This window comes from Vombatus ursinus, unplaced genomic scaffold, assembly GCF_900497805.2.
Source record: "Vombatus ursinus unplaced genomic scaffold, bare-nosed wombat genome assembly UNPS02010284.1, whole genome shotgun sequence".
NCBI classification, from domain to species: domain Eukaryota; kingdom Metazoa; phylum Chordata; class Mammalia; order Diprotodontia; family Vombatidae; genus Vombatus; species Vombatus ursinus.
Window position 1 is genome coordinate 5,149,382 of NW_020950062.1, and position 72,089 is coordinate 5,221,470.

The following is a 72,089-nucleotide window of genomic DNA, read 5'->3' on the forward strand; positions in this document are numbered from 1 at the left end:
GAAATAAGTACCCAGAGATTAGAGAATTTGTACCTTCAAAATTCCTTTCAAAGAAAGAAAATGAGGTATTGACAACTTATTTGGTGGAGCTTGTGGGGGGTAGTGGAGAGAAAATAGACCCTGAGGACTTGGAACCTATGCAATGCATTTTTGGGTGTTACTTAGGGTGGTTACTGCTGGGTTTGGCTGGATATTTTGACTTCACTTGAAAACTGAATTATGCAACTAGCAGGAGAGTTGGGAATAGCCAGAAACCTGTAAATAGGCTTTTATTCCATGAAAGGCACGGGCTCTTGAGTCATTTTAAAACTTGGCTAGGTGCCTACAACAACTTCAGCTGACCAATAAAAGCACATTTGCTGAGATGTGAAATGCTATGTACACCTAGCAAAGAGGGGCCTGGGGGCTGGGTGGGGATGAGAATTAGGACGCTTAGCTTTCCAGTATTATTTAGAGTGAGGTTAAGGACAACAGAATAAGGCAGGTAATGACTTTTTTTCTTCTCAGAATACAACAGACTATAGATTTCTTGGGAATAATTTTTCTAGGCAAACATTTTTAAAGCCAGTCATTCCAAATGGAAAAGAAGGAACATGATAGGTTTCAGACAGCAGGTGGGAAAAGGGGCATGCAATGTCTGTGTTTTACTCTCTGTTAAAGGCACAGTTGACACTTAAATGAATGATGAAATAAGTAAGTGTTTGTGGCAAGCCATTTCATTGGTGCTATTGAATCTCTGTGTTAGGGAGGTTCAGAGGGTACTACATTTGGATTCTACTCTTGTTCTAAGTTCTAGTAATCTGTGCTGCACTCACTTTTCCAATGTTTATTGAAGCTCAACTGTAGGTGCTTAGTCCTTGGACTGTTCCATTATTGACTGAAGAAAAACATTAACCAGTGAGTTCATTTTTTTTTCTTGATCATACAATGCATGCATTAGAGGGTTGACATGACATAATGGATAGAAAGTCAGCCATGGAATTAGGGAGATCAGGCTTCAGGCTCTGCATCTGACACATACAAGCTTGTGTGGCCTTGGCAAGTAACCTAACCTCTCAGACTCAGTTTTCTTATTTGCAAATTGGGAATAACAATATTATCTATTTCATAAGTTGTTGTGAGGATCAAATGAGAGGACAGATGAAAAGTATTTTATAAACCTTAAAGTTATAAACCTTAAAGCTATATAAATGCTAGTTGCTAAAACTTTCAATGCCCCCCGCGCCACCTCCCAACCTTCCCCCAGCCCCCCCCTCCCCCCGCTTCCCCATCAACTCTCTATGAATATAAATTAAAGGTGAGTTGGAGATCTTCATTGATAGAGAGTTTCAACACTGGGAGTCTCCCACACTGCTGAACTATGTATAGACTTCCCTTCTCCCTTTCCCCCATGCCAAGTAAGTGCATATTAGAGACACAAACACAGATGAAATATATGTATGTTAAAGTTGCTAGTAAAACTCAGTTGATTGTGGAATCATAGATTTAGAGCTGGAAGGGAGCTGAGAAGTCATTCAGTCCAACACCCTCATCTTACAGTTGAGGAAACAAGCCCAGAAGGTAAAATGATTTAATTAGAGTCAAAGAGGTAGTAAGAGGCAGAGCTAAGATTTGAACTCACTTGCTGTGACTCCCAAGTTCAACCACAAATGGGTCTTAATATAGCAATTAATCAGTTAACTAATGGACTTACCAGTCTATTCAATTAATGAAACCCTAGTGGTCTATGCACATAGAGCTACTTTGTATAATGTGGTGCCATTTGGATTTGTCTATTTGATCTTCAAACAATCCAGGTGAAATAAATCAAATTATTTGATTGGCAATGCGTAGTTATGACAAGTGACTGTTTGCCTGAATTTTTCATGTGTCCAGTGATTATTTGGGCATCAAGTAAACACAGCCTCATTGCATGTTTCCATTGATTTCATCACCATGGGGCAGAGATTGATTTAGAGGAAGTCTGAAAATGGCAATACTCTTCTCATGTCCAAAAAGAGTCTTGTCTAGGAACTATGAGGTAGTAGTTTTGGCATTATCAAGAGGAGTTGGATTTATAATAAAGCCTTAGGGCAGGCTCAATTTAGGAAGAAAGAAGGGCCTAAGGATTGGGATATGAGGTGACTAGATTGTAAAATGGAATCAGGATCTAATTTTCATTCTGGGATTTCCCATAATCCTTGGCCAGGCATGTCTCCCACCAGGTATGATTGTAAAGTTTATCTTCAGCTCCCTCCAATACCTTTTTTCTGTACCTGTCTACTTTTTTTTAATGTGCCCTCTCTTTCTGGTACTCAGTGCCCACATGCTGCTGCCTGCAAGAAGTGCCCCATACAGCAACGCTATCCTCTTCTAGTTCTCCAGTCAAATCTCTCATCCCTTTAGTATCTTGATGTCAACCTTTGGAGGGAAAAGCTTTAATAAACCAATTTATACGAAGGCATGAATCACTAAACCAAGTGATGAAGAGAATAATAATGAGAATAATAGCATGACCGATATTACAAGTTCAGTGAGGGCAGGGACTATTTTGCTTGTCTACAATTGTATTCCCAGAACCCAGTACATTTCCTGGCACATACATAGTAAGTGCTTAATAAATGCTTTTCCATGCATTCCTTTATCTATAACAATTCTCCTAATCCAGATCCTCTATTCTGGCCTGAGTTGATTTCTTCATTAACATTAATATTAAGAACACTGTGTTTGGAGTCAGAGTACTTGGGTTTGAATCCTAGTTCAGCTTCCTCCTACCTGTGTGACCTAAGGCAAATCACTTAGGTTAGTGTCCTCATCTGGAAAGTGATCAGTTTAGATTAGAGGATCTCAAAGGTTCCTTCTAGCCATCAATACTATGATCCTTTAGAATACTATGATCCTTTTTAATGTTTCACTTTAATACCAAAATCCTTTGTCCCTGATTTTCTATCATCTCTGAACCATAAATTCTTACTGCTGGGTAATCCTTCTTGCCTCTTACTTCTCTTGGGTTGCTGATCATGACATGAGAAAGCAACAAAATAGGACCCATTCAAGCTACTGCAAATGTAAAGTAGATAAAGGACCTTAGCAAAAACTTTGCTGCTCCTTGACAATCCGTCTCAATTTTGGCTCAGTCAGGTATGGGTTGGGCTGGCTGGCTTCTGAAGCCCCTCCCAACTCTGAAATTCTGTGATTCTATACTTCCCAATTTCACTTCTTGTAGTTAAATTTCCAAATCTTTTTTCCTTTTCTCCTTCCATATGTATATACACACATATGTATGTATGACTATACAAGTATATGTGTATATATGTGTATGTATATATACATATATGTGTATGAATGTTTATATATCTATATATCTATTTCAGTTTAATTAGGCCAGTCTACTATTGTATTGAAGATATTGAAGTCATCTGGTATGAACACCATTAGCTACTTTGCTCTAGTCCTCAAGATTTCTTTTCATCATCACCCACTCTATCCCTTCCTCCCAGCCCTGTTCCAAGTTTTTGGACTTCATAATCATATCTCTGTCACTTTCTCATTCTTACACTTCCATTAATTCCTGGAGCTTCCTCACCCTGAAATATTCAACTTTCCCTTCAGTCTTCTCTACCTGGAATATCCCTCTGTAAGGCCTGTCCCTTTCTCCCATTGGTGAATTCCTTCTGGGGTCTCCGTTTTGTGGAGTGGCCCAAGTTGGATTTCACTACTCACCCTGTCCTCCCAAGTGCTGTTCTTGGCTTCTAGCCTCCATAATCATGCTTCCATGTGCTGGGTACTTTCATGTCCCCCTTCACCTCCCTCCTTTATACACACTTGTCAACTCTCTTTTGTGTGCTATCTTCCCTCCTTAGAATACAAGTTCCTTGAAGGCAGGGACTATCTTTCTTTTGTTTATTTGTATCCCCAGCACTTAGCAGAGTGCTTGACACATAGCAAGCACTTAATATTTAATTCCCTCTTTCTGTCTTTGTTAAATTATGTAATTGGGGTCTTTCCTAAGTCTAACTACCGGAGACCTTGATCTATTGTGTTTTCTTTCAGGACTTCAATCTAGCCGTCACTCCATTTTTCACATGTACACCTTTTTTTTTTTCTTTTTTTTTAGTTTTGCCCTCTCTAGCAGCTCCTTGCCATCAGACTGTAAATAAACTATGGCTTCTCTAATCTTGAAAAGAGTCTTCACTGGACCCTTTTACTCCGTGCAACTATTGTCCCATATAACACTGCTCAACTTCTTGAAAGTATTATGTACGTTTAATGCCTCTGTTTATTGACTTGACTTGACTGTTTTCTTTTCTCCCATATTCCCAACAAATCAGGCTTCTGTACCTCTATTCTGCTGAAAATGCTCTGTCAAAAGTTACCGGTGACTTTTTGTTTACCAAATAAAATCACTTGTTTGTAGTCCTCATCTTCTCTGCTATTTTTGAAATGGCAGACACCTTCCTCCACAATCTTTTCTATAACCTTTCCTACAATATACTCCTTAGAGACTCTTTCATACTCCCTGGGGCCTAGTACATATCATACCATTAAATAAATGATTGTTAATTGATTGGTTCTCTTCTTAGCTATCAGTTCCTTCTCTTTTCTTCTCATCTCCTCTTGACTACTTATAAGTGATCCCCAAGGGTATATCTTTGGCTTAAGATTGACAGAAACCTTTCCAGTTCTGCTTCTTCAAGGCCTTAGCTCTGAGATTTGCTACCTTCCAGGAAGGGGTTGGGAGAGGTATGGCCTTTTGAATTCAACAATTTTATCAGGTTCACAGCTGAATTTGCTTGGTGGAGGATCTCATTTTAACTTAGAGTGATCATTCAGTTATATTTCCCAGAATCTGGTTGGGTATTATGCAAATGAGTGTATGGGGGGGGTGTGGGGAGAAAGGTAAAGAAACATTTTAGTTACTCAAAGACACTGGAATGCTTTATTTACATCTGAAAAGGTTTCATCCTTACATTTTCCTATCTCTGTCTTCTCCTCTTATAAGCTTAAAATTTATTAAAGGTTAAGTGAGACAAACCCTTACTTGTTGTCTCTACCACTAGAATAGCTAGTACTCTCCCTGGGAGTAGAGATTGTTTCATTCTTTGTATTTGTATCCCCAGGACCCAGAACAATGCTTCACATATAGTAGGTACTTAATAAATGCTCACTGATTGATTGAGTGATCAAAAACTACTTTTGGACTAGAAATAGTTTGCTAGAACTTGTCAATGCAAGATCTAGAATATTTAAATATTTCAAGATTCCTTGCTGTGGGTATTCCTTCCACCTAGGTTGATCACAATCTCTCTACATGTTAGTAGATGGTTTCATGATTTGCTATGACCCAAAAGAATTCTTTACCATATAAACTATATTCTTTGATGAGCCTCAATGAATTTAACAAGGCTCATCAATCAAGCAATCTCTCTATCAACAAACACTTATTAAGTACCTACTATGTTCTAGCCACTGTGCTAATTTTGGGGTATAAAAATATAAAAGCATGATAATATTTGTCCTTAAGGAGCATACCTTCTACTGGTACCCATGCACTGTCAAGAGATCTGGAGGAATAGTGAGTGGAACCCTTATGGAAAATTTTTGGGAGAATATGTACAATTATACCATGGGACATGTTGTTATTGTTGTTTTCAAATTTTCATCTTAACAAACCACATAAGATGAACACTTACCTATACGTAATAGAACAGAAAAAGAAAATGTACATGAAATTTTGGATCTTTATTATCTATAGCTTTTTTTCAAATACAAAATGAAATTGAATATGTAATTTTCAAAGCTGTGCTACTTGTCCACGATTCTTTCTGGCTTTCTTTCTATTCTCTTTTTTTCTTCTTTTTTTTTAATGCTTCAATGACTTTCTTTTCTTTCTGAGGCAGATAGGTACATAGCAGATAATGGTCTGGACCTAGAGTCAGGAAGACCTGAATTCGGAACTGACCTCTAGTTGTGTAGCTCTGGGGAAGTCTTTATCTTAGTTTCCTCAACTATAAAATGGGGAAAATAATAGCACTTTACCTCTCTGGATTGTTATGATGATCAAATGAGTAATATTTCTGAAGTACTAAGTACAGTGCCTGGTAACATAGCAGTACATGTTACATGCTTGTTTCCCCCTACCCCCACCTGCTTTCCTTTCTTTCTGTCTTAAGAAGTAGTAGATGAGTTGTGAGCTGTCCTTTTGAAGAGAGTATCCATATCAGTGGGGCCTCAGATCTTACCAAAAGAAGACAATGTAGAGCAACAGCCAGTTACTCAGAGCCTACCAAATTGAATGAACTGAACTTGCACTCTCTTGTTATGGCTTTCAAGAATATAGGCTCATCTCCTTGACATTATGAAGCATCAGAGTAGGGATTTAATAAAAGACTTCTAATAAAATACCCCAGGATGAAGGTGGGAATCAGGAAAATCTTGGAACAAAAGAGATCAAAGAAAACTTCAGAAATGGATGTGGTTTTATTAAAAGAAATGATGCTAAAGAAGATACATTTCCATCTGCATTACCTCTGTACCCTTTGGACTTGAATATGAGAACTCCTAAAGAAATTGTTTCCCCCATTAGAATTAGAACAGTTTAGTACAGTTTTTTTTTAATGTAAGCACTTAATACATGATTTTTAAAAATTCATTCATTTTCATACTGAAATTACTACACATTTTGATAATTTTACATTTAATTTTGTTGAATGAAAATGTTACTAGCATCAATATTTCCTTTTACAATCTCTATTCACTTCATAGAAGGAATACCAGGAATTTCTGGGGGAATGTTTGAGAAAAACTAAACAAAATAATGTCTTATTGTCCTTTCCAGCCCTACGAATCTGTGCTCCTAGCAGCGCCCCTCTGTTAAATTTTGTTGTTAAACTTTAAAACAAAGAAAATGAACTCTTCAGAAGACATAGTTTCTCAAAAACAAACAAACAACAATTGTTTCCAATATACTAGATGGTCTCATGTAGAACTTGTTTATTCTTTTCATTTTATGGAACCTCACCTATTGAATGGGATTTTGTATTCTTTTGCACTTTCTTGGATGAGAATTTGGTCTTCATTTTCTTGCCCCAAAAGGGAAATATGTGTATTTGTTATGAAGAGTAGAAGCACATCAGTGCTCTTACCCTTTATCCTCCTGATTATCCCTGGAACAGTTGGCTTAATGCAACAATAATTCACAGTACTCAGCTAGATGACTGCAGAGAATTCTTCATTATTGAAAGTTCAGCAAGAGCCAGCAGTGTTATTGAAATGGTAATTGAATTCCATGAACTCACTGTTGTCCAGAGGGAAGATCAGAGCCTGAAAGAAGCATGTGGAGCAGTCAAGATGGATACATTTCCAACAATAATGAATCTTCAAACCAAGCTTGATATCCCACAGCCAAAAGTGCTCAGTGTTTTGATGACTTGATTTATGAGATCTAGCATCTTGGACAAAAATCAGTTCAGAAGCACGGGAAAAGGATCTGCGAAAAGGACAGTAGGAATCCAGGCAAATGGTGTCCTGAAATCTAGCTCTAGCAGCTTCTATTAAACATGGAGACATTTAATCACTACATGACAAATAATCCTCCTTTTCAATTAAAGGTATCATTGGCTCTTCGCTGAATTAAATCATGGTTTGGCCAAATTAAAAAAAAACACCAGCTTTAAATGAATATATAACATGTATAAAAAGTCATATCATAAATAAATTAGAAGAATAAAGAACTTTATTTTCAGATCAAAGAATAGAAGAAGAATTCATGACCAAAAAAAGGGCTAGAATATCACAGAAAATAAAATCAACAGTTTTGACAAAATAAAATTGAAAAGATTTTGCTTAAACAAAATCAATGAAGCTAGTGTTAGAAGGGAAACTATTAGCTTGGGAAAATCTTTGCAGCAAGTTTTTCTAATGAAGGTCTCATTTCCAAGGTAAATAATAAATTGATTCAAACTTATAAGAATAAGAGCCATTTCCCAAATGATAAATGTTAAAAGGATATTAACAGATAATTCTCAAAGAAAGTCATTCAAATTATTAACAGCCACATTAAAAAAGCAATCTAAATGATGAATAATTAGAGAAATACAAATTAATTCAACTCAGGTTTCACATCCATCTGATTTTGTCAAAGATGACCAAAAAAAGTAAAATAATATTGTGTTGGAGAAGCTGCTGAAAGCCAGGCACATTAATGCATTGTTGATGGAGCTGTGAATTAGTCCAGCCATTCTGGAAAGCAATTTTGAGCTATGACCTTAAAGTCACTAAATTCTGTATACCCTGTATATCTATATTAGGCCTATACTCCAAAGAAATCAGTGAAAGATGAAAAGACCCATATATACAAAAATATTTATAGCAACTCTTCATATTAGCTAAAAACTGAAAATTAAAAGAGTACCTTATGTGAATGTATAGAATACTATTTTGCCATAAGAAATGTTGAAAGAACAAAAAAAAAATGTTGAAAGAGATGGGTTCAGAGAAACCTGGGAAGATTTATATGAATTGATACAGGATAAAGTGGGCAGAACCCAGGAGTATAATTTACATTATAAGACCATCATAAAGACAAACAACTTTGAGAGACTTATAATCTGTGATCAATGCAATAACTAACCATAATTCCGGAGGACTAATGGTGAAACATGCTACCCACCTCCTGACAAAGAGGCGACATATTCAAGATGTAGAATGAAACATACATTTTTGGACACAGACATGGACAATGTGGGGATTTGTTTTGTTTGATTATGCATATTTGTTACAACAGTTTTAGTTTAGTTTTTTTTTCTTTTAAATTGAGGGTAGACTGGGATAGGGAAAAAATAAATGCTAGTAGGTGAAAAATAAAAGAATATAAAGCAGTTTGTGAGACAGCTGAATGAACATTGTTACATTTTCCCTCTCTCAGCTCTGTATTATCTGTTGCCTCAATGTCCATGTCTTGAGCTCAGCCTCTTGTCAGTGTTCATCTTTTCTAATGTAGAAACCCTCTTTGACAGCAGTAAGCTCTGATCAAGAGACCCAGGCTCTCCCACCTCTCAAATTTACAAGATGGCCTCCCTGGATGGAAATGTCTATTTCAGGGTCAGTGTCTGGGATCCTATACTCAGGAGAGAAACAAAACAGAAGCAATGAAGGCAGCCAGAGGCTGTGTCTCAAGTTTGCACAGTTGAGCTCACCACTCTAACTGCTGTGTTAAAGTTGTCTCCAACCTTCTGGAGTGAGGGAAAGGGTGACCATGGACATAGATTCAAACAGTCTTGTCAAAACTTTGGATGGGAAGAAAAGAAAACTGAGAATGGATTACACCCTATTGCAGGTTGATTTAATCACTGACTCTGTCTGTTCAGTAGCCAATAAGGGGATTTCTTCATTCTCAAAGTACCCTTCAGTGCTGAGTCACCATGGCCAGCCAGAAGCAGCCAAGAGCTTCATTTCTCCTCCAACTTCCAAGTCCTGAGCCAGCCCATGTGTTCGGTCAGAATCAGGCCAGGCCTTGTTGGCATGATCTCAAGTTCCTTCTCTTGCAGGGAAACTACAAATCTTGTGTACAAGCTTCCAGTTATAAGGGGTGGTCAATGGATATCTAGAAAAGGGAGCAGTGATCACAGAGAGCTAGCATTCATTTCATCTTTTGACAAGGTTGCTATACTGATAACATAGGAGAATATTATAGGGGAGTTCAAATAGTTGTTTGACAAAGTCTCACATGCTATGTTTGTTAAGAACATGGAGAAATCTGTGAGATGATATACAGTTCTGTGGCCAGATCCAAAAAGTAGTCATTAATGGTCTGATGTCAACTTGGAAGTGGAATGTACACCAGCAACTTGTGCTTGGCTCTGTGCTGTTTAACATCACTATAAATGATTTAAGTGAAGTCATAGATGATATCATACAAAATATACAGATAAGATTAACTGATATTTATACAGTTCTTGAAAATTTTCCAAACACTTTACATACATTACTTCATATGTTCCTCCCAACAATCCCGTGAATTAAGTACTGCAAATATTATTATCCCCATTTTACTGATGAGGAAATTGAGACTGACACAGATTAAGTGGCTTTCCTCGACTCTTACAGCTAGTTAGTATCTGAAGCAGAATGGAGTGTTCATCTTCTGAACTCCAAGTCCAATATTCTAACCAATATACCCAATTCCTTTTGGATAACAGAGCTAGGATAGAAAGCTAACATTTTGTGGCAGAATAAGGATTCAAAAGGATCTTTTGAGTTGACTCTAACAGGATGAAATTTAATAGGAATACATGTTTTATGCTTGAGTTAAAACAGACAACCCTATACTTCACACAGGATCAGGGAGGTAGGGCGAGGCATCACTTTCACAATGATCTGTGTGGTTTTGGTGGACTGCAAGTTCAATATGAGTCTATTGTATGATGTGCCAATCCAGAAACCTAATGAACTTTTAGGCTACATTGAGAGGGACAGTTTCCAGGCCTAGGGAGGTGATAATCCCATTGTATTCTACACTGGCCAGACCATGTTTGGAGCACTATGTTGAGTTCTGGGTACCACTTTTTAGGGAGGACATTGATAAGTTGGTGAGTGTCCAAAAGAGGACAGCAAAAACGGTGAAGGGACTTGAGATCATGTCAGACAATGCCCATTTGGAAGAATGGAAAATGCTTAGTTTAAAGAAGAGAAGACAGATATCAGACATAATAGTTTTCTTTGAGTATCTTGAAGGGTTGTTTCCTTTGGTGTCAGAGGGCAGAATTCAGAACAATGGGTGAAAGTTGAAAAGAGGTAAGTGTAGGCTCAATGTCAGGGAAAAAAACTTCCTTAACAACTAGAGTCATCTAAGGGTGGATTGAGCTTTTTTTTTGGGAAGTAGCGGATTTTCCTCTCACTAAAAACATTCAGGCCAAAATTTGATCATATATTAGTTGTATTGTAGAGAAGATTTGTGTTTAGACTGTTTGGAAAAGATGGCTACTGACTTTCTATGACTTTCATGGTGACTGATGTCTTTTTCAGTTTTCCTTACCTGAATGAGATAGGAGAATGGTTTAGGAACCACCACTACCCCTCCTCCCCCAATATCTTTGTTGGTTTGTTTTTCACTTATGGCATCTGAATTCAAAGTATAATAATGATTCTACAAGAATTCACAGAGAATCCCAGTTGTAAGACCTTTAGAGGTCATTCTCTCCTCCCTTCCCTTCTTCTTTTTCAAGTACCATACAGACCCAGGATAATCCCTTTTCCACATGGCAAGCCTTCAGATATTTGAAGATAGAGATCGAGTTGGCCAGTGACACCTCCGATTCTGCCCTCACATGGCACAGTTAAAGTACTTTACTTTATGGAATGGGTTGCAACTCAATTTTTATTTTATTTTATTTTTTGAGACTGAGCCTTCCTATCTTTCCAAGGCTAGATATGCAGTGCATTCTTGTGTGCCTGATCCCATTGCTTATTGGCATAGAAGCTTTGGCCTGCTTTATTTCTGACCTGGGCTGATTTGTCCCTCCTTAGGCTTCCTGGTGGCTGCCCACTCCTGGGTGTTCACCCATTGGTGTGAAACTTAGTGAAGATATCCAATTAACTTTAGTACTACTGATGTTTAGTACTCCCAAGCTCAAGTGATCCACCAGCCTCAGCCTCCCCCAGTAGCAGAGATTACAGCTGGGTGCCATGTAGGTCCTTCTTTAGATTATGAGGCAGAAACTAGCTGTTTTTTGTCACTTTTTATATCCCCAGAACTTAGCGTTGTGTTTGGCACATTTGTTGTTGTTCAGTTGTTCAATTGTATCTAACTCTTCGTGACCCTGTGAACCAACTGTGCATGGGGTTTCCTTGGCAAAGACAGTGGAATGGTTTGCTATTTTCTTCTTTAGTTTTTATGCAGGCAGTGGGTAAGTGACTTGCCCAGGATCATACAGCTAGTAAGTGTCTGAGGTCAGATTTGAATACTGGTCTTTCTGACTCCAGGCCCAGTGCTTTTATCCACTGCTCCTTAGTTGCCTGGAACATAGTAGGAGATTAATAAATTTTTTTTGACTTACTGGCTGATTGACTGACCAGTCTTTTAAAGATGTATAATGAGCTTGGTATACACACAGAGAACATCTAATGGTACTTTCCATGTGTAACAGGCTGAGGAGCCTGCTTCCAGAGCAGTCATGCTAACATTCAACAGAAATGACTTAGAGAGACTTCAGAGCATGCATCGACTTTCTGTAAATGATTTGAGTCTGCTCACCAATGGTGAATGGCAGTCTTTTAGACATATGCACACACATGCATGTATGTATATATGTGCATATATACATATACACACATAAACGCGCCTGTGTATATAAATATATAAACACATATACATTATTAATATATAGATACATGCATGTATATATAAACACATGCAGTTATATACATATGTGTACACACATAAGATATATATGCAGGCAAATATACATATGTATATAGATATACACACATATGTGTATATGCATGTGTATAAAATTTGAACAGGTCCTGCAAATGGCCAATGATTTAGGCTTAGAATTGAATAGGTGGAGATCAGGAGGGATTGTCTTCAGGATACCATGTAGAGTTTTTAATGGTCTTAAGCTATTTGCTGCTGTAAAGACTCTGTCTTTTAAATGTTAACATCTTCCTGCTATATGGTTGTTGATCAGTCTCAGAATAATGAAAATCAGAGGCCTAACAGTGACTGCAAACATGTATGTTTAGAGTAAGTAACCTGCAGCATATAATTGGTAATGCCTTGAATAGGGGAAGTGCTATAAGAGACAGCCTCAAGCATACACTTACCAGAAAAGAAATGCAGCAAAGAGCAGGGGATAATGGTTGCGTGATCTGAATGCTGTCCCATTGCTCGGGAAATAGGAAAAAAGCTAGATAAAGCCTCCAGTGCATTAGGTAGATCTTCTATAGATGATTTATAGAAAGATATATGGAAAGATGCATGGAAATGTGGCGATCTGTGCTGGGAAAGGTATGACCACACTCATGAGAATTTGGATCCATCCAAGTACAGAATTATCTCACTTATCACTAGATGACCAAACTATTCATTTGCTTATGAAATTGAACGTCTGTGTTTTGAACAAACAATAAGAAGTTACACAATTATAGTTGCTGCAAATACAATTTACTTCATTTGATACATTAGATACATTCCTGAAAGGTTGTGTCTAGAGCAAACATCTGTATAGCAAATCATGGTGTATTTTTTTCCCAACTAATTTCCATTAAAATTCCAGAAATGTTTCCTTGGATACTCTTGATCCTCCTCAAAAAGTTGAGCATAGTGGGAGCAGAAATCAGATGAGCTGGGTTTAGGTTCCAGCTCTCTCATTTGCTGGTTGTATGATCTTAGGCAAACCACAACCTCTCAAGTTTTTCCTTAACAATGAAATGAATTAATAATAACTTCTCTTTCTGACCCTCAGAGTTGTTTAAAGATTAAATCCACTAATCACTTTTACATGTGAGTCAACAGTTATATTTACATGTGTGCATTATAAATTCATATTTAACATTTTAGAAAAATATTATTTGCATCAATATTTCCCAAGATGTACATGTTAATATCAAAAGGACATCAAAGTTCTATATAATATAATTTAGGAAATGCTGGATAACATCCCTTAAATCTTAAAAATCCTATGATTCTAGAGGATGCAAAATTATGCCTTTAATAAAACCCAGTTTAAGTTGGATTGGTTCGCATTAATTCTGACATTATTACATTTGTATGAGTATATATGGAGCATTTCCTTATCTCCCCAACTGCCAGTGTCTCCCCAACCAAAATACCTTGTATTTATTTTGTATATAATTTAATATGTATATATTGAATCCCCTGATAGGATGTGAACACCTTGAGGTGATGGAGTGTTTTACTTTTGTCTTTGAATCTCTAGTGCTTAGCACAGTGCCTGACTCAGGGTAGGTGCTTAATAAATATTTGCTGATTTCTTGATTGATTGGTGCTCAGGGAGGACTGGCACTTCTGGTGTGAGGGCTCAGGGCTGCTCATCCACCTTTGATGTCCAATTGATTCACCCAACTCTCACCTGTGACTCCAAGAAGCTGTAGCATGGGCAGTGGCCACACCCCAGTAAAACTGTCTTGGCAGAGGGACTAAACCAGGTTGGGGATAACCAACAGACCTCAAACCTATCAGTGAGTTAGGGGGGTGTCTACCCCAAGCATGTAAAGACTTCCCCCGGATGTGGATTTGTGGATGAGAACAATTTGTTCTAATGGCCATGAAAACAGTTGAAGTAGGCACTGTGGAGCGCTTAGAACTTGGTCAGACATCGAAGATGTCAAGGTCATTCACTGCATCCTGGGCCATTGCCAGTCATCCTGACTTTTGTCTTGCCACTGAACTTTGATGACTCTGGAAGAGAAGCTAGGCTGATGACTTTGAGCATCTCTGCCTTACTTAAAATCCAAGTCACCCATGAGTCAAGACAATACAGCATGACATCATTGTCCTCTTTGGAAAAAAAAAAAAGCTTGAACAATGACATCCACATATAAAGGGGTAAACTAATTTTATATATGGGAAACCCTAAGTTTCTAGTTCCTATTCCATCTGAAGCCTTAATATTTAATCTTGTTAGTCATAAATGCATTGCCATTGGCTTTAACATTTTAGTTATGGCCATTAGTTTTTTTTTAATGGGAATTGGAAAAATATTTATTTTTGAGATTTTTTTTAAAAACAGTAACCAAACTCACTGTCATACCTCTGATTCTCAACTTGCAGACTGAATGATGCATTTGTGTATGGATGTGTTTCTTGGTTGTAGAAAACAGTGGAGAAAATTCTTTCCCTTCTCTAATTTCCACAATGAAAGTGTCAGTTCCACATAGGACAAATAGCTAAGGCATTTGTACATGTATCTCTAAGAAATATATACAGAGGAGTCTTGGGGAGAGACTTGGGGCCAACATGTTTTTAGGAGAATCATCAAAGTCTTCCCTCTCTTTACAGAGTGGTAGTTCAGAGTGTGGAAAGTCATTGTTCATTCATGGGACAAGAGTACACAGGTTGGTAAGAACTGAGGACTATGAGTTTAGCACCCCTTACTACTGAGGTTAATTCTCCACATCTTCCACTTGCACTGGAATACTGGGTCCCTAGAGAGTGGCTGTAAGTCCTCAAGATTCTAAGAGTAACCCTAAGGGGCTATATTTCTAGAATTGGCACTCACGAGCATCCCATAATTTGTTTCCCTCTAACAATCAGATGTACTTAATTTACTTTTAGGGAAGGCATTTGCTGAGATAGCATAATACAAACATTTGGTATAGAACCCCCCCAAAAACAGTCTGGGGTATACTCTCCCAAAATATGCAAATGGTCCATAGGTAGAGTTGACACAAACTTAAGTTACAAAGGCACATAAGTGACAAAGGAGAACTTCTAGCTTTTGCTTCCTGGTAGCTTTTTTCTCTCTTTGTAAGATCCTCATAAAGTTCCCCTTGGTTGTTGATCTTTGTTGGACTTTTGAGTCACTCCTTTGTAGAGTTCATAGCCAGCATGTTCTCCATGGACAGGTCATGATTCCTGAAGCTACCTTTCCCCAGATGATTGTTACTCCTGGTAGGATGGTTTGTATCCTACTGGTCTAGTCTCTCTGATTCCAACAAGATATACTGTTTGGTATTAATTCAGTTTCCTTGATAACTCTTTGATAAACTACTCTCCTCAACCACCACCCTCTAATCCTTCAAGAACAATTTCCTCTTGGGCCTTGGTTCCACATTTCAAACTGGAATACTCTAAACTAGAATTTTTTGGGGGTACAAGGCAATTGGGGTTAAGTGGCTTGCCCCGGGTCATAGAGCTAGTAAGTGTCAAGTGTTTTAGGCTGGATTTGAACTCAGGTCCTTCTGATTCCAGGGCCGGTGCTCTATCCACTGCACCACCTACATGCCCCTATAATTCTTCTACTAACAGACTGATGTACCTTTTGACTGGTTCTCTACTGGGCTGATGGCTATTTTTACACAAAGGCTCAGCTGTTTGTTGGATTCTTTCAGCCAGTCAAAAGATGTTTTTTGCATCAGTTTTTATACTTTTGATTGATTTATTAAAGAAGATGTGTGAACCTTCTGTGATTACATTAGTTTGGGGGAGGGGTAGAACCTCACCCTTACATAAGAAATTCAAAGAAATATGAGAAGACTTGTATGAACAGATGCAGAGTGAAGAAAACAGAACTAGAAAATCAATATGGATAATAACTACAATAACGTAAATGAAAGAACACCATAACAAGACAGATGGTTGTCATTAACATGATTATTCTATGCCCAAGAGGAGAGAAGAAATTCACCTACCACTTATCCTTAGAGAGTTGCTGGACTATGGGTGCAAAATGTTTTATAGGCTGTCAGAAAAGTTTCAGTTGGAGAATTCCCACCTTTGGGAGATCCCCCTACCAATGAAATGACAAGTCCAGCCTCATATATGTGAGTGTAATACACTCGTACACATCAATGGATATAAATGTTAATATACACTATATATATATATATATATATATATATACACACACACACATTCTGGATTGTATATATATATATACACACACACATACACACACACACATATATGTGTGTATATATATAATATATATATATATATTTATAGATAGATAGATAGGAAGCAGTTTAGATCACCTTCCCCCAACTCTGCATATATCTCATATGTACCTCATTATTTACTGATTCATTTATGTCTCCTTCATTAGAATATAAACTCTTTGCAGGTAAAGATTGGGTTTGCCTTTCTTTTTATTCCTGTGCTTAGCACAGTATCTAGCACACAGCAGGTGCTTAATAAATGCTTGCTGACTATTGATTAATATATGGATAAGATATCAGGATTAAAAATAAGCTTTAGTTTTCATCTGGATTTTTGCATTAAGAAGCCACAGCCTTTGTGTATTTCTTCTTATAAATGAATCAAAAAGCTTACCTACAAATATCTTATTTGATAGCAACAGATAGTGTTTTAATATACAACCAAAGGTCAATGAATCATTGACCATGTTTGCAAGTACAATCGATAAATGGGCATTCATTTAGTCCTGAAATTGGCAATGAGTTTTGGTTATTACATTGCAAAATGCAAATATGACAGGAGCCTTGAATAAATGCTGGCAAAATCACACACTTTCAAAACTTGTTTATTCAGTATGTTTGGTAAATACAGAAAAATAAAAAGGATATTTTACAAAATATACAATTTCTATATTTACATTAATGCTTTGTTAACATAATAAGAAAACAAGTTCAATGCACAAAACAAGAGAATTTACAGATTTAATGGTGTAGCTTATCTTGCAGCCTCATAGGGATACACATGTCTACACATGTATTTTATTTATAGAGTGTTTTATTATGGGTCATATACAGTTTAATAAGCCATAGCTACATTAATCTCAAATTTGGGATCACATGCCATTCTGCTGGTTTATAGCACCATCATGGCAATTGCTTATTCTCATGTCTGGAATTAAGTTATAAGTGCACCCAAAAACAACACAGACAGCTAAAGCATGCTTCAGAATGGCAAAGAAAATGAACATGTGGAAAGGACTGGAAGTTCTTTGAAGGTGGCATTAGCTTTATTGGAGAAGGTTACCTCCTGCTGAGTATTCTACTTTCCCTTTTTATTGTAAAGAGTTTGAAATGCAACAGGGCTTATTATGACCTATAAAGCCAGATTAACTTGCTTTTAGATATTACTTACTCCACTAAGTGACCTACTACCCAATTTATGAGTGTAGACACTACATGTCTCTTACTGTGCAATACATATTAAAATGGATGAATAGTCTCTGTTCTGGCTTAAAAATACAGCATCAGAGCTATCTCCTATGCTAGTTTAGAGCTTGTTTTCATTAAATGCCTCACAAATGTTGGATGCAGATTGATAAACAGCAGAGCACCCTTAAGTCAAAAAGATGACTCTACAACAATGTAGTTGTCAAGTGATGTGGTTGGGGTCATTCTGGGATAATCCTGTCATTTGAGACATTATAAGACCAGTACCAAACACTCTACTCAAAGCAAAAGGACACCATCATGTAATGTGTACAGCATACTAAGAAAAAATACAGAGCTGTGTGCTATAATTATAGCGCCTTTAATTAGTTTAAACAGAATCATAGAAAATTAACCTGTCACTGAACCTTACCTTTTACTTACCTTTATTCTACATGGACTCCTTGCTTTACTTATTAAATTTCTCCTTCCTTTAGCGTAACACAAAATAAGCTAGCTATTTATAAGTAATTCCAGAGAACATGTTATGTACATGCTGAGGTGGGACAAAATCACCAATCTTTAACCCATTTACCTTCAAATGAATGGGTCATGTTTTGGCTTATTCCCAAATTTTCTCCTCAGCATGTTGCCTACACAGTTTATATCTTCATTCTTCTAGGCTTGGGCTCTAAATCCTGGAGGAAGGCATCATTGCTCTGGGGACAGTTGGTGTGACAGGCACAAGTACTGATGAGCATCATAGGTTTCTTGACAATTTGTCCTTGAGGACAATGGAATACCACTTGGATGGTTTTGGTATTGTGTGGTGTGCAGCACCGGCCATCAGTACAGATGCCACAGTACCTGGGCTTGTATGTCTGGGTGCTACTGCAGTTCTTATATTGTAAGTGGATGGCCTTAAGGGACTTCTTAGTGCGGAGACACTTCTTTCCTTTCTAAGAGAGAGAGACAGAGAGACAGAGAGACAGAGAGAGAGAGACAGAGAGAGAGAGAGAGAGAGAGAGAGAGAGAGAGAGAGAGAGAGATAAGATGAGATGATCTATCACCTTGGGGTAATCACTGACTCTTACTCTGATAAGCTGTCAATTTCTAGAATCCCCAGGAAGTTTAGCTCAGGGTTTCCCAAGCTTAAGTGATGGCAACTTTTTACCAATCCATAAAACTTTCACTACCATTTTAAAACTTATAACCTTAATAAAGTAGCACCTTTTCCATAATCCTCCTTCTGTATTTTCTTTCTTTTTACAGTTCCCTTTCCTGCCTCCTGATTGTCTAAGAACCACCCCACATAGGCTACAGAGGGTAGAGCAACACTTAGTCAGTGGATGGGAATGGAGATATTTTGCTAGTCTGCAGTATAGTTTAAGTTGGGAAACACTGGTCTAGAAAATATGTGAAACTTTAAAAAGGTTGCCAGACACCAAACTGGTTGCTAGTCATAGAGTATTTTTCCTATATGGAAAATAGCTGTAGTTTGGGAGAAAGAAAGTAATAAATAAAGCCAAATTTTTGAAAAATAGGTTGAAAGGACTTTTAAAGTAATCTGTTTACTGAAATCTTTCAAAAACTGAAGTGCTTTTACATTTTAGCTCTTTGGTGGTTACAAACCAGTCCCAATCCCCTTTCATTAGCAGGTATTTTTTTTTTAGCAGCAGTTCTCAAAGTGTAGTCTGAAATCCCTCTGCGGAATCCCCAACACCCTTTCAAGAGATCCATGAGATAAAAAATATTTTTATAATCTTACTAAGGTGTCTTTTGCCTATTAAGATATTTCTCCCTTTTCCAAATGCATGTCTGTGTGAGGCTGGATCTTCTTCATACACTTGAACAAAAACAACATATCACAATAGATCAAATGTAGAAATAGATTTGAGAATATAGTTGTCTTCAATTAAGCCAAGCATAGAAGAGATTTGCAAAAATATGTAAAATAGCTCTATTTATATCACTAATACTTTTGTTAAGGAAAATATAGTAATTTTTCATAAAATATGTTACTTATGTTAATATGTAATGGGTTTATTACTGTTATTTTAAATGAAATAAATTAAAATCATTTGTTTTAATTTTTAATATGCTAAATATCAATAGGGGCAATTATGTGGCACAGTGGACAGAGTGCTAGACCTGAAGTCAGTAAGATGCATCTTCCTGAGTTCAAATCCAGCTTCAGACAGTTACTAGCTATGAGGCGCTGGGGTAAATCACTTAACCCTGTTTGCCTCAGTTTCCTTATCTGTAAAATGAGCTAGAGAAGGAAACGGCAAACCATTGCAGTATCTTCACCAAGAAAACCTCAAAAGGGGTCATGAAGAGTTGGATATGACTGAAAAACAACTGAACAACCACAAAATATCAATAGATATAACCCATATAGACATAAGTTCTTTGGGGTCCTCAATAATTTTAAGAATGTAAAGGGGTTCTGAGACCAAAATGTTTGAGAACTATTTTATAGAATTAGCATATTGTATTTATTACAATTTTCTTCCATTAATCTGAGCTCATTTCTAGCTAGCAATTATAAATAGGGCACAAGGCCAGCAATATTCTTCCCTGTCCCTACTAGTGAAAGTGGGAAATCTCTAAAGCGGTATACTGCTTTTGACTGAAGTGATGTTTCCCAGTATGTGGATGATTATAGAATCATAACGTTTAGACGGACTTGAAATCATCTCATCCATTTTACTACACCAAAGCAGAGATGTCCCTAGCTGAAACTGAATATTATAAGTTTCCAAGAAATGAGAGGAATGCTCCATTTAGCTCTCCAACCTCCAATGATTTTAGAAGCACTAATGGGTGGCAGCTAGTTGGTATAGTGAAAATAGTAGTAGTCCTGGAGATAGGAAGACCTGAACTCAATTCTAGCCTCAGACACTTACTAGCTGAGTGATCCTGGGCAAGTCACTTAACCACTGCCTGTCTCTGTTTCTTCATCTGTAAAATGAGGATAATAATAACACATCTTTTCCAGGGTTCTTGTAAGGATAAACTGAGATAATGTTTATAAAGCACATTGTGAACCTTAAAGTCCTGTATAAATGCTATCTAGCTAGTTCTGAGTTCTCGGTTCCTATTCTGAACTTGCTCCATTACAGCTGTTGACATTCTAATGCTTAAGAGAAAGTGAGGAGATTAATGGTTGGGTAATCTCAGTGATACCCAGTCTGGCTTCATTTGTCCTTTCTGATTTCTCTCTCCCAGCAGTGCCTGAGACATAGGGTGCCTACCTATCTGTAATACAACTTTTTTTTGATCCCTCCCTCCAGCTCTTTTGTGCCGTCTGCCCCACCCCCCTACACAAACATCATTTTACTCTGGCTTCAAGGATATGTCCTCTCACATCTACTGCTCCCATCCAACTCTCTCAGAGCTGTTCTCAGTAAGCCTGCTCAATAGCACGTACCTTTTCAATGGCATGTTCAGCCTCTTGCTCACAGGGCCTTACGATGCAAAGACGAGTCTGCTTCATCATCTCGCAATGGCGATTCCTGTTGGTGACCCGAGTAGAAAATCCCATCCCACAGCTCTTAGAACATGCACTCCATTCTGTAGTCTGCTCTATACAGTTGAGGCTTGAGTCAGACACACCAATCCCCAGTGTAGCCTCTTGTCTGTAAGCTTTGACAAAGATACACACCATCAACATTATTGGGAAAAACATAGGGTCCTCAAAGTGGCCCTTCCAACAAATACTCATGAAATAGAGACTAAAGGTAAGATAGGGCAGCTAGGTGGTGCAGTGGATAGAGTGCTGGGCTTGGAGTCAGGAAGGCTCATTTTCCTGAGTTCAAATTTGACCTCAGACACTTACTAGCTGTGTAACCCTGGGCAAGTTGCTTAACCCTGTTTGCCTCAGTTTCCTCATCTGTAAAATGAGTGGGGGAAGGAAATGGCAAACTAGTCTAGTATCTTTGCCAAGAAAATAAAAAATGGGGCCATGAATGACTGAACAACAAAACAAAGGGTAAGATAGAAAATGGTTACTTCCTGTATCCAGAATATCAGCAGCAGCCCAAATCTGTGCCTGTATAATGTGACCATTGGTGTTTTAAGGTATAAGTTTGCATATGAAAGATTGAGATTTAATTACTGATTTTCTAGAGGAAATAGTGTTTGAAAGTCTACAAATAATAATGGAAACACAAGTGTACTTTGGGAAGGTAGAAGAGACAGTTTTGGCAGAATTGATTCAGCAATTCAACAGGAAATCATTAAGCACATGTAATGGGAAAGACAAAGTGTTAGACATTGGAGAAGCAATAATGAATGAGTGAATGAGTGAGTGAATGAGTGAAAAAGCATTTATTAGGCACTCACTATGTACAAAGCACTGTACTGAGTGCTAGGGATACAAAGAGAAGAAGCAAGATAGCTCCAGCTTTCAAGGAGCTTACACGCTAATTAATTAAGAAAAGTGTGGTGGCAAGGCAGATGGTAAGGCCTGAAAGACCTTAGGATCCAATAGGAGGGAATATGGTAAGGTCTGATAGTCCTTCATCTCACCAGAAGTAATAGAATTGATGACTCCCATTTTATCTATCCCGTATGTGCAGCCAAGAAGCTGAAATAGACTTGGGGCAGTTCCTGCTAGAAGTTGGAGGGAAGATGAAAAATAGTCTCTCTTCTTAAGAAACTTAGATTTTTCTTAGGGATAGGACTTATGAACAGATGAAGTAAATATAAGATAATTTGAGGAAGGACAGAAGCATTGATATCTATAGGGATTCAAGGAGGACTTCCTGCAGGAAGTGACAATTGGCACAAAGGACAGAATCAGATTCTTTGGTTTATTAAAACTGCTTTCATGCTCATTATGTGCAACTTGGGACAAATCAATTCCCTTTCTAAGTGGTTCTGTTGCCTTATTTGTTAAACATGGTTAATGATTTATTGCTTTGTAACTCTCATTGTACTATTCAATACAAGCTGGAAGATAGTTTTCACATCTCCAAATAAAAGGTTCACCACACAGTTTTTAAAGTCAACAGCATTTTACAGAGTAAATATGGGTGTATTTTTATCCTCCTGCTTTATGTCAGAGTAGATTGGGAATGTGTTATTTAGTGGAAAAATTTAATCCACAAACATATTTGTGAAATTGAACTTCAACAGTCAAAGTCTTAGTAATAGTCCAATGTACACAAATAATCATGGAGCAGGATAAGGATAGGGAATGGATGTATAAGTTTGATTGGTCAATAACCATTTTTAAGTGCCTACTGTGTGCCAGGCACTGTGCTCGAGCCCTTGGGACACAAAAAGAAGCAAAAAAAGAGGATCTCAAGGGACTCACAATATAATGGGTGAGACAACATGAAAACAAATATATGCAAAGCAAGATATACACAGGATAAATAGGAAATTATTAACAGGGGGAAGGCACATTGGCTTAGAGAACTCATAGCTGAGGAAATTTCCTCTATAAATACAGGTCATCATCTTTTCTAAAACTTATAGTCTCAGAGTAATACTTGGAGATTAAGCAGTGTGCCCAGAGTCCCATAGCCAGTATGTGTCAAGGTGTGACATACAGGACTTTCAGTCTTCTGGGTTGATTCTTTATCCACTAAAGAAGGGCATAAAAACTCAAACAGCAGAGAGAATTCTAAAGCCTGTGTTCTAGTTCACGCACTGTCACATACTTTGCTGACCTTGAGCAAAGCATAACCTTTCTGAGTCTCACTTTCTATTAACTTAATTCAGTTCAACAAATACTTAGAATCAATGTGTCAGGCATTTTAAATATTGAGAAGAATGATACCCTGCTTAAATCAAAGGTTTCAGATTTAATTTATTTTTCTCTTTTCTCCATCTGAACCTGTTATGTCATCCACATAGGGAATTCCTGGCATAGAAATTCCCTCTGCTAATGAAGATTACCAAGTCATCTATAACTTACATTTTCAGAGACTCGTTCATGGTCACATAGATAAAAGACAAATACTTACAGCTAGTATATGGCAGAGACAGAATTTGAAACCAGGACTCCCTGGCTTTCCTTCTCTCAGTCCAGCCCTCTCGATCTACTAGGGAACACTTTGTCTCACAGATTTGTTACAGAGAGAATGGGAGAAGTTATATGAAGAGGTCTTGGGAGAAAAACAAAACCAGAAACTAAAGTGCTCCACAGATGTAAGGTATTATTAAATCACTTGTTAATAGTACCCAGGGATGAAATGTCAAAAGTAGGTTCCTTATGAGTAACTACGGCTGGAGAAAACACCCACTAAGACTGACCTCATTGTTAAGTGATCCCAATAAGCTTTAGCTGTTGGCTGACATGTGGCTTCTGCAAAGCAATCTCTACTACCAGATGAGTGAGAACATTGCAATATTTCTTTCCCTTGCTAAGGAAAATGGCTAAGCTCCTTAAAGGGAATACTCTGGGACTTCATTTCTTCCTATATTGTTTAGGATTCTAAGATAATAGTTCTAGATCTGGAAAGGTCTTCAGAACTCATTTGGACCAATCTCCTATCCTCATTTTACAGATGAGGAAACTGAGGTCCAGAGAGGTGAAGGAACATGCCCAAGGTCACGTGAACAGTATGCATCACTGGTAGGATTTGAACTAACTGTTATTTCTCTGTAGAACATGGAGAGGAATGAAGGTTTCCCAGGCTACTTATTGAGGAAACTTTATTTTAAGGACATGCAAGTGGAGTATCATCATCCAAAAACCAGGGTCACCCTGTATAGCAGAGAAAATACTTCCCTGGATGAAAGCATGTGATGATATTAGAAGATGTGGGTTTGAATCCCAAAGTAGTTCTGCTACCTACTAGCTGTGTGACCTCAAACAATCCACTTAGACTTGTGAGACTTGGTTTCACATTCTGTAAAATGGGTATCTGAACATTTGGTCATAGATCTGTATTTGTATCATGGAGGGGAGGGGGCTTGAAATGAGAATCAGGTGAGATTATATATGTGAAAACCCATTGTAAAGTGCAAATCATCATCTATATACATATCAGTTTACATGTTGTATTCCCCCAGTAGAATGTAAGCTCCTTGAGGGCAGGTTTCAATCTCCCAACTATGGCATTTTCTCTTGCTGTCCCCCATGCCTGCAATACCCTTTCTCTTCATTTTCACTTCCCAGTTTTTCCAATGGCCTTCACGTTTTACCTAAAATCTGATTTCTACAGGAAGTCGTTTCCAATCTTCCTTAATGCCTTAGTGCCTTTTCTCTATTGATTATTTCTCCTGTATATAGATTGCTTGTACCTGGCTGTTTGCATGATGTTGTCCCCATTAAACTGTGAACACACTGAGAGTAAGGACTGCTTTTGACTTTTGTTGCACCCCCAACACTTAGGGAAATGTGTGGCAAATAGTAGACGCTTAATAAATATTAACTGACTGACAGAGACCGTTTCTTTGTCTGCTTCACTGATATTCCAGTGCCTAGCACAGTGCCACATTTCATAGAAAGTATTTCACAAAGGCTTATCGAATTGGATGACTATTCATGTAAGCTACTATATATTATATATTCTTCGTTATATATTATATGATTATAGTTACCTAACTGTTGTATAGCATTAAAATAACTTTAAACTGTATCTTTGCCTGTGATTTCATGAGTATAGGTAGCTCCTGGTGAGGGACTTCCATTGTCAATGCAGGTCAGCACCTTCTTTGTTGCCAGGGAAGCTGAGAAGTTAAGTGAGTTGCCTAGGGTCTCATAGTTAGAACGTATCAGAGATGGACATGGACACACGTATTCTTGACTCCGGGGCCAGTTCACTTTTCATATTTACTTCTTGATTATCACATAACTTTTATAATACCAAGGGCCAAGTTGTCCTGATTTAGAGTCTATTGACTTGGGTCCAAATCCTGTCTTTGAAACTTACTTTCTGGGTAACCTTAGAGTAAGCTACTCTACCTGTTTGTGCCTCAGTTTACTCCTCTGTAAATAAGAATTTCTAAAGTCTATGAAGTGCTCTCATGGAGGAGAAGAGCTATTTAGCAGATTCCCATTTTAGGTATCTGGTGAGCTCATTACAGTATCTGGGGTTGGATTTGAAGGACATTCAGCATTCTTAGAGAGAGCAAATTGGAAAGCAAAGCCACAATTCTAACAAATGAGGGCCAGATTCTCATCCTGAAATGTTCCTTATGAGACCCCAGAGTATGCATGCCTTTAGCATTCAGGCACAGAGTGGAAAGAGGCCCCTGTCCAGTGACCTTCAGCCCTAATGAGTTTCTCACCTGCTAGAGCAAGGCCTCCCAAAGTCACTTCTTCCTTTGGGTCACAAACCCACTGCTCACAGCATTCTCCTGGAACTTCCACTTTTCTTGGGAAAGGACAGTCAGGGCGAGGAAGGAGCAGGTCATGGTTGCATCGGGGAATGCAGCCTATTTGCCCGTCTCTGCAGGTGCACTGATATTTACAGCTTGGCTGAAAGGTCTCACCACTTCGGTAAATTATGCCATCAAACACACAATTGTCTTCTTCTAGAACTAAAATGTTTAGGGACATGAGTGAAAGAGAGGAGGAGGAGGAGGGAGAACAAATAGAAAAAAACAAACCACAATAATTACATGAGGATTTCTGGAGATGGTCAAAATGTCCTATTTGTCCTTTTCTAATTTCTGGACAAAAAGGGTTCCTAAGACATGTCTGACAGCTGGGTTTGTATCCAAATTGTACAGATCATTTTTACCTTCAATGATTGTACTTTGGTTGGATTTCCCTGGCTATGGTGTTGGGTTGAATTAGAGATTACCTTTCAAGTCCTTTTTGGCTCTAAATCTGTGCTAGTATGATCCTATATTCACCTCTCTAGAGCCCAGTATCTTCTGCTATAAAATAAGGGAGTTATACTAGCTGATCTCTAAGGTCCCTTCTTATGGTTCTGTATGTGCAGAATACTCTTCAACCGCCTTTCCAACTTTGCTATAGCACTGGTGAAGCACAAGTTTAAAAATTATTAACCAGTTCCTCTTTCCCTGTGGACATGAACTGGTCATAAAGTGAATTAAGTCTGGATGCTTTAGGATTCAGCTAACTTCAATTGTTACTCTGGGTAAAGGAGACAGTGGATGTTTTCCTTTTTTCTCCTTCTAGCCCTGGTGACTTGAGTACCACAGTGGACAATTAATTTATGTTTATTGAATTTTCAAGACTATTAGGTTAGCTGACTTAACAGCCCTGTCATAAAAGAGGTATATTTCTACAACACATTCCAGGTCGACAATTATCTTTCCCTGACAAAGCTCAGAGCTGGGTTTTTTTTTTTTTTTTCTCTGTAGGTTTTGTTTTACTTTGCCATCCTCCCAATTCAACAGACATTTAAGGCACTGGGCTAGGAGCTGGAGAAACAAAGACCAAGGAGGGGAAAAAGACTTGCCTTCAAGTACCTTCCATTCTATGGAGGCATTGGGGAGAGAAATCGAAATCTTACATATAGTAAAGGAGAACCTGCTATGATGCTGTCATCCAACTCTCTGGGTGATCTAGAGCTGGCTTTACAATTTTTTTTTTTAAATAACATGTAATATACAGGTGTGAAAACAAATCGGCTAGATGACAGCTTGGGGAATTTTATGGACTTTGTTTCTTTTATTATTATAATTATTTTGCATGCACACTCACGACTTTATCCCTTCCTCCCCTCTTCTCCCCTTGGAAATCGCAAAAGGAAATGACCTAATCGGCTTTTAACTTTACTCTGAGCTATCAATCATCTGTCTAAATTCTTTTCAAGTATATCAAGTCGTAGAGGTTTTTCAGCTCGTTCTCTTTGGCCCCACACTCTCCTTGCTCAAAAAGAGTCTCTGTAATACCAGCCTCTTGCCCTCTCCCCTTATTCTATCATCTCCTCTTGTAAACCCAAATCTCATTACCACCCCCTAGTCCTTTCTCAATTACCCTTTCCCCTGATTATTGCCCTTCCCTTGGTCTGCCCCCGTGTTATCACCCTGACTTGAAAGAACTTCCAAGTCAAGATGGGGACCTTAGAAGGAACTACAGTAGGCCCCTGGCAGCTCCCGGCCCTGAACTCCAGACGAGACGAGCGCGGGTTACCCATGCAGATGCCAACTTCAGCTCTCGGGTCGGCGCTGCGGTCACAGTAGAGGCCGCTGCTCTCCTGGCAGGGCAGTAGCTCGGAGCAGCTCTCCCCGCGCTGGCGGGCGCACACCAGGCAGCAGGAGCATCTGTCCAAAACAGCCGGCACCCCGGGGGCGCAGGCAGGCGGCTGGGCCGGGCATCGGCCCGGGCACGGAGATGGGCAACTCTGAGCTGGAACGACCTGTGAGTAGAAAAGAGTACAGCCCCGTTCAGTAGGGGTGAGTCGAGCGGGAGTGCCCTGTGGGATATAGTGAGGAAGCGTCACTTACCTTGTTCAGTAGAAGGAGAAGCAAGAAACTGAGGCACAGATACTGCTTCCGTAGCTGGAGGCTCTTCCCTGGTGGGGGCAGCAGCCCGCACGGCATGGTCCCGGCTCAGGATTTCTTGCAATGACACTCTCTTTCTCTCTCTCTCTCTCTCCCTCCCCAAACTTTTTTTTTTTTTAACCCACCAGGTTCCCTTCCCTCTGGTTCTTACGCGCAAAGCTCATATTTATAGCTGCTAAGGCAGATTATATAGAGCGCGTCTAGGGACAAGTAGAAGCCGGTTGGCTGCAGCTGGGGAAGGAGGGAGGGTGGGATTGGCTGGGAGGCTAAATGTAATGGGGTTACAATAGCAACCCCAGGGTTGCTATGGTAATTGGCCAAGGTAGCCACAGCAGCCGCAGTCTCAGCAGCAGCGGTGGAAGGACGATTAGGGTGCGGTGCTGGGGTGTGTGCCCCCGCACGCCTGTGTAGGGACCGGCTTTTCTGTGGGTGCTCAGGCTAGCGGGGCGGAGTCCGGACTCTGAGGACTCACCAGTGAATGGGAAGGAAAAGACCAGTTGCTTTCTTTCAGGACAAAAAAAGCACCGTCGCACTCCATCTACCCCCAAACCTTCTTTCCCCGCTTCTATCTCTCCTCTTCACCAGCAGGGCTGTTTGAAACAAGGGGTCCTTAAGTCTGAATTCATGTTTTAGGGAGGTACGGAGCTTGGGACCATCTGTTTGAGTTTGGCAAGAGGCCCGGCTGCTTAGTCATGAGTAAAGAGAAAGCACATTCAAGTTTGTCATCTTTAGTGTCCTCACTTTATGTGTAAAAAAAAAAAAAAAAGTGTCAAAATGTAGGGAGATGCTGCTGTCCAGATGTTCTAACCTCTTTTTCACGAATTTTTCCAATTGTTCTCTATGTACTCCTCCTTCTTCTCCCCTATTCCCTTCAGACTGAGCGGAAATAATTATCTGTATAATTTTAAAAGAGTAAAAGGTTCTAGATTGATTAACATAAACCATTTATCTTCCCTGCAGAGAGCAAGGTCTTGAAGTCATGTGATGGTTGAAGAAAACTGAAAAATTTTAAGATAAGAAAAAGGACTCAGTCCAGTAGGGGGGCAGAAAAACCACTGAATTTGCAGTCTGGGAATTTGGGTTTGAACCTTAGTCCTGCTATTTATATTTGTGGGAACTTAGGAAAGTTTCCTCAGTTCTGTGGGTCTTGTTTCATCACATCTATAAAATGAGGTAGTCCAGGGATTTACTCAGCAGACATTTATTAACTGCTTACTGTATCCAAAGCATTGTGCTAGGTTCTGGGAGTACAAGATTATTTTTGCTTTTAAGGAACTTAGGTTATGCTAACCCACACCTAGGGGACTAGCACACATACCTGAGAAGTAAATGCAAAAGATATAAAATTTTGGAGAGAGACCACTAGCTGTGTGTGTGTGTGTAGAGCAGGAAAAGTCTTTCAGGAGGTAGCACCCTAAAGGGATATCTAAGTTTCCTTTCAATTCTTAACATTTTAAGATCTTAGTGCAGCTTAGATGTTATTTTGTGAGGCCACTCAGGTTATAGAGGAGAGTTTAACCGATTAATGTCTCTTGCACATAAAACAACAACAACAACAAAAATCCCTTTTTCATCTCCCGATGTTTCATAAAACTGCTGTTAAACTATATAGCATCCTTTCGACAACCTGACCATCTAGTATCTATCTCATGGTGGGACCAGTGTTATGCTTGAAAGAGTGGTGCTGCCTTCTGGGTGTTTTTCATACACCAGTCTCACTACTGTCTATTGTTATTCACAGGGAAAATATGTTGAGGCCCTCTGAGGATAGCAGCTTTTTGAAGGATATTTTATAGGAAAAAATTTGTGACGTAACCAGGCTGACAAAAAAAAAAGAAACAAATCACCTCTCCATCCCAGGGCATGTAGGGAATCACAAGCAAGTGGCAAAAAGCCAGACTTGCCCATGTACTAACGCCCACTGAGAAGGATGAGGTCAGTGTGAGGCACTTCCATGAAGTTCTGTAAGTTGCTTGGAATTACCACTTAGTATTTCCAAGCCTCCAACAAGCTTGATTTGTTTGAATTAAATGAGACAGATCTGTATCAAAGGGTGTAACCGGGAAAGTTGGGAGAGTGGGAGAGAGGGCAGTTCTTTCAACACCAGGGATGGGAGGTTCACATTTCCCCTTCCGGCACACTCCTAGATTAGTGGGTGTGCTCAAGGTAGAGGTTCCCAAGAGTTTATTGTGTACAATAAATGAAAATAAGATGTCCCTGTTGGTATTTGACATACGGTTCCTCCAGCAGGGAGAGAGGATAATATTTGGCACAGTACACTGAGGCAGGCACCCTATATCCTGGGGTGTGATTCCCATTTCTTACTTAATCCAAAACAGGACTCGGGGCACTGTCCTCTATTTTCCCCCAAGTTTAACCACATATGGTCATACATTTGGCCTCACCCCAATCCAACCTCCACAAAGTGGACAAGTGATATTCCTAAAGTGCGGGGCTGATCGTGTTACTCCCCTACTCAGTAAACTCTTGTGTCTCCTTAACACTTCCAGAATCAAAATATAAACTTCTCTTTTTGGCATTTAACTCTTCACAACCTTTTTCTCTATTTTTCTAGTCTTCTTACCCATTCATTTTCTTCCCACACTCTGAAATATAGCTTACTTGCTGTTTCTCAACATATCTTATGGCCCTCAGTCCCCCATCTGCTTCCTATGCCAATTACCTCATAATCATTTTCAATATGTATGTTTACATTGTGTATGCACATAAATACACATATATACATATGCATATATACATTTACACATATTTACCCATACATACATACATACATATTTATCTATATCTGTATCTCTCTTTCTCTATCTATCTATCTATCTATCTATATGGTATTTAGTTCTTTCAGTCATATCTGACTCTTCATGACCCCATTTAGGGTTTTCTTGGCAACGATACTGGAGTGGTTTTCCATTTCTTTCTCCAGCTCATTTTACAGATGAGGAAACTGAGGCAAACAGAGTTAAGTGACTTGTCCAGGGTCACATAGCTAGTAAGTGAGCCAGATTTGAACTTGGGTCCTCTTGACTCTGAGGCTAGTGCTCTATCCACTGCTTGACCTAGCTGCCCTTACCTGTATATACTTACATGTATGTGTGTTGTCTCTTCCATTAGGAAAGTAAGCTCTTAGAGGGCAAGAACTATTTAGCTTTTATCTTATGTTTAGCCTAGCACCTGAAAAATTGTTGATGCTTGATGATTTAATGGCTGGTACTGCAGCTGAAGAAAATAAGGCAAGAGCAGGTAAATGGAAGATAAAACATCATCTCTCTTTCTTTATTTTGAAGTTAAGGACCTGCAACAGAAGAAAGGATGAGAGAGGAGTGCAGGTCTAGCTGATATACTAATACCAAACTCTCTAGATTTGTAGGATATGGGCAGAAGAATTTAAAAACTGCAGATTAGACAGAAGCTAACTGAAGGCAGGAGATTCTTTCTGACCTTTGTCAGGACTGTACAAGATATAGTCAATCTTTTATTTTTTCCTTCATTTTATTCCATTTCTTTTGTTCATTGTAATTGCAGTCATAGTTATAGGGCAACCACAGATGCTCATGTGAGTCCAACCAGGTCTGACATAATTATACAGGCAAAATCTAGTCCTGGATCAGTTTCAGGGCCATTTTGATGGTTTTAGTCTATTTTTTGTTCCAAAACAAACTCAAATGATATAGTTTGTCCTAGAACTCAATGGATCAACTGTCAAATGAATTCCAAGCCTTTAATAGACTTTGGCTTCCTGAAGGTCCTCCATACTGGTATTGACTTGGCCTTAGAATAGATTTTTCAGGGGTCAATCCAGGGCCAACAGCATTCCCAAAGATTTTACCAAGCTCAGAAATGACATGGGATATAAGCAGCTTTCAGCATGCTATGTGACCTAGGTGATTTTTGTCACTTTTTCCTTTCTCCCTCTTTTCTCTTCTCCATCTCCTTCTTCAGAGGCAGACCAATGCAAATTGTTAGCAAGTTTCTCTTTACATCCATGGGTGTTCTTGGAAAAGATTGTTAAATTTTCAGTGTGACTATTTCCCTGGGAAAATCAGCAAATGCTACAAATTTGGCCTTGATTTTTGTTGTTATTGTTGATTGTTTAGACTTAAGAAAGTGATTAGAAGAAATGCAGAGAAAGAACTGATAAATAGAAGTATGTATAGAATGGTTTTAAATATACATATATATATATATATATACGTGTTATATATGCATACTTATGTCTAATGGTAGCCATGGGTGGGGAGGGGAGGAAAGGAAAAAAGGGAAACAAAGAAAGTTACATGATAACTTTATTATATATTTAAGAAGAATAGCAAGTTCTCCATAATAGATTTGTAGTTTTGTATCACTGACAATAAAAGTAACAAAAGCTAAAAAAAAAGCATGTCATGGACATATTTTTTGAGATCCACTTGTTAAGCATTTGCCAGCATACCCCTGCCTACATCACTCTCAAATTTTCTACTTTGTGACTTCTGTCCACTGCTCCTAGTTCTACTCTCAGGGGCCAAATAAAACAAGTCTATTGCTCTTCCACATGACAACCCTTCAAATCCTTCATTTCAATGATCATGCCCTCCTCCCTACCTCCCAGGGCCACACTGTCAGTACCTTTCACCAACCCGCATCTGACAGGATCTCCAGGACTTTACTACAATGATTGTCACCTTCCCCTGGATGATCTCCAGGTTAATAAAGTCCTTCATAAAATGCCGAACTGAAGAAAATATTCCTGATGTGGTCTGACTAGGACAGAACAGAGCTGGGATATCCCTTCCATAGTCCTGGATGCTATTCCTTGCAAAGTAGCCTAGAATTTTATTAACTTCTTTTTTGTTTTGTTTTGGCTGCCATCTCAGACTGTTGAAAGGTTTTGTATAGTGGACAGAAAACCAAGTCTAACACCCCTTTTTTTCCAATAAGAAAACTGAGGCCCAAAGAGGTTTAGTGACTTGCCTGGGGTGCCATTACTCTAAGTGTTTGAGGCAGTAATCGAACTGAAATCTTCCTGACTTGCAGCCCTCAAGTCACCTCTCTGCTCCTAAAACATGGCATGCAATTGCAAAACTAGGGCAAAAATGCTATGAAACATTAATGCTATAAGTATACCATTGAATGAAAATGACATGTGAAAAGCATACTTAAGATCATTTATTATTAATTTAACATTCATTCTTTTGATAATATTTATTAAAATGTTTTCAAAGCTTAGCACAGTGCCCAGCACATATATAAATACTTATTCCTTTCCCTTCTAGTGATGTCTCTAAGTCCCACCCCTCTCCCCATTCCACCAAGGGAAACTCAAGGTAAAAATAGCAGAGGGCAAGCTAACTGTTGCGTAAACAAACAAATAATGCAGCAACCTCCCCCCCCTTATGTATTAAAAATAGGCCACTAAAGATACAATACTCCAAAAATATAGCTATAAACAGTCCCAGGACAAATGGTGAAAGGGAGAAAAATAGGAAAACAAAGTGGTTGCCAGTCTAGTTACTTGCTAAAATATTGGTTGGCAGCTAGTCCCAAAGACTTCAGGAAAGGCTCCTAATAAGGTCACTGAAGCAAGACCTCCCTTTCTGGACTTTCTAATGTTGACTGTCTGATGTTTCTGAACTGTCAATGAATGTTGAATATTTTGTAGAACCTCCACTCCAGTGGAAATCTACTTTCCTCAGGATCTTAGACTTTTCTATTAAGTACTTTGTAGGTGGCATCACCTCAAGTTACCCTCATTCATTCCTTGTTTCCTCACATAGTAGGAATGATCCCAAATAAGGTCTGCATTCTTTCCTTAAATTTCAGTACCATGATAGTAATACAATTATTATAATCTTGTGACGACTGCCACTGTTTTTGTCTCCAGTTTCTAGTTGAATGACACATGTAGACCTCATATATGGTGAGACAGTGCATAGATCACTGGACTTGGAATCAAGAAGATTCATCTTTCTGAGTTCAAATTGGGCCTTCTTATTTAGCTGTGTGACCCTGGGCAAGTCATTTAATCCTATTTGCCTCAGTTTTCCCATCTGTAAAAATGAGCTGGAGAAGGAAATGGCAAACCACTCCAGTATTTTTGCTAAGAAAACCCGAAATGGGGTCACACAGAGTAGGACATGACTGAAAATAAATGAACAACAACAACAGAAAGTGTCAGATGGTATAGCATGGAAAGGCTATAGAATAAGAAGTTGGAAGACCTTGTGTCTTGTTTCTTACTTACATGAGTTTAAACAAGTCATTTCCCTAGGGCTCTACTACATACATCATCATTATTATCATCACCAGCATTTCTGTAGCACTCTGAGGTTTCCAAAATGTTTTACATATATTGTCTTATTTGATTATGTGATGTGGGTGCCATTATTATCCCCTTTGCAGGTGAGGATGAAAATGATTTGTCCTGGGGTCACACAGCTAGTATCTAAGGAAGGAACTGAACTCAGTATTTTCTGACTCCAATCTACTGCCTGGAAAGGAGAGTTCTCACCACCAAAGTCCTTGGTACTGTTAACTGGCTCAATATCAGAAATGGATATGTTTTTATCAATGAAAATTACACTGAATAATATGAATTAGCATCTGCTTTGATGCTTCACACAAAAGATCCCTTTGCTTTTCCATTTGACTTGTAACTGAAATCTCTTTTGTTTTCCAATCCCTATTAGCAAGTGACCTCCTCAAAAATCAGTCTTAATTTTCTATGTGTATCCCTGGGACTTGGCATAGTGTTTTGCATAAAGTAGGTGTTTAATAAAGAAATACTTTCTTATTCATTCATTCAGGTGTAGAATGAGGGTGTTGGGCTAATTGACATTTAGGTCCACTTTGAGCTCTAAGTCTATGACCCTATGATCTACTTTCAGGCAATTCTAACCAATTCTTTCCCCTCTTTTAGTGCTTATGCTCTCCATATACTCATGGACATCCATCATGTTCCAGTGCAATCATCATTTAACTCAACTACATGTACAACATTCTTGTAATGTTTTTCGTAGATTAGCCCTATTGTTCCTTAAACTTTTTAGTTGTTGCTCTCTGGATTTTCCTCATGTCTCCCCTTTCTGGGGCCTCAGAGGGCTACTAGAATGTAAGGCAGTTTTACATCATGGTGTGGCAGGCCAGTCTTACTTCTCTGCCAATTACATGACTAATCTCTCTTCTACCTGTTGGCTTTTTAGATAGGTCCCTCAACCTCCTGCTTTTTCCAATATAGATCAATAGGGGTTTATCAAAGAAGGTTGATGGATGGAGACCAACCATTTATACATTTTAGTTGGAATTAGCCTTTTGAGGCTTATTCCTTTTGTTCACAGTTTGTGAATTTTTTGGGGGGAGGGAGAGGATTGCTTCTTTTTTTACTTTTACATCTACAGAAATCAATGAAAAATAAGCTCAAACTCTAGGAAATGTTCATATATGCTAAAACAAGAGCCCAATGTTACCATTGCTGAATTATTCTCTGAAAATCTAGAGGTACTTGGAAGATATATTCTCTTTTTCAAGTCTTTACTTTCCTAAATGGTATCATAGGATCGTAGATTTAGAGCAGAATAGGACTTTAAGCTATATACTTCACATCCCTCATTCTATAAAAACTGAGGCATTGGAGCAGTTAGATGTCCTGCCTAAGGTCATACAGGAAATATGTAGCAGAACTAGGATTTAAATTTGGTAGTTGGACTACAGCACCAGTAGTTTCTTCCTTGGCCATACTGCTTCCCTAACCTAATCAGCTGAGACAATGTACACTTCTCTCCAGTTACTGCCTTATTGCTTCCAGTAGAGTCATATTCAAGTAAACATTTTCATTCACACAGCTACATTCCCCCCCCCCCCCCCCAATTTTTTTCTTACTCTATCAAAGTTATTATTTAAATTATTCTCCTGGCTCTATTCACTTCAATCTACTTTCATTCATGTAAATCATCCTAGCTTTCTCTGAAACCATTCCCTTCACCATTTCTTACAACACAGTAGTATTCTATCACATTTATATGCCTTTAGTTGTTTAGCTTTTCCCCAAATGATGGATATTACCTCAGATTCCAGTTTCTTGCCACCTAAAAAAAAACAAAAAAAAGTTATAAATGTTTTTGTATGTCTTTAGAAGTATGTTTTACTTAGGACTAACCCCTCCCTTAATCTACCCTTTCTCTAATTCCCTCTTCTCCCATTTTCTTCTCATTTCCCCATGTAATGAAATGTATTTTTGTATGTAACTCTGTATGTGTATGTGGATGTGCATGCATGTGTGTGTGTGTGTGTGTGTGTGTGTGTGTGTGTGTATGTTTGTGTATTCTTTCCTCCTTTGATGAGTTCAGGTAAGAATAAGGTTCAAGTGTCATCTGCTCCCCCTACCCCTTGCTCCTTGTTGGTATAGACTTTTACTTGCACGCTATATGTGATTATGTGGTTTCACTAATTATCTTTTCCCTTCCTCATTCCAGTGTATTCCTCTTCTTATCTCTATCCATTAAAAAAAATCATCAAGATATAGCATATATAACAGAACCACTGCTACGCCTTCTGTCTAATTAAACTCTCTCTATGAACCCTGATGACAATAGGGTTGAGAGGATACATATATAATCACCCCATATTAGGATGTAAACAGTTTACCATTGTTTAGTTTCTTGTGATTATTTGTGTTTACTTCTTTATGTTTCTCTTAATTGCTGTATTAAGCTCTAAACATTTTATTAGGGATACTTAGAAGTATTCTATTTCTGTAAAGATCCATGTTTCTCCCTGTAGGATTATACTCAGCTTTGTCAGGTAGGTTATTCTTGGTTGCAATCCTATATTTTTTGCCTTCTGGAATAGTTTATTCCAAGCTCTCTGTTCCTACAATATGGTGGTTGCTTAATCATGTGTGATTTTTGACTATGACTCCTCAGCACTTGAGTTCTTTTTTCTGACTGCTTGTAGCATTGTTTCTTTGAGTTGAAAGTTCTGGATTTTGACTGTCATGTTCCTTTGAAGTTTTTCTTTGGGACTTTTTTTTCAGGGGGTAACAGATTCTTTCTTTTTTCTACTTTATCTTCTGATTCTAAGAGATCTGGATAGTCTTTTAAGATTTCTTGAAATATAATGTGTAGATTTTTTTTTGGTCATGGCTTTTAGGTAGTCTACTGATTCTTATTTTTTTTCTCTTCAATCTGTTTTCCAGGTCAGTTGTTTTGGCAAGGAGATACCTTACATTTTCTTCTATTTTTCATCCTTTTGACTTTGTTTTAATATTCCTTATTGTCTCATGAAGGGATTGACTTCTATTTAGTACATTCTAATTTTCAGGGAGTTTGTGGCTTGGTTAGCAAAATTTTGTACTTCTTGTTCCAAACTGCTAAATCTCTTTCCAATTCTTTCTTCCATAGCTCTCATTTCTTTCCCAATTTTTCCTTGGGCACTTTCATTTCATTTATAAAAGCATTTTAAACTTTTTTTTTTAAAAAAAATCTATCTTTTTTAGGAATTCTAGTTGTTTTTGCCTAAGTTGTGGGTTAAAATTTTTTTTTGAGGCTTTGCTTATAGATATTTTGGAGCTATTATTTTCTTCTGGGTTTGTGTCTTTAGTGTCCCTGTCACCATAACAACTTTTAATAGTAGGATTCTTCTTTCATTTGTTCATTCTTCCAGTCTACTTTCTGACTTTGGATCTTTTGTTAAGGCCAGGTCCTTCATTCTTCTGAAGGGAAAGTCTGGGCTAGTCTTGTTGCTGCTTTCTTGGGAGTACTGAGTGTTGTGTTATTCCAGGCTCTCATGGACTACTAAGGGTAGAGACCTTCAAGCTTTGAGTACTCCCAACAGTGGTTGGACATAGGCTGATCACTAATCCCCTGGTCTGAGCAACAGTATTTCTTCCTATTGTTACATCTTCTTGGTTCTGCCCCTCTGAACTCATTGTCTTTCAAGAACAAATGTAAAGCTGGGCTACCCAGTTCAAGAAGAAAGAACAAATGCCCAGTGATAGATGGCAATAAAGAAATGAACTTCTTATCTTTTGAGAGGTGGATATTAAATTTAAAGTGTCAAATTTATAGTGTCATGCATGAAGCATCTCTTAAAAACTTAAGTTTTTTCCCTAGGCCCCCTTATTTTAAATGTTTTCTTTTTTTTTTAAATCTATGGTTCTAAAAAAGTCTTTTAATTTTTAATTACCTTATACAGTAACTTTACTAATTATTCCTTCAACAAACATTTATTAAGCCCTTACTACATGCCAGTCACTGTGTTAGATGCTAGATGTATAAGGACAAAAATAAAATAGTCCCTGCCTTGTAGGAGCTTACATTGTGCTTAATGAGATGTTTATAGAAGATTGTCCAATTAGTCAATGGATAGTTACCTTAAATGGATTCCTATTATCTCAAAGATACAAACTATGCAGTCTGGCTTTTAAAGCCCTCCACAATCTGATTCCTTGACTATTGTGTCTTGATTTATCCATGCCCGTGAAGCTTCCCATGAGCATTAAATAAGCTCCTTGAGGTCAAAGACAGATACATTTTTTTGTCTTTGCATACCCAACACTTAGTAAACTATTTTGAACAGAACAGGTGATTAATAAATAGGTGATGATGAATCTGTTGCTATTGTTCACTTGTGTCCAACTCTTTGTACCCTTATTTGGGGTTTGCCATTTTCTTCTTCCACTCATTTTACAGATGAGGAAACTGAGTCAAACAGGGTTAAGTGAATTGCCTAGGCTCACATAGCTAGTAAATGTCTGAGGCCAGATTCAAACTCAGGAAGATGGGTCTTCCTGACTCCAGGTCTGGCACTCTATCCATGGAGCCACCTAGCTACCTTAAAATGATGAATATATTACTTAATAAATGACTGTGTTAAAACAATATAATAAAAATTACAGTACTGCCTAAATCAAGTTAAAAATTTAGTCCTGTGTTAATCAAATTTCCTGTGTTCATTATAAAAGTAGATGGAATAATAACACAAGTCACTTGGAAAAGACAAAGCTCAAGAATTACAAGGAAGATAATGAGAAAAAAAAGTAGAAATAAAGGGAAGCTAAAATTACCAGATACCGAATCGCATTAGTAAGCAGTAATTGTCAAATTTTGGGGTGATGGATTTACTAAAAATAGTAAAGTAGTGAAGCAGAGTAAACTAGATAGATGTAACCCAGAAGCAGATGAATGTGGTGATCTCTTAATCAGTAAACACAAACTCTCAAGTAGAGAACTCTCTATTTAACAGGAACTATCGGGAAAACTGAAAAGCAGTTTTGAAGAAATTAATTTTTCATTTAAAAAAATTGTCAGCTATATTTTATTAGTCTACCATTTCTATGTCAGGAGATGGGTAGCTTTCTTTATCATCAGTCATCTTGAATCATGGTTGACCATAACATTTATTGGGCATCATTGAGGATGTTGTAGAGAGAGGTTCTCACCAGCTATGGATCAACTGCCACTCACATGGTAGGTAAGCTAGCCTTGCTAAAGCAGTAAAGTGCTCAGAAGAAGAGTCAGGAAGTGACATGTTCTAGGAAAATCAAATGGTGACTACCATCTGCCCTCGGACTTTGATGAAAATAGTTTAGTAACCTGAACCAAAGAGCTTTGGGAATAATATGCCTTTTGCCCCCACCCCTCACTCCCTATCACCAACCTGGACCCCACAGGAGGAAAACATTCACTGTGGAGAAGGGATCCACCTTCCTCCTTACCACCAACCTGAATTGTTGACTTACTGCTGCCAATAGGCAGATAAACCCAAGGGAAATGCAGTCTTGCTTCTAGCCCAGACCACACAGTCATCACTGAGGGAAGAAATAACTGTGGAGAAGGGACCCATCTTTCTTGACCACAAAAATACCAGTTGCTGACCAACTGCCAACAGAAGTCAGCTAAGCTCGAGAGCCCTGGGAGTGGCAGCACCCCAAAGAGCACCAGTCATATTTCCAGCCCAGCCCTAACAGCTGTCATTCCAAGATTCATCTCCCGTGGTGATGTCACCTAGCAACTGTTTTTGCAGGTGGTGAAGCCAAGCGAAGACCCAAGTGAAGTTCTTGCTACCAAAATCCTTGGCACTGTCAAAAGGGTTTGTCATTTAGATTAAATATGACATTATTAACAGAGACTATATTAAAGAAAGGGTATTACCATCTGCTTTGTTGCTGGACACTTCCCCTATGATTTGAAGCTGAAACTTCCTAGATGTGTTTTCTCCCTATTAGAAAGTGAACAATTCGATAACAGAGACTGTCTTGGCTTTTTTGTTTGTATCCCCAATTAAGCATAGTAAATGCTTAATTAATTTTTTTTCATTTGTTTATCCATTAATCAGAGTTCTTAAGTCTTTCAAAAGTATTTTTACAACATCAATGTTGTAGTATAAATTATTCCCCTTAGTTCTAGTCTCTTAACTGCATTAGTCCATCAGAAATTAGGTTTAGAATGGCCACTTACACCTGTGGAAACAGAAAAATCTACCCCTCCTCAATTTCTCCTTTTTAGAAACATTAAGAAAGTATTCTAAAAGTATCCTAGTCTGCAGCTTTTGGGTTAAGAGAATCTTTTATTGGTCTTTAAATATCAATTTTGAAACGATGTTCAGCTTCTCTCTCTCTGATCAGCTAGAAAGGACTCCTCCCTTGAATTTGGTTGGGCTGCTATAGGATAAGGGGCCTTTGATTGACCTACCTTAAGAATTCTTTCTCCCAAGACTCCAGGGAGTAGTCAAAATGGGACTGAATGATTTCAGAAAAATGACTCTCCAAAGGTGGGCAGAAAGTGAAATGACTATTGTTCTGTTTAAGGAAACAAACTGTTACCTGAACTGCTAGCTTTGGCTCAGTCTTTACTGTGAAATATCTTTTTTCTTCACAAAATCTGTAAATTGGGACTTCAGAATGACTTGTGTTAGAGAGCTATCTGAAGGTGTGAGGGGACTTTGCCAGTTTATACACCCCTCCCTTTTTGCTGAAACATGTTTCAATTTAGAATAATGATCAACTGATAAGAACTATTTCTGGCAGGCTTGTACCTATAATACAGAACATAGTATTAATGTTTTTTTCTTTGACACATCATATACTGAAATGTGTCAAAATAGATGACAGAGAGAGAGAGAGAGAGAGAGATCTTTTAGATCTATGGTTTCTGAGAAAATTCTTAACTGAAGAAAGGAAAGAGAATATCAAAAAAGTTAAAACCGACAACTTTGATTATGCAAAATTTGAAGAGGCAGACTGGAGTAGTGGATAGAAAAACAGCCTGAGAACCCAGAATATCTGTCACTAAGTCTCACCTCTGAAACAGACATGCTGTGTGGCTCCAGGCAAATCATTGATCCTCTCAGCGCCCCAAGCCAGGGCTTCTTAAACTTTTCTCCACTTGTGACCCCTTTTACTGTTATGGCAGCGTTTGTTGGCATTTCATGGCCTGAGGGCATGCACAGTGTAAAGTGTTTAGAACCAGGGCTGCAGTGCAGTTGTGATGCAACATGGGTGAGCACTGCCAGAAACACCTCGGATTCATTACGCATTTGATTTTTAATTAATTTTTGGTCCTTGCACAATCAGAAACCTTTTACTGTTGCCAAATTTTTCGGGACCCCATATGTGATTGAGACCCAGAGTTTAAGAAATGCTGCTCTAGGCAACTTTCTAAAAGTATGAATTTTAAAGAAGGTATTTACTTCTATTAGTAGAAAAATTTATTTAACTCACCAAAGAAATCACAAATCCAACTCTATTCCTACAAAGCTTCTGCTTGAACAAAATCAATGTAACCAGAATAAGAGGAATTGTGAATTGGAAAAAAAGAAAACAAAACTTTGCATCAGGTATCTCTGATTTACAACATTTATCAGGACTTGATACAAATACATAAGATTGAGAGCTATTTTCTGACAGCTAAATCATCAAAGGATAAAAAGGATCTGTTTTCAGAAGATGAAATACAAATGATTTACATTCATATGGAAAAATTCTCCAAGTTACCAATGATAGGAGAAATGCAAATTAAAACAACTTTGAGGTTTTACCTCACACCTCATGCAAATTCTTCCTAAAACCTCCATTTTGAGAAAGGGCCCAGAGCAGCCTTGCTTCACTCTAAGGACTCTGCCATCTTGTGCTCCTTTGGTAACTTCCTCTGTTTTTCAGTTCCCTTTTATGTGTTATCTTCCCTCACTAAAATGTAAGGTCCTTGAGGGCAGGGACTGTCTGTCTCTCTGCTTGTTTCTGTATCCCCAGACTTTTAGTACAGTGCCTGGGGCCTAGAAAGCAATTAATAGATGTTTGTTGATGATTGGAAAAGCAGTTAATGTCAGGGAGGCTGAGGATGGAAAATCATATTGATATAGTCTTCATGGAGTTGTAAATTGTTCTGATAGTTCTAGGGGAAAAAATGTATCTATGCTAGAAAAGGGCAGCTAGGTGACACAGGCCTGGAGTCAGGAAGACCTGAGTTCAAATGTCTCAGACACTTACTAGTTGTATGACCCTGGGCAAGTCATTTAGCTGTGTTTGCCTCAGTTTTCTCATCTGTAAAATGACCTGGAGAAAGAATGGCAAACCGTTCTAGTATCTTTGCCAAGAAAACCCCATGGGGGCATTAAGAGTCAGACACTATTAAAACAATTGAACAAAATGCTAGCTGCCCTTTGATCCAGGGAACATACTACGGTGTATATACTCTGATAGATAAAGAAGTTATATACCTTTATGTACCTAAATACTTTTAATAGCACTTTTTGTGGTGGCAAAAAAAAAAAACCAAAACAAAACTGGATGCCCATTGACTGGGTAATGACTAAGCAAATTACAGTAAATGAATATAATGAAGTAAAAGTATACCATAATAAATTATGACTATAATTCAGAAAGAGAACTCGTGGAGACTTGTATGAATTGATACAGAGAGAAGTAAGCAGAATTAAGAGGATGATAAATAACCACAGTAATGTAAAGGAAGATAATACTAGAAGATACTAAAATCCAGGTCCTTGCTGGGATCAGTTGATTCCAAAAGATTGATAATCAAGCAAAAAAATACATATTAATGCAGAATAAAGTATATGCTGTCACACGAGGTCAACATGTTGATTTGTTTAACTATACCTCTTCATTATAAGAAATGACATTTTTGGAAGGGAGGAGAAGAGATAATACAGTGATTCCAGAGCTCCAGTGCCCTCACTGATGGGAATATTCTCTCCATTGATGTAGATTGCAATTCACTAGTGCCTGACCATCCTGTGCAATCATTGTCCATTTCCTCCTGTAAATTTACTACAGGGGGTAGTATCAAGTGCTAATGTTTATAGATACTGACTTCTACCCCATTTTCTAGGCCAACTAGGAGTGTAGTGGCTAGAGCACTGGGCTTGGAGTCAGGAAAACCTGAGTCCAAATCTGGCTTCAGACATTTACTAATTGTGTGACTCTGGGAAAGTCACTTAACTCTGTTTGCCTCATTTTCCTCAACTGTAAAATGACCTAGAGATCTTTGCCAAGAAAACCCCAAATAGGATGAGAGACATGACTGAACAACAACAAAACTCCATTTCCCCCCCATTCTTTCAGTATAATTTCAAAAGTGGAAGGAAGCTACATAGAACTGAGGACCATTTTGTATTTTTCTGTTTCATGGATTGCCATGGTCAAAGAATTCATAAACCAGTGACAAAGATGATAAAAAAAGATAAAATGCCATTTGTTAAAAGTATATGAAACCAAACTCCTAGAAAGTTTGGTCTATGATCATGACCTCCATTTTTTGCCTTCTCATTCACTTCCTATATACTTGCAATCTGGCTTTCCAGATGGTACCACTATCAGACTGAAACTGCTGTTTACAAGGTTATTTGCAATTACTTAAGGGCTAAATCCAATGAACAACCTTTTCTTAGTCCTAATTCTATTTATTTTTTTTTTTTGTGAGGCAATTGGGGTTAAGTGACTTGCCCAGGTTCATACAGCTAGTAAGTGTCAAGTGTTTGGTCTGAAGCTGGATTTGAACTCAGGTCTTCCTGACTTCAGGGCCGGTGCTGTATCCCCTGAGCCACCTAGTTGCCGCTAATTTTATTTAATTTTGTTGTAATTTTTGCACTGTTGACCACTACATTCTATGATATTATTTTATTTTGGTTTTCTACCTACCTGTCTGACCCTTCCATTAAAAAGTCCATTACTTGTGAGTGTCCTAGACACTATCTTAGGCCCTCCTGTTTTCTCTCTATATATTAAATTCTCATATTGTATATTAAAGACAGCTAGGTGGCATAGTAGACAGAGTTCTGGGCCTGTAGTCATGAAGATGTAAGTTCAAATCTGGCCTCTGACATTTATTAGTTGTATGACCCTGAGCAAGTCACTTAACCTTTGTCTGTATCAGCTTTTTCAACTATAAAATGGGGATAATAATAGTATCTACCTCCCATGGTTGTGAAGATCAGGTGAGATAACATTTATAAAGCACTGAGTACAGTGCCTGGCCCATAGTAGGCACCATATTCATGCTTATTCCCTTCCCCTTTCCTTGAATTTACTTATCTGTGTAAATCTTGTATTACCTAGTAGAATATAAACTCTTTGAAGGTCAGGCTTATTTTTCATTTAGCCTTTGTAATCACAGTGTAGCATGGTGCCTCACAGGCGTTTTATAAATGCTTATCGGATTAAATTGATGGCCTCCTCTTAACTTATGGTCTCAAGTATCTTCTATATGCAAATAATTCAAACCTGTATGTCATACTTGACCTCTTATTTGAATTCTGCATTGCTTATTGCCTCTTGGATATCTTAAATTCAATATATCTGTAATACCACTCATCATTTTTTTTTAAAATTCAAAACCCATCCCTCTTTCAAGGAAAGACCAACAGATGGCAGCAGAGAGCAGCAGCATTTCAATGGAGATGCCCTGCAAAGAGGAAATGAGCAAATCTTAAGCATTAGAGATTATGAGTTACCTACGGAAGAGAATAAGCATGTATATGGTGCCTACTATGGTTCTAAGTATCAGTCCCAGGATAGATATGTTCCCTATATCCATACATATGTGTCTAGTCATGCATTTTGCTTGTCTACACATATTCCCTCTATGTTCTGGTCCATGTAATGTAGCTCTATTTACATAAATGAAATATTTCTTGTTACTTATTTCTTTATATTATTTTATGGTCTTTTACTCTTCATTTTGTCCTATGGTTAGCCTAATAAAAGCAAATAAAGCTAGAGTTTTAAATATATGCTAGTCCTCAAAGTGCTTCGAACCTGGGGCAGATTTCTGGGTGTCCATATGGGCAGATCTCTGGAGTCCCTGAGTGCTACACCTATAAACGCAAAAGATGTTTCTCAAATCTCAAAATAATTCATTTTTATAATCCTTCTTGGTTTATCCATGACTCTGTTCACATGGATAAAACAGCAGTTTTCAAAGCTTTTTTAATATATTATTTCACTTGTTTCTTGGGAATTTCATTTGTCCTTCACAGTGTCAATTTCCTCATCTGTAAAATGGCCATATTAGTAATGACATTGCACATCTTATAGGGTTGTGGTGAGCTAAGTATTTTGTTAGCCTTAAAGTGCCTCGTAAATGTGCTCTCTATATCTATTGAGTTCCGCATATATCATCTTATTTGATTCTTTTAATAATCTTATGAGTCAGGCAGGGCAGATATTAGGACTTCTTGTTATAGTTGGATAAATTTAAATGAATTGAAGATCAGAGTGGGGGGTCAAACAATTTATAAAAGGTTACAGGGACTAGAACCCAAATTTTTTGCATTCAAGGCTGGTGTTATTTCTACTATTTCATACTAATCTTAATCTAATTCTAAACTCTTAGTAAGAACTATAGCTATTGAGTATTTAAAAGATCTCTAATGTCATGTAAAATACATTAGGATATACAAACATTTTTGATCGACTAAATATAGTAAGTTTTCTTCTTTTTTTTAAAATGCTAGACTTAGTAACCATCAACACCCTCCTCCCTAAATATTCAAATAGACAGCAATTTAAAAAAATAGTACTTGAAAATGTAGACTTCTGTTATGCTGTTATATATTCATAAAGTATGGTGAAAATAGGAAAAACTGATTTAAAAATTCACACACCAGTGCATCCATATTTTTTATAAAGTTCTTTGATTTACTTTGTCAATTCTTGGCTTCATGACTTTTATTTACTTATTTTTAAACTTTTCATTATTTCATTTTGTTAACCGTGTAGCTCATTATAAGGAAAATGGAAAAATATGTGTGCGGTCATGCTGAGCACTGTGACCTATCCATTTAATATGAGTCCAGAGAGGGCTCTTCTCTTTGTTCTGTGATTGTTATTCAAGGCTCTCACAACATTTGGAGCCTAAGTCTGAAGAAAGAGGTTAGTTCATCTCAGTGTGTTTTGTATAAATGGTTTGAATGATTTCCATGTGAAATCAAAGTTTTCCTTTTTCTTCTGGATCTGAGCTCTAATTCTCAAAATGAGGAAACATTCAAGTTCCTTCCAAGTACCAGAGGGCCCCATGGCCTCTTCTCTGTTTTTTTTTTTTCAGACCATATGAGTCCAGGTTGCAGCTGGGAGATAGTCTATGGGACTATGGAAACTTCTTGAATCTATCGAGAACCTTGCCTATACTAGAGTTTCTTAAATCTCTGTTATAATTGTCTGAATTACCAAGTTAACCTTCTTTGAATTATCATTCTTTTGCTGTACAAGGTGAATTCAAAAGAACCATTTTGGGGAGTAAAAGGGAGAAATGGACTCTTGTAATAAATGAAGAAATTAGAAGAATAAGACAAGAGTTGTCTCATCTTCTCTCTGTGCAGTTATGCATTTTTTGGTCTCTATTGAAGTGATTTTTTGAATGATAATTTTTTATGAATCCATCCAAAATACCATAATATTTTAAAGATAGATAATTTAGGTACAGTAGAAAGGGTACTGACTCTGGTGATAAAGAATCTGGATTCAAACCCAGTCTCAGACATTCATTACTTGTGTAATCTCAGGCTAGTCACTTCACGTACAACCCATGATTGTTGAATAGGACTAGTCACTTCACCTACTTGGGCTTCGTTTTTCTAACATGTAAAATGGGAAAGTTGGACTAGATCAGGGGCAGGGAACCTGCAGACTCAAGGCCATGTATGGCCCTTTGATTGAATTCAAACTTCACAGAACAAATCCCCTTAATAAAAGGATTTGTTCTGTAAAACTTGGACTCCACCAAAAGGCTGCACCCAAGGATCTAGAAGGCCACATGTGAACTAGATAGTCTCTGGAGATAGTGGTAGGGGCCTAAAGTGATAGTGACACTGGTGAGGATTAAAGTATTTTACTATTTTTTGAAATTCATTCATTTCTCTTATTTTATTTTAAAATATTTATTGACACCAGCTCTAGAGTCAGGAGGACCTGAGTTCAAATCTTGTCTCAGATCCTTACTAACTGTATGATCCTGGCAAGGCACTTAACCCCAATTGCCTAAAATAAATAAATAAATAAAAATTTAGAAAAACTGCTGTTTGGGGCAGCTGGATGGCGAAGTGGATAGAGCACCGGCGCTGGAGTCAGAAGGACCTGAGTTCAAATCCGACCTCAGACACTTGACACTTACTAGCTCTGTGACCCTGGGCAAGTCACTTAACTCCAGTTGCCTCACCAAAATAAAATAAAATATTTATTGATTCCTTTTGCATTTAAGTTACAGTAATTTCCAGATAAGCCTCTCCTCACCACATGACCCACTTTCCTTTACAATGAAGACAAAATTTGTTATTACAAAAACAATTGACAGAGCAATCCTGTCTTACTGATTATTTAGGATTCCACAACCATAGTGCCCCATGTCTCTATCTCAAGGATTGCTAATTTTTTACTTGAAAATCGTTCCACCTGCATAGAAAGAAGTCTCATGGAAAGTAAGGGAAGAAAATGTATTTGGATGAGAAATCATTTCTCTGTGAACCTTGTAGTAGTAGCAAGAGAGAGAATGCAGTAGCTAGATTCTTCCTCCAACACCTTGAGTCTAGTTTTAATATTACTTTGTTTGGTGATATGACCTTGAAGAAGGCGTGTAAGGTCCTGTCTCACTTTGCATTGTTTTCAAACTCAGATCCAGAAGAGCAACTGGAATTCTGGCGAGAAAGCTGGTACTTAAAAACTATGCTTTGCTTGTATGAGACCTGAACTGTTCATGGCTATATAACTCTTTCTTTATATAGCAACTCTGATTTTCAAGGCCTAGAAAACAAAATTTTTGTTTGCTTCTCCTCATTACACTAGAGGTAGTGGAGAACAAGGGATTTTTCTAAAATACAGAGTAGTAGAAGAGAAAATCTTGGGGTAACAAATGGTAGGGTTTTCCTACTTCCACTCAGACTTTCTCACACAAGAAGAAAATGGACTGATTATATTTATTTACTAGTTCAATCTAATAACTTTGTATCCATTATTAAGGGCTGTGAACCAAAAATAATACATATGCATTATTCACATATATATGCATATGTCAAATTCTCTGCTTTCAGGAAGATTAATTAATTAATTAATAAACATTTATTAAGCATCTACCATGTTCCAGGCACTATGCTAAGCACTGGGGATACAAAAAAAAACAAAAAAACAAAAGGTAGTTCTTGCCCTTAAGGAGCTTACCATCTACTTTAACACACACACACACACACACACACACACACACACACACACACACACACAGATACCAGAGTACAACTCAAGACACTGAAGGCAATCCCCAGATAATGTAAGCCTTTATTATCTGTCTCTTACTCATGAATGATGTCTCAGATAGGACACTATAGGAATTCTCGTCAGTATTTCAAACCAATGGGGATTTCCCCTCCCATGATTGTTGAATGAGTACATTTCCCTATTATAATGAAATACCAGGTCACAGCCTAGAATACAACTACCATTAGAACTGTAACTAGGGCAGTCAGTTGGGACTTTGTTCCAATGTAGCACGTATTGACATTATTTAGAAGCTGATGTACTTTCACTCTTAGCTCCTCCTTGCCTAGCTATATCCCATATAGAAGCTTTGACTGAAAGCACACACTTCCTCTTCTTTGTGGCTAAGAAATTTCGAGGATAAAGATAGTACCATCCTGAGCATCCTCTCTCTCTAGCCCCTCCCTTGCCCAACCCTAAATTCTCCAGAAGAGAAAGAAGCTGGAGATACTACAAGACTGGAGAAGTATAGGTGATGTTCTCATCTTTAGAAAATGGGAAGAAAGTGAAATCTGCAAATAATCAGTCAATGAGCTTTACTTTGATTCCTGACAAAACTCTAGAATGTTATTAAAATGATGATTAATGAACCTCTATCAGAAAAAGTGATAATAGAATGTCTGATTTCATCAAGAACAATTCATACCAAATTAACCTCATTTCTCTTTTTAAAAGGAAGATCAGAGAGATCAGGTGAATATTGTTAGTGTGGGTTCCCTACACATTAGCAAAGCATATGACCAAATCTGCCATGCTGTTCTCATGGAAAAGGATTTATGAATGAGATAATAGGTGAGTTTGGAACTATTGAATGGTTTCACCCAAAGAGTAGTCATTAATGTTTCAGTGTCAACTTGGAAGGAAGTAGGTGTCCGTAGGGAGCCCTGTTGACTCTGTGTTATTTAACATTTTTATCACTAACTTGGATAAAGATAGAGATGACAGGTTTGTTACATATGCCAAAGCTAGAAGGTCATACTTTGGTGACAAAGTCTAGCTCCCAAAAGATCTTTACAGCCTATAATCCCGAGCCAAATACTGATAAATGTAATTCTTACAACTTGCTTGAGAAACTGAATTTAGCAAGTACAGTATAGTAGAGTTGTGACTAGACACTAGTTGGTCTGAAAAAGATCTGTGGGTTTGTATGTAATTAGCAAATATTATTATTATTACTATTAGCAAATAGTGTGATATGGCAGCCAAAAAATAAAAAAAGCTAATGCATTCTCAGGCTACACGGAGAAGCAGAGTAACTAGGTTTAGGAGTCCATGACAATTCAACTCTACTTTGCCTAGTCAGACTACATCTGGTATATTGTGTTTAGTTCTGAGTGCCAAATTTTAGGAACTCATCAGTAACACAAAGATCACACAGAAGAGTGCAACGAGAATGATTCTCAAAATTCTGCCATGTGAAGAAAGACGGGTTGAAGGAATTGGCCATGGTTCCGTTTGGAAAAGAGAAGATTTGGGATGGGGGAAGAGTCTCATAATAATTATATGTGGAGGGCTATCACATGAAAGAGAGATTAGATTTGTTCTACTTAGCCTCAGAGGTCACACCTAGGGGCAATGGTTGGAAATTTGCTAAGAGGCAAAACAAAGTTCAGTGAAGTGTAAGGAAAACTTTCTTACCAATTAGAAGTGCCCAGGATAACCCCTTGTTATGTTGTAAAGAATATATGAATTTCTGGCACAGATTGGACTAGATGGTCTCTGAGGTCTTATAATTTAGAACTCTGAAGTTCTATAATTTGTGATTTTCTGATGTAAGGTCATATATTGAAAAAAGTAGTGTATTTGGATCTGGGTTTGAATCCTGACTCTGCCTCTTGCTACCCGTATGAATCACCTAACTTCTCTAGACCTTGGCTTACTCATGCAGAAAATGAAAGAGTTGGACTCTGGGACTGCTGAGGTTCCTTCTAGCCCATTCCACTTTGGTGATGCTAAAATTAGTGGAAGCTTTCTTCGACCAAGCATAAATCTGCTTCTCTCTCCAACTTCTCCTCATTGCTCCTAGTTCTTCTCTCTGACACCAAGCAGAGGATCTAATTTGTCTTCTCCGTTATAGCCTATAAAATACTTGAAAACACCTTCTTGCCTGTGACTGTTCTTTTCTAAGCTAATTTATCCCATTTCCTTTAACCATCTTTCACGTGTAGATTAGAATATGAATACATGAACCCTCCATTCAGTTTTCTATATTTAACTGGTGCCCACGCAAGCTTCATCCCATCCAACCACCCTATAAGGAGAGAACATCAGGGATTAGTCAGGGCAGATGCCCTTCCAATTGCTCTGCCATCGTCGGGTGTTTCACTCCCTTTCTACTTTTGTTCTCTGAGAGTGACATTTCTACCTTCTGTATAAGTGCACCTGGGATTGTGATTCTACAATCCAGATGTGTTGTCTTCATTTTTCTTATGGTGAAAAGAATACATTATAAACATCTTTGTAGATCTGTTCCATCTTTTGTCTTTCCAGTTTCTTCCTTAAATATCTTGAGATGACTTGGTTGAGTGTGTCTCTTGGAGAGCTTTCTTTAAAATGATTTTTTTTAACCTCTGCTATTTCTTACCATTTTATGAAGCAGTACTGATCACAAATCTTTTACCACCTTTCTTCGTAAAATTTAACAAATTAGTTTTATTTTAAAGTGGAATTGCCCTTGGTTATTAAATCTCTCTGTTTGGAAAGTAGGTTAAATGTTTGCTGATCAATACAATTTTTTGTGTTGTTGTTGTTGTTGTTGTTGTTTTGTGGGTGGGGAAGGGTCTTGTGTTCTTATTATAGCAACTGACTTAAGCTGGTTTTATTTTTCAGGGGCCATTTAGACCAACTTCCTCTTTTGACAGGAGAAGCTGAGGCCCAGAGAATTAAAATGGCCTAATCAGGGTCACACAGGTAGGAAATGTCATAGTGGAATTTGAGTCTAGGTCAGGGGTAGGGAACCTGTGGCCTTGAGGCCCCATGTGGACCTCTAGGTCCTCAAGTCCAAGTTTTACAGAACAAATCCTTTTATTAAGGGGATTTGTTCTGTGAAGTTTGGATTCAGTCAAAGGGCCTCACTATGCTGTTTGGGGCAGTCAAAGGGCCTCACTTGAGGACTGAATCCAACCTTCACAGAACAAATCCCCTTAGTAAAAGGATTTGTTTTGTAAAACATGGACTTGAGGACCTAGAGGGCCACATGTGGCCTCCAGGTTGCAGGTTCCCCACGCCTGGTCTAGGTTTTCCGACTCCAGAGTCTGTGTTCTTTCTCCTGTACCAAGCTGATTCACTAATGTTAATGTCTTTTCCTTCCTTATTTCCTGTTCTAAGATCTCAGAGCTTTTTCAGATGAAGTATGGAGCATACTCAGATTTAATTTTAAGAAACAGTAACAGTATTCTTTTTTATGAATTGAATTTTAATAAAAATGGGGAATAACTTAGAATTTTTTCCTCCACTTCTCAGATTTTCTTTGTAGTATAGGGCAATCCTATTAAGTTATAACAGAAAGTAGAATTTCCACATGAGGACAAAAATAAGATTTTTTTTTAAAAGGAACCTCTAGATTTCCTTGGGAAAATTGGTATGATGAATTCATGTACCTGATAGTTTTATAAGTTTGGGAGCATTTGACATGAAAATTGAAGTTGAAATTGAATTTTGAGGTCTTTTACTTTGAGAATTCAAATCAGCTGATATTTGCTAAGGGGCTAGAGAATACCCAGAATTATATTAGAATGCTAAGGGAGGTATGGTGATGGAGCTTATGGTCTACTAAATTGAAACCTCAAGCCAGGGAAAGATCAGGCTGTTAGTAGTACAGTCTGATGTATATATTTTTCTAGATACTTTTTTTCTCCTCCATTAGAATGTGAGCTCCTTGGGAGCAGCAGCAGCAGCAGTGGTAGTAGCAGCAGCAGCAGTAGCAGCAGCAACAGCAGCAGTAGCAGTAGTAGTAGTAGCAGTAGTAGCAGAAGTAGTCCTTTGTTCCAGAAGAGGACCAAAATGACGTCACTACGTTGGGCTGAAGGTACAGTGTGTCCAGCTGTGGCTGATCAGACCAATACGAGCTTGGAACTCTCTGCCACAGGTTGGGTACAAACAGTCCATATGAACATTTAGAGTGGACATGTCTCTAAATTTGCACACATCACGTTTATTTTGAACTACTACAATTCTGCTGTGCTCATATTACAATCCTTCTTTGATGCGGGCATACCATGTTGGGCAATCCTGTGCCAGTGTCTCCCATGTTTCACAATTGATTCCAAAGGTCTTCAGAAAGACCTTGAGAGTGTCCTTGTGTTGCTTGTTCTGATCCCCATATGAGTGCTTGCCTTGTGTGAATTCTCTGTAAAATAGTCTTTCAGGCAAATTCATGTTTGACATTCAAACAACATGACTGGCCTATTAGAGTTGTGCTCTCTGCGGTAGAATTTGAATGCTTGGCAGTTCAGCTTGAGAAGGAACCTCAGTGTTGAATATCTTATCTTGCCAGGTCATCTTCAAAATCTTCCTAAGACAATTCAAAAGGAAGCAATTTGGTTTCTTGGCTTGGTGCTGGTAGGCTGCCCAGGTTTCACAGGCATACGATGAGGTCAGCACAATGGCTCTGAAGACCTAAAGATATGTTGGCTGGCACACCCCAGAGTGTGAGAGGAACCCTGGATAGTAACTATACCCAAGAAGGATATGGACCCTTGGACCTTTGAACACTCTTTCCCTTATCACTGGAATCCTGAGAGGTATAAACAAAGGTTTTGTGTCATAGAATATGAAACATCAACTTCTTATCTTTGTCATGGAGATTAGAGAGCCCCTAGACCTCCAGAAACCCTTTCTCAGTGGTATGATTTATCTTCTCTGCAAGTGACTTCTATTTATTCTAAAATTCAACAATAATAATGGTAAGAAGAAATTCCTTATTGATTTCAAGCATCTTGAGAATTTTGTTTTATCATATCTGTCCTTACATTCATTTAGATTTTCGTCTTTTTTTTGTTTCTTGTTTTGACATTTCAGAACTATTCAAGACACCTTTTAAAGAGCATTACATATAGCTGTGTGACTCTGGGCAAGTCACTTAACTCTTCTTCCCCACCCCCCCAATTGCCTCACCAAAAGAAAAAAAAAGATTATTACATATAGTGTATGCAATTCACTCCTAATGATTTATTCTAATTTCCAAAAAAGAAAATAACCCCATTCCCTGACGAACTTCTGACTGTAATGCTCCTTTTCTATTGTAAAAATTAGGAAAACAAACAAACAAAACTCCTGCTTCCCTTCTAAAACCATGCTGAGATTATTTTTAAAAAAACAAATTAAAAAATAATTATTTTCATAGACTTATAGGGTCTTGCAAGGCATTGGAAGTGGACTTAAGGGTCATGTAGTCCAATTTTCCATTTATTTCACTAATCTCTTCTACAGTATCCTTGATAAATCTAGCCTCTCTCCAAATACTTGCATTGACAGGGAGCTCTTTATGAGGTATCCTGTCACTTTGTCAGAAAATTCTAACATGTTTTCTAATTGAGTTAAAACTTTTCTGTCTATAACTTCTACCTGTCAACCCTTGTTCTGACCTTCAGAGAAATACAGTGTAAATCTATTATCTCTTTTTTCCCTCTTTCTGATAGATCTTCAAATATTTGATGATAGTTATTTTCTATTTCATTTTACATCCAAGAATCAGAAAATACTCAGCCTTCTCAGAACACCTTAAGCCACTTTTTTTTTATCCAAAAAGCTCCCATCACACAAGGAAGCCATATGTCAACTGAAAATTGTTTGTTTTTTTTTTATTAATTTACTCACTCATTTGAAAGTATTTGACAAATACCTACTATGTGCTTAACCTTATAGGGGTTTACCCCTCAAGGAAGCTTATCATTTATTTCCTGAAATAGGATATACACAGTTTCCAAAGTCAGTAGGCAAAGTTATATTGTATCAGAAATAAAGAGTAATGAATTTGAATCCAAATAACCTCAGTTCTGCCACTGTGTGGCATTGGGAAAATCGTCTCACTTTTCTGTGCCTCAGGTTGTTTATCTATAAAATGAGGCTAATAATACCTGTATTCCCCTCTACATAAACCTGATGTAAGAGTGAAATGAGGTAATACTATAAGCTTTTTGAAACTGTGAACATACAAAGTAGTCATCAACTATTGCATCAAATATTCATAACAGAACTTTTTGTAGTAGTAAAGAACTAGAAACAAAATAGATACTTGCTGACTGGTGGAGGGCTAAACAAAATGAAATGTGGCAATATAATAGAATATTACTACTCCATAAGAAATGAAGACTATGAGGAATTCAAAGAAGCAATTGAAGACTTATATGAACTGATTCAAAGTAACCCAAGTGGAACTAGGATAACAATCAACACAAGTACTGCAACAATGTAATTAGAAAGACCAAAAAATGAAATGGAATTCCAAATAATTAATTGTAATGACCAAGCTTGGACCAAAAAGAAATGTGAACTATACTTTCCTCTCTTCTTCATAAAGGTGGGGGACTATGGAGGTGGAACATTGCATATACTTGCTTGATATGTTGTTTAATTTTGGTAAACTGATTTTTTCCCTTAATTTTGCATTCTTTGTTGTAAAGGACAGCTGATTGGGTAGGAGAGAGAGAGGAATGTATTTGAAATGAAGGTGAAATAAAAACAAGAAGGCGATAACTTTTTTTTTAATATCAGCTGTCACTCTTCTGGTTGAGTTATTTGGAAGTTCATTTTTTCCTTTCTCTTTGCATCCAGAGTCCCCCTAATTTTACTTCTAATGGATATATGTGCTTTGTCATTTTATATATATATATAAGCACAGTGAAATGAAGAGTCGAGGCAATAGATGAGAGACTTTGACTAGGAAAATCTGCTGCATATGTGGAAAAATTCATCGGGAGAACTGCTCAGCTTCTCAGTCCCCTTTGCCCGACTAGCCATAACTGTAGAATGCACAAAAGTTTTAAGAATTCAGGACTCAGCAGTTGTCAAACCAAGTCTTCTAAATGAAACTGAACTGTGAATGGAGATGAAGAGAGAAAAATGTGTGTTAGGCAGAAAGACAGACAGAAGTTGCCTTTGGAGTCTCTTTGACTAATGATGAAACTTTATGGGCTGTAAAAATACTGCTACTGAACCTCAATGCCAGGTTTTTCATAATAAAATCTTGCATGCCTTCCATGGAATAGCTTTATGTGAAAACCAGATGAAAAAACATTCAGCAGCTACAGGGAGAGCACAAAATCTTTCACAAAATGTCTCTTTCAATCCAAATCCTACTTTCAAAAATATGTCACAAACATTTTAGGCTGGGTCTTTGTCCAAACAGACATCTATTATAATCCTTAGGGTTTCTCTTGCTTGTTGCTTACAATAAAGCAATGTTTAGGGGTTAAGTTTCTAATCTGGTAGGATGGTGGAGAGTTGATGATCATTGGGTGATTCTGTGTGTGTGTTCTAACTTCCTTTACATAAACTTTTTACTCCAACCGATGTCATCTTCTCCTTTTCTTCTAAATGAATGAAATTCTAAATGAATTTATAACAAATACTGCCAATCAAGGCTTGATTTATTATTGTGTTGATTTTCTAGACTTAGAAACGAAGTATACACGGAAAAACTCATCAGGAGAACTACTCAGCTCTTCTCTCTCTTTTGTTTGGCTAAACATAACTATAGCACACATTATTTTAAGAATCTAGTGCTCAGCAGTTGTCAAATCAAATGATGGAGAAAACATTAATAATGCAGTTTAAACTTAAATGTGTCATGTATAGATTTTTCACCCTTCAATGGGCCAGTTGTTAAACTTTCATTCTGCTTAAAACAAACACACAATTGAAATCTGAGGCCACTGTTCTGTATCACTCAGTTGTCAATGGATGATGTGACATCTTCTGTACTGTGGCTTAACCATAAATTGTTTGAGGTTGGAGACCTGGTTTTATAATTCTGTTCATTCCCCACAGTTTCTAGAATAGCATCCTGAACATTATGGAGGAAGTCCTTAACAAATATCTATTGATTGATTGGCTCCCCACAAAAACAATCTATTGATCAATCAGCAAGCATGTATTAAGTACCTGTTATGTGTCGGGTCCTCCAGGAGCTTACACTTTAGCTTAGGGAGTTAACATATGGATAGGGGAACATTTGAAGGTGGGGTGATCAGGAAAGATTTCACATAGAATATGATGTTTGAGGCAAACATTTAAGGAAACTAGGGATGATTCTAAGGGACAAAGGTGGGGAGGAAGCACATTCTAGGCATGTGGGACAGCCAGAATAAAGAGATGGAAGTAGGAGATGGAATCTTCTATATAAGGAATGGTAAGATGGTCATTTTGTCGGGGATGGGGAACCTGCAGCCTCAAAGACTAGAGTATAGTGGAAGGAAAGTATAGAAGGAAATACGTTTCTCATTTAGTTAATTTATTAAGAGCCTACCTTTGCCGGATGCTGTGTTAGGCACTTTACAAATATCTTATGAGATCCTCACCATCTGTGAGGTAGGTGCTATTATTATCCCTATTTAACAGTCAAGGAAACTGAGGCAAACAAAGGTTAATCAACATGTCCAGGGTCACAATTTGACCTCAGGTATTCCTCATTCCAGACCCAGTGTTCTATACCACTTAGCTGCTTTTAAGGGAAGTAATGCGCGACAAGATAAGAAAGATCAATTGAAGAAAGGTTGCAAAGGACTTTCTAAGCACCAAAGAGAGAAACTTATTACTGATACTAGAGATAACAAGTTTCCACTAGAGCTTATTGAGTAGAGGAGTGACGTGGTCAGATCTATGCTTCAAGAAAATCATTTTGGCAACTAAAAAGAACAGACTAAAGTGGAGTGAGCATTGAAGCAGGGGGAATCATTAGCAGCCTCCTGTACTAGTCCAGGGAAAAGGTGAACAAGAGTGGTGATGTGGGATTGGAGATTTAAAAATCAAATAGCAAGAGACCATAGGAAACTATGGGCCTGGGGGCATATTCAGGAAGAGAACAGACCGGATTTGCTAGATGGGGAAAGTTTTAGTATCACTGTTTTACAGATAAAGAAACTGAATTCGAAGAGGGTAAACAGCTTGACCAAGGTCACACAGCCAGTCAGAATTAGGCCTTCAACAATTCAAGGCCTGCCCTCTTTCTCCCACGCCAGCTTCCTTTTCCTAATAACAATAATAATAACAATAATAATCCCAATACATATCGAGCCTAAAATACGGTAGGTAAAAAAAAATGGAGCAAAGCTCTTTCTCAGAACACATACACACTGATTTCCCCTTCAAGACAAAGTGGGCCAAGCCTTGTTTGTATACCTTTAAGCAAAACAGCTTTGTTTTCCCATTTTAGTGGGAATTTATACCTCATCTTAAAGGAAGGGGTTGGCCTAGATGGTCTGTAAGGTCCTTTCCAGCTCTAACATGCTATGATTCTATGATTTTAGCAGCTGGTAATGAGAAATCCATAGAGGAAAAGAGACAAGAAATATGAACAGACTTTGCCAACAGTCTAGACACAGAACATCTTGACAAGCAGGAAATACATACCGTACCCCATTTGACTAGGAGTTTCACCTTTAACCTGCCTTCTCAAACTGGCCCCTCTGTTTCTCCACGGCAGAAGGGAATGCACATTGACCATGTCAATACTAACCTCACCGTGTCTCCCAAATTCCTCCTTTTCTAAATATATTCCCATCCCTGCTAAAGACAGTACTGGTCACATGAACATCCCTTAGAAGTATAGAATGATTAATTGGCAAGGGAATCATTTGCTTTCATTCAGATTTATTTTATATGTTGAGCTGATGGTTTCAAGAAGATACAAGTTATCTTCCTTACTTTCTGCTAATGTCTCTGTCTCTGTTTTCATCTCTTTTTCTCTCTCCCTCTCTCTAAATTCCTGAGGAATCTCATCTATTTTCCCTGTCCTGTAAATAACCTCTGTCCTTCCCACACTACTTACCTCTGAACACCTTGATTCAAATCTTGCCCATTCTTCAAGGCGTAGCTTCAGTACTACCTCCTGTGGATGTTACAAATGTAGATCATAGAGTCCAGTGTTGGGCAGTCCTGGGTGAGAAATATGCACAGCTATGATGAGTATAAGACAACTGAAACAGAGATATTCTCCCTGTCTCCAGGATCTTCCCTTTTTATTGTAGCCTCCACACAAGGGGTATTTCTCAAACATGGATCTGACCATGACACTTCCACACTCAAAAATCTTTAATGGTTTCCTATGGTTTCTAGGAGAAAATATAAAATTCTCAGACTGGTAATTAAAGCTCTCCACAATTGAGTTCCCACTCATCTTTCTAGTCTTATTTTATATGAAGCTCTTTTTAATCACATCCTGTGCCAAGGATATACACACACACACACACACACACACTCACACACACGTGTGTGTGTGTGTGTGTGTGTGTGTGTGTGTGTGTTGAGAAAGAAGATTCCAGATGGGTTCAGAAATCTCTGGTTTGTTATGTTCCGCACATGTGTTTCAGATAACACAAGAGGGATTAGAGACAAGGGATTTAGACTCTGGAAATACATAGACATCATTGGAAAGTATATGTTGAGATCTCCATTGAGTGCACAGTAACTTGAGGCCTAGAAGAAGACATATCTAGGGGCTGATGGATCTCTGGAATTTTTCACCTCTTGAGAACTGATACCAATGGTGATTTGCCTTTTCTCCCCTCTCTCTATCCTACTTCTCTCCCTGCTTGGACTTTCATTAAATCCAAAGTTTTTATATTCTTTAGTGTTTGTTTACATTTATATGTATAATTAGTACTTTTTCTGCCAAATACCACCCAACCCCCACCAAATTGTAACATGAATTACCAAACTGGCCTCCTATTTCTCATATGCAATATTCTAACATGCATACAACTATGTATTTATGAGATATATACAGGTAAAGGTCAGCTACGTGGTGAAGTGGATAGAGTGCTGGTGTTGGAGTCAGGAAGATTCATCTTCCCGAGTTCAAATCTGGTCTCAGACATTAATGAGCTGTATGACTCTGGGTGAGTCACTTAATCTTGTTTGCCCCAGTTTTCTCATCTGTAAAATGAACTGAAGAAGGATATGGCAAACCACTCTAGTATCATTACCAAGAAAATTCCAAATGGAGTCATAAAAAGTTGGATAGGACTGAAAATGATCGAACAACAACATACAGGGTGAATTGGAGGTTAGTTTGGAGGAAAGGAAATAGCAGCGGAGGGTGAATGGGGAGAGAAGCCCCAGAAAGATTTCCTAGAGAAGGTAGGGTTTGAACTTCTTTAAGGAAGGCTGAGGAAGAGAGAAGAGAGAGAGATGAAGAAGAGACAGAGATGAAGGAGAAGAGCCTTTCAGGTATAGGGTTAGCAGATAAAAATTATCAGAGTAGGGAGATGGAGGATCATTTACAAGGAACAACTTTGAGGCCTGGGTAGCTGGGTCAGAGTATGTGAAAGGGACTAAAGCGTAAGAAGATCAGAAAGGTAGGAAGGGGCCAGATTGTCAAGGGCTTTCAAAGCCAAACAGGATTTTATATTTGATCTTGGAGGTAATAGAGATCCATTAGGAATTTAGAAATTATTATGATATTTTGAATAGGATGATAATATGATCCTCTCCAAAAAACCATAATAGCTCAGGAATGCTAAAGAACTTTAAAGTCATGGCAATATTAAATTCTGAACATATCAAGGGTAAAAAGCAAAGGGTTCCTACTAAGAATATTTTTAAAGATGATCAGGTCACATCATGTGCATAATGAAATGTTTTTCTTTTGTTTTAAATAAAGTTTCTTTTGTAAATGAAGAAATAAAATTTAATAAAGTTATGCTTTTTCTTCACCTCTGCTTTTTAGGATCTCTTATGTTATTGTTCAGTCATTTTTCAGTCATTCCCACATTTAGGGTTTTCTTGACAAAGATACTGGAGTGGTTTGCCATTTCCTTCCCCAGCTCAATTTACAAAATTGAGGCAAACAGTAGCTGGGCAAGTGACTTGCCCAGGGTCACACAGCTAGTGTCTGTGGCCAGATTTGAACTCAGGAAAATGAATCTTTCTAACTCCAGGTCAGGCACTTTATTCACTGTGTCACCTAGGTGCCCATTTTAGGGATCTCTAGCTTCCTTCAAAACATAGCTCAGATGCCATGGCTTACATAAGACTTTTCCTGTTTGCATCACTCTGTCTCAGTCTCTTTCTCCCTCCCTTCCCCTACTTTGTATAGCTTTTTTTTTCAAAACAAAAATATTGTAAACTCTGCCTTTACTTATCTGTGTAGTGTAAATGTTATGTCCCCCAAGTAGAATACAGGTTTTGGGGGCAGCCACTGTTTTGGTTTTATCATTGTATCATTGGTAGCCAGAACCATGCCCAGAACACAGGGCTGCCCTGCCCTTTCCTTCCTTTTTCCAATTGAATGAAAGGTGTGAGGTAGATAAAATAGATTTGTGTTCATTTTTTTAAAATATAGAGTTGGAGGATGCTAGAGATGTGAAAAGTTTCATGTACTTTCAGATGAAGTCATTGTTTTATTAGTTTTGGTAACCGTTTTGCATTGTTACATGAGATTTCTCATGAAGTGGGAGTAATGTGTAAATGTATATAATATAAAACCTAAACATAAATAGATATAATGTATATAATATGTATATATAATGTATATAATATAAAACACAAACATAAATAAAACCGAAGTGACCAAAAAACAATAACAAAAGATTTTACCTCCACAACATTCTCTTATATCTATCCTCTTCTTTCCACTCGTATAGTCATCCCTCTAGTTCAGCCCTAGTTACTGCCTGCTAGAATCAATAAGTCAATACATATTTTGAAAGGACTTACGATGCCCAAAGGGGGAAGCTAGGTGGTGCAGTGGATAGAGCACTGGGCTTGGAATCGTAAAGACTCATCTTCAAGAGTTCAAATATGGCCTCAGACATGTACTAGTTGTGTGACTCTGGGCAAGTCACTTAACCTTTCTTGCCTCAGTTTCCTCATCTGTAAAATGAGTTGGAAAAGGAAACGGCAAACCATTCCAGTATCTCTGCCAAGAAAACCCCCAAAAGGATTTATGAAGAGTTGGACTCAGCTGAAAACAACTAAACAACAACACTATGTCCAAGACATTTTTTCTAATCCTTGGAATACAAAGACAAAAAAAGAAACGGAACTTGCTTTCAAGACACTTACATTCTGTTTGGAAGACAACATGTGTGCACTATTTTAATAATTCCCTAATTGGTCTCCCTACTTCTAATCTAATTCCCCTCTAATCCATTCACCACACAATAGCCAAATTGATCACTTTAAAAAAACAATATTTTATTTTCTCCCAGTTACATGTCAAGAAAAGTTTTAGCATTCAGTTTTATAAAATTTTGAGTTCCAAATTTTCTCCCTTCCACCCTTCCTTCTGAAAATGGTAGACAGTTTGATATAGTTTATACATATGCTATCATGTAAAACATATTTCCATATTAGTCACAGTTGTGAAAGAAGAAACAGATCAAAAGAAAAAAAGAGAAAGAATAAAGGAAGTAGAAAAAGTATACTTCCATTTATATTTAGAGTCCATCAGTTCTTTATCAGGATATGAACAGCATTTTCCTTCGTGCGTCTTTTGTACTTGTCTAGGATGATTGTGTGGCTGAGAAGAGCTGAGTCATTAGTAGTTGATCATCATACAATGTTGTTGATATTGTATACAACATGTTCCTGGTTCTGCTCATTTCACTTTGCATCAGTTTGTACAAGTTTTTCCAGGTTTTTCCAGGTTGCCTCTTCATCATTTCTTATTGAACAATAGTATTCCATTGCATTCATACATCACAGCTTGTTTAGGCATTCGTCATATGATGGGCATCCAATATTTCCAATATTGGATTTCCATATTTTCTAATATTTTGCCACCTGGAAAAAGGTTACTATAAATATTTTTGTGCGTGTAGGTCCTTTTCACTTTTATATGATCTCTTTGTGATACAGACTTGGTAGTGGTGCTATTGGATCAAAGGGTATGCATAATTTGGTTGCCCTTTGGGCATAGATTCAAGTGTTCTCCAGAATGATTGGATGAGTTTGAAACTCCACCAACAGTGCGTTAGTGTCCTAATTTTCCTATATCTTCTCCAACATTTACCATTTTCCTTTTCTGTCATGTTAGGTGTGAAGTGGTACCTCAGAGTTGTTTTAATTTGCATTTCTCTAATCAAAGGTGATTTATTTTAGAGCACTTCTTCATTTGCCTATGGATAGCTTTGATTTCTTCATCTGAAAACTGCCTGTTCATATCCAAAGTGATAGCTTTAAAACACAGTTCTGAACATGTCCCTTACTCCTCTACTCAATAAAAAGTCCAGTACCCTTCTTCCTCTAGGGTCTATTACAAAGACTATTGCATTTGGCATTTAAAGCCCTTCACAACTTGGCTCCTATTTACCTTTCCATGTTTGTATATCACACCCCTTCACTCTTCCTGTGGTTTAGCCAAATACACAACAACATTCATGGTTGTTCTCAGTGGCTTTGTTTTCCCCATAATCAGAAAGTGATCCTTCCCTATCTCTGCATCCTGGAGTCCCTAACTTGGAAACTTAGTTCACTTGCCCCATTTTTTACCTGTGGTCTGTGGATCCTCCCAGTTATAAGTTCTTCCAAGTAATAGCCTTATGTTTACTTTGTATACATTTTATATATCCTTATATGAGTCCATGCTGTTCTCCCCATAGGATGTTAATTCATTGATGGAAGAAACTGTTTCTTTTTTTGTATCTTCAGGTTCTAACACAGTTCCTGGTATATAGTATGTGATTAATAAATGCTTATCAGTTGATTATTAGAGTCACTGCCCTTGTGGAGCACATAATCTTGTAGGGAGACAAGGCATAAACACACAAAACTAGAAATCCACAATTAATGAGGTGAGGGGAGAGATCACTGATCAAAACTAACATTTCCTCGTTAAGCACTGTGATTCCTGTCAAAGAATTTCCCAAGCAGGGGGAGGGGTGAGAGGAGTCTGGGGAGAGTAATCAAGACTAGTTTTGCTATTATGGGTGTATTTTAGCTCAAAGGAACTCAGTATATCTCAAGGTGAAGGAAATTACCTGATCCTGGAGATGATAATAGAAGTTTTTGGTTCAAAGCAAAAAGGATATTCATCCTCTCAAGGTTATAATCAAAGCACCCAGAGACATTCGTAGTTGCCATTAAAGGATAGGAGCTTTCTTCTTCTTGGCAGGACATTTTTTTTTTAAATATCTTGAAGCTTTTTGGATTATACCACACATGTAACATCTTAGGTACCTTCCCTCTCATTTGGGGGTCCCAAGAAAAGATACTGAAGTTTCAAGTCACTTGTTGGGTCTTCATCTACTCAAATTCCTCATATCTGATCCATCATATCCAATCTTCACTGCTGTGTTTACTTGTATTAGTCAGCCAGAGGAGAAGACTAGTTCCAAGCAAAGTTATCAAACGAAATGACTGAGGTAAGAAAAGCAGCAATAGAATATTCCTGACATAAACCTGGGACATATTCTCATAAATACACATACTGTTTTTTGGGAGGAATGGAAACACATGGGGTTCATATGTAGGGGATACACATATGTGTGGTCAGGGGATATGCAAAAGAATCCCATAGTGAGGACCTATGTGTTCAAAGCACATATGTGGAAGACACATACATGTCATAGCCAGGCCAACTCACGTCTATAGTGCTTGCAAGACCTGCTAGATGATGTAATGGATGGAAAGCTGGGCCTGGAAGACCTGAGTTTAAATCCAGCTTCAGACACTTACTAGTTGTGTGACCACAGGCAAATCACTGAAACTCTATCTCAGTTTCCTCATCTATAAAATGGGGATAATAGTAGCACCTACTTCTCACAATTGTGTGAGGATCAAATGAGATAATAATCATACAAAGCTTAGCACAGTTCCTGGCACATTGTAAAGGATATATAAATGCTTTTTTTTTTTTTTTGATGATGCCAGATCAGTGTTTTCTCTGTGTTGTGCTGAGAAAGGTGTATCACTGCTCTCATAGTAACCACTGAACATTTCCATTAGTGCATTGTTATGGTACACTTCCCTATGCTACTAGGTTCCTGGCTCATCTTTTCACTACTACCTAAACTCTCATTTGCTAAGGCTTGGTGACTGATGGTAGCCACAACACCTTGTCAAGGGTTCAACAGCCAATCAGAGTGCCTTCAAGCTAAACATAAGTCATTTTTAACTCATTTCTCCCAGCTAGTAGGATTCATGGCATTTCCCCAACTTTATCTTCCCTATTGATGGTGAAAAAGTTGTTTAATTCTTGTTAATATCAGATTATTAACTTGTATTTCCCTTCAAATTATTTTGCGTCTCTCTTCCGACAGATCCCAAAGGGCCATGTGGATCAGAGGCATCAATGCTTCACTTAGTCTAACTCTTTTGTATGGGTGAGGAAAAGCAAAGCAAACAAAACAAAACAAAACAAAACACAACCAAAACCAAAACCACAAAACCCTAAGTAAAACAAAACAAACCTATTCACAAAGCCTAGGGGTATCACTGTGACTCACTGACTTTCCAGTCATATCCTTTGTTCCAAATTCCTGCCTTTCACTTGCAAATGTGGCCAGCAACATAATTGCTTGGTTTTGAGTTAAAGTACATTGGAGGTATAAAGCAAAATGCTTTGGGAGAACCCATGGGATCAAGGATGGCTTCCTGGAGGAGGTGGCATTTCAAGGTAGGCTTTAAAGATGGGTAAAGAGCAGAGCCAAGATGGCAGAGTAAAAGCAGTGACTTGCTTGAGCTCTCCCCCAAACCCCTCCAAATACCTGCAAAAATGGTTCTAAACAAATTCTAGAGCAGCAGAACCCACAAAAAGACAGAAGGAAACAAATTTCCAGCCCGAGACAAACTGGATGGTTGATTGGAAAGGTCTATTGCACCGGGTTGGGATGCAGTTCAGCATGGGTGAGCATGCAAAAACCAGGCCTCAGCAAACCTGGAGCAGGCCTCAGGGCTCTGAAACACGGTCAGCTGTAGAGGTTTTCAGGCTTCTCAACCCACAAACGCCAAAGAGAATTTAGAAGGTCAGTAGGAAAAGTCTGTAACTGTGGTGAGAGAGAAGCTTGGTCCCAACCCCAGTCCTGGCATGGCTCTGGGGCAGCAGCTACTTCTGGAGCTCTCAGCTCACAGACTGAGGGGGAATCCAGTGGCTGATCAGAAGGGGATTGCAGGGATCTCTATGCTGATACTGAGGTGGGATTCTCTTGCTTTGCCTGTGCTTGGATCTGGGTCACGTTTCTGTGTGGCGATCCTGGGGCAAGGAGGAGTGCTGGCATGGTGGAGCTTGTAGTGGTGGTGTAGAGGGAATCCTCTTCACAGTTCCAAGGCAGAAAAGAGTGCTTGTGGTCACTCATAGACTAGAGCACAGGCCAGGAAAGGAGTAAACACCTCACCCTTGATCATACCACCTTGGAAGAACTGAAAACTTACAGGTCCCTAGAAGTATCTCTGAAAACAGCTGCACAAAACCCCCAAAGCTTGGGACAGTACATTCTCCACACTGGAAACAGATCTCTACCTTAACAAAGAGTTTAAAACTCAAGTAATTGACTGGGATCATGAGCAAACTTCACAAAAAAAGTCAGACCATAGAATCTTTCTTTGATGACAAAGAAGATCAAAACATACAACCAGAAGAAGACAACAAAGTCAAAGCTCCTACATCCAAAGTCACCAAGAAAAATATGAATCAGTCCCAGGCCATGGATGAGCTCAAAAAGGATTTTGAGAAGCAAGTAAGAGAAGTAGAAGAAAAACTGGGAAGAGAAATGAGAATGATGCAAGAAAATCATGAAAAACTAGTCAACAGCTTACTAAATGAGACCCCCCCAAAAAATACTGAAGAAAATAACACCTTAAAAAATAGCCTAACCCAAATGGCAAAAGAGGTCCAAAAAGCCAATGAGGAGAAGAATGCCTTCAAAGGCAGAATTGGTCAAATGGAAAAGTAAGTCCAAAAGTTCACTGAAGAAAATACTTCCTTAAAAATTAGAATAGAGCAATTGGAAGCTAGTGACTTTATGAGAAATCAAGACATTGTAAAATAAAACCAAAAGAATGAAAAAATAGAAGAGAATGTGGAGTATCTCATTGGAAAAACAACTGACCTGGAAAATAGATCCAGGAGAGAGAATTTAAAAAATATTGGACTCTCTAAAAACCATGATCAAAAAAAGAGCCTAGACATCATCTTTCAAGAAATTATCAAGGAAAACTGCCCTGATAGTCTAGAACCAGAGGGTAAAATAGAAATGGAAAGAATCCACCAATCACCTCCTGAAAGAGATCCCTAAAGGAAAACTCCTAGGAATATTGTAGCCAAATTCCAGAGTTCCCAGGTCAAGGAGAAAATATTCCAAGCAGCCAGAAAGAAACAATTCAACTATTGTGGAAACCACAATCAGGATAACACAAGATTTAGCAGCTTCTACATTAAGGGACTGAAGGGTTTAGAATACGATATTCCAGAGGTCAAAGGAAATAGGGTTACAGCCAAAAATCACCCAGCAAAACTGAGTATAATCCTTCATGGGAAAAAAATGGACATTCAGTGAAATAGGGGACTTTCAAGCATTCTTGATGAAAAGACCAGAGCTGAATAGAAAATTTGACTTTCAAATTCAAGGCTCAAGAGAAGCATGAAGAGGGAAACAGGAAAGAGAAATCATAAGGGACTTATTAAGGTTGAACTGTTTATATTCCTACATGGAAAGATGATATTTGTAACTCATGAGACCTTTGTCAGTATTAGGGTAGTTGAAGGGAAAAAATTATATGTATAGATAGATTAATAGATAGAGGGCACAGGGTGAGTTGAAGATGAATGGGTGATACCTGGAGAATAAAATTAAGGGGTGAGGGAGAATTATACTGGGAGAAGAAGAAAGGAAGAGATAGAATGGGGTAAATTATCTTACATAAAACAGGCAAGAAAAGGCTTTTACAGTGGAAGGGAAGTGGGAAAAGGTGAGGGAATGAGTGAATCTTATTCTCATCAGATTTGGCTTAAGGAGGGAATACCATACACACTCAGTTGGGTATGGAAAGCTATCTTACCCTTCAGGAAAATAGGGGGGGGAAAGGGATAATAAATTGGGGGAATGATAGAAGGGAGGGCAGATTGGGGGAGGGGGTAATCAGAAGCAAACACTTCTGAGAAGGGCCAGGGTCAAAAAAGGGAAAGGAAATATAGTTAGTTTTCCACAGCATGACTACTATGAAAGTGTTTTGCATGACTACATAAGTATAAACTGTATTGAGTTGCTTGCCTTCTCAATGAGGGTAGGTGGGGAGGGAGGAAGTGAGAAAATTTGGAACCCAAAGTTTTAAAAACAAATGTTAAAAAAATTGTTTTCACATGCAACTGGGAAATAAGGTATACAGGCAATGGAGTATAGAAATTTATCCTGCTCTATGGGAAAATAGAAGTGAAGGTGGGGGGGATAGAAGGAAGGTCAGATTAGGGGAAAGGGTATTCAGAATGCATGCTGTCTTGGGATTGGGGGAGAGACTAGATGGGGAGAAAATTCAGAATTCAAAATCTTGTGGAAGTGAATGTTGAAAACTAAAAATAAATAAATTAATGAATCTAAAAAGAAAAAAAGAAAAAAATTTAAAAAAGGAACAAAAAGTAAAATTAAAAAAAAGATAAAAAAAGATGGATAAGAATTCAACAGAAGGAGCATAGGCTGGTCTCAGAATTAGAAAAATCAGGGTCCCATCTCTAATTATCTCCTGACTGAGTGACCTTGGGCAAATCATTTAACATCTCAACATTCCAGTTGCACAGAAGATGCTGACTTGCATGGCTAGATGATGTTCTGGAGGTGTTAGTGAGAGGCTCTTGGAATCCATGGTTTCCTTAAAGAATCAGCTTCAGTGCCACCTTCTGCATGAGATCTTCCTCCTAGTCCATCCCGCTACAAAAACCTCCTTCCTCTCCAAAGTCACCTTGTATTTAATTATGTGTTTTGTACACATGTACATTTGTCTCCAGTCAACTAGAATTTATTTAGGATCTTTTTTGTGTAGGTACTGGAGATGCAATGAAAGGTAAAACCCAATCCCTTTTCTCAAGGAGCTCACAGTCTAATGGGGGAGACAGCATAAAAATAATTGTATACAAGATACATACATATATATATATATATGTATGTATGTATCTATTTGTATATATTATATATGTATATAATTGGGGATAGTCTCAGAGGGAAAGCACTAAGATGAATAAGGATTGAAAAAGGCTTCTGACAAGTAGTGGGATTTTAGCTGACTTGAAGGCAGCTAGGGGAGCTCGGAGGTAGAGATGAGGAGGGAGAGTGTTTCAGGCATGGGGGATAGCCAGTGAAAAACCTTGAAGTCAGGAAACAGTGTAAAGGAAAAGAAAGTTTTTGGGTGAAGTACATGGAAGGGAGTGAGGTGTAGGGGGACTGCAAAGGTGGGAAGAAGCCAAGTTATGAAGGGCTTTAAAAGCTTAACAAAATTTTAAATTTATAAGTTCCTTGAGGGAATGGATTGCTTCATTTTGTTCTGTGCCTGATTCAGTCACTCACACATACTTGATAAATGTTTGCTGATTTGTTGACTGATTGGACAACAAGTTCTGGAGAACCTTTGTAAATGTCTGTATTTGTGATAGAGAAGAACCCCCTTTAGTCAATCCATCCCTAGGTATTTTGAATTGGAAAACAAAAGGACCATTATTAGTCTGGGAATGGATGATCAGAGCAATAAAGGTTAGACACCCCAGAAGTTTATTTAGGTATACAGGTCAGCTGTCTACAATATCACATATTTTTATTATACTTGGTGCTTGTTAAAGTGTTTCCACAGTGGAATGAGCCCACAGGAAGCTGGCAGGAGACCCAATTGAGGAGGCCAGATCATCCTCAAGCACTTTGAGAGATGAAACTGGAAGGACACCAAATTGACATGAAATAGAACAAATATTTCCAGCATCTCTGTAGCTATCTATTCTCACCATCAATGACAGATTTTCTGTGGCAGATCATAGTTTTACAGTCACACAATTCACTCAAAGGTGTAGAGAATACAAGAACTGCTTCATTTATTACTAGCTTATTGATTATAAAAATATGTATGATTTAATGGAGTAAAACTCAAACTTAAGTTATACTTAATGTAAAACTCAGACTTCCTTAGAGCTGGAAGGAAGGGACTTTTAAGGCCACTGAGTACATCTCATTATATAGATGAGAAAACTGAGGTACAATTGTGTGTGTATACACACACACACACACACACATATATAGTGTACACATACAAGTATATACATATCCATACACACACATTTGTCTCCCCATTGGAATGTCAGTCTGTCATTCAACTAGCATTTATTAAGCACCTACTATGTTCCAGGCATTGTGCTACGCAGTGGGGTTACAAAGAAAGTCAAAAAGTAGTCCTTGCTTTCAAGGAGCTCATAGCCTAATGGGGGAGACAGCATAAAAACAATCATTTGCCTGCAAGATACATACTGAATCAATTGAGGATAGTCTCAGAGGGAAAGAACTAAGATGAAGGATTGGGAAAAGTTTCTTACAGACAATGGAACTTGAACTGAGACATAAAGGAAACTAGAGAAGTTAAGAGGTGGGATGAGGAGCGAGGGCATTTTGGGCATGGGGGACAAACAGTGAGAATTCAAATGTTTTGTCTAGGGGCACACAGTTGCTAAGAATCTTAGGCAATGTTTAGACTCGTGTTCATACCCTACATGCTGTGCACTGAGCCACTTACTTGCCTCATGGACTACCAACAAGATATCTCTGGTAAATATGTCAAGAGGGAGTCCTTCAGATAAATAAACAAAGAGATCACTTTGTTCAACGCTCATAAATTAAGTGAGATATAAAACAAAAGGTTTTTGCCACAGTTGTAGAGTCCAAATGGAAGAGAGATTCCTTATAAATGGGGTTCTCCAGATGTTTTTAATTGTGGGTGATGTCATACTGTTTGCACTAAGCTCTGGAACTTATTGGACTTCCTCAATGAGACACACAGCCATCAAACAAAGATTAATTTAGTAACTCAGAGGCAAAGAATATGTATGAAGAATATATATTGCTGAGATTATGCCACACAGTTCAGTGGGCAGCCCATTGAATTTCCAGACAATGCAGATGGACCATGAAATGAGCTTAGATTCAGGAAAAATTTTGGGAAATTGTGAACTACTTTGAACCATTCTTGACTGCCCTCCATTGAACAACTCTTCTTATAATGATTGCATATGGCTGTGGACCCCAGAACACTACTCAGAAGTACATAGTAGCTACTCAATAGCAATTGAGGATGTCCCAAAGGCAACTGAAAGATGCATGGGGTATAGCATTTAGGTTGTAGCATTTTACTAACAGATGCTGGTGGATATCATTCAGAACAAGTGTGATCAGAATGGAGGTGGACGTGTTACATTCTATAAATGCAGTGAAATGGGACTTAATCAGGAGATCACTTCATCAAACAATTGACCAGGGTCTTTCTTTATCACCCCCATTACAAAAGGAAAATAAATGGTTAGATTCAGTATTCCACTTCTATCTATTCAAAATTATAAGACTCTAACATGTTGTACAGATCTTCTATGGAAGATTTGTGGAAGGACATGGCAAAGAATCAGGCATGATAAGAAGGCTTGGGTAGGTTGTGTACTTTGGTGACAAGGATAAATACTTTGATACTTTATGGAAATACTGAAGTATTGCAAGGTATTATACTACCTTTCTTGGTGATGTAATTAGCTCCCATGAGTTCAATTGTCATCTTGATGCAGATGATAGTCAGATCCATTTACATAGCCCCAACCTTTCTCCTGAGCACCAGTGGCCTTTTGGACACCTCTCTTAGTCCCATAGATGTCCCATAATCAGTTAGCTACTCTTACCATGTTCTAAGCCCTTTGCTGTACATGGGGGTTATAAAGAGAAGCAGAAGAGTAAGTCAGTCCCTGCTCTCAAGTAGCTCAAAGTTTAAAAGTGGAGACAATATG

The 72,089-nt window shown here is 38.1% G+C and overlaps 1 protein-coding gene across 1 annotated transcript; it reads right to left on the bottom strand.

The window, feature by feature from the left end:
• Positions 1-17,289: 17,289 nt before the first annotated feature.
• Positions 17,290-28,331, bottom strand: CCN3 (cellular communication network factor 3). The gene is made up of 5 exons (XM_027854058.1): positions 28,168-28,331; positions 27,854-28,079; positions 26,035-26,286; positions 21,218-21,432; positions 17,290-18,743 (listed from the first exon to the last, which is right to left on the bottom strand). The coding sequence occupies exons 1-5, from the start codon at positions 28,261-28,263 to the stop codon at positions 18,447-18,449; spliced, it is 1,086 nt and encodes a 361-aa protein (XP_027709859.1). The 5' UTR covers positions 28,264-28,331; the 3' UTR covers positions 17,290-18,446.
• Positions 28,332-72,089: the final 43,758 nt, after the last annotated feature.

What these genes read in the sequence shown, in the direction of transcription:
- CCN3 (XM_027854058.1), bottom strand. Translation starts at nt 28,263, where the DNA reads ATGCCGTGCGGGCTGCTGCCCCCACCAGGGAAGAGCCTCCAGCTACGG. An exon ending in TGAAGTTGGCATCTGCATGG is followed by an intron (nt 26,287 to 27,853) that starts GTAACCCGCGCT and finishes TAAACATTTTAG; the next exon opens with TTCTAGAAGAAGACAATTGT. An exon ending in CTGAACATGCCATTGAAAAG is followed by an intron (nt 18,744 to 21,217) that starts GTACGTGCTATT and finishes TCTCTCTCTTAG; the next exon opens with AAAGGAAAGAAGTGTCTCCG.